At 51.3% G+C, this 72,089-nt stretch overlaps 2 protein-coding genes across 4 annotated transcripts in view; one reads left to right on the top strand and one right to left on the bottom strand.

Moving 5' to 3' along the window:
- LOC149428545 (AP-5 complex subunit zeta-1-like) overlaps window positions 1-2,730 on the top strand; it is a 2,928-nt gene extending 198 nt beyond the window's left edge. Inside the window, exon 1 of the mRNA XM_089667281.1 lies at window positions 1-2,730. This exon is cut by the window's left edge and continues 198 nt beyond it. Within this exon, the coding sequence (XP_089523407.1) occupies window positions 1-2,226 (2,226 nt within the window). The 3' untranslated portion in view covers window positions 2,227-2,730.
- Window positions 2,731-17,036: 14,306 nt separating this feature from the next.
- Window positions 17,037-56,717, bottom strand: LOC149428544 (uncharacterized). 3 transcript variants are annotated; one of them, XR_016310716.1, is made up of 8 exons: window positions 56,483-56,717; window positions 55,710-55,810; window positions 51,029-51,103; window positions 38,954-39,037; window positions 36,026-36,658; window positions 34,593-34,661; window positions 19,041-26,111; window positions 17,037-18,813 (listed from the first exon to the last, which is right to left on the bottom strand). XR_016310716.1 is itself a non-coding variant. In XM_089667282.1 (7 exons), exons 2-7 carry the CDS (start codon window positions 55,786-55,788, stop codon window positions 25,360-25,362), a joined length of 1,692 nt encoding a protein of 563 aa, XP_089523408.1. In that variant the 5' UTR covers window positions 55,789-55,810; window positions 56,483-56,717; the 3' UTR covers window positions 17,037-25,359. The 3 variants fall into 3 exon arrangements, 2 of the variants coding, with proteins under 2 accessions (XP_089523408.1, XP_089523409.1); XM_089667282.1 differs by having other exon boundaries at window positions 17,037-26,111; XM_089667283.1 differs by having other exon boundaries at window positions 17,037-26,111; window positions 55,710-55,807.
- Window positions 56,718-72,089: the final 15,372 nt, after the last annotated feature.

Here is a 72,089-nt window from a genome sequence, read left to right as displayed (position 1 = left end):
AGAGGGCGCCGCCGGCTGGGCTCCCCCCTGGTGGGACAGTTAGTAGAGACTCTGTGGGGGCCCCAGCCTCAGCTCGGGGCCCTGTGTGCCGCCATCTTGTGCCAGCTATGCCCCTCCCCCGAGGTGAGCCTGCCCTGGGGCCCCAACCTGCAACCGGGGGGCCCCTTCCTCTCAGTCCTGCTGGCCCAGGCCTCCCATAGCGACCTGATGGACCTGGGGCCCCACCTGTGCCGTGTGCTGGAGTCCCGGGCCCCCGAGGGCCACGTCCTGAGGGCTGCCCTGCCGGCGTTGATGGGGGCTGTGGGGGCCCGCCCGGAGATCCTCCAGGAGGAGAACGTCAACGCCGTCAACAAGAAGATGGCCGACTGGCTGCGCTACGCCTCTCTCCACCAGGGGGGCCCCGTGGCCCCCGCCAGCTTCTTCTCCAGCCCCCGCACCAAGCAGTCCGGCGCCATCTGGGAGGTGGACGGGACGGCCTCCAGCGACTTCTTCACCGTCCTCAGCGGGAGCCCCAACCTGAGCGAGGAGCAATGGATGAACATCCAGGGGTTCTCCGTCCTCCGCCACTGGCTCCTCCTCTACGGAGCGGCGGGGGCGGGGCCAGAAGACAAGTCGGAGGTGGAGGGCTCCGTCATCTCCATGGTGTCCGCCTCCTCCACCTCCAGCCGCCTCCTCCCGCCCCGGGAACGCCTGAGGGAGAAGAGCTTCGAGTATTGCCTGAGGGTCCTGGAGCAATGCAACCGCAAGCCGGTGAGAAGAGCCGACTTGGACCTCCAGAAGTCCTGCGTGGTGGAGGCCGTCGGCCTCATCGACCTCCTGTGTAAGCAGGACGTGTCCTTCCTCTACCGGACTCTTCCCCTCCTCAAGGTCCTCCACGGCCGCCTATGCACCGAGCCCTCCCTGGCGCCCGCCCTGCTGCCCGTCGCCCAGTTCTACCTCAACCACAGTGAGGCCGCCGCCGTGGAGTCTGAGGCCGTCTACCGCCACCTCTTCACCAGAGTCCCCGCCGACTCCTACCACCAGCCCTCCCTGGCCTTCCAGTTCCTCCGCTTCTGCAGAGCCAACGGAGGCTTCCTGGCCGAGAACGTGGAGGCCTTCCGCTCCGGGTTCCCCAACCTCCTGAAGCTGCTGGCGTGGAACGCCCCGTCGTTGGTGGCAGAGATGGCGGAGCTCCTCCCGCTCCTGTTTAAGGCGGATTCGGCCATCGAGATGCTCCACGCCTTGCTGGACTTGCCGTGTCTGACCGCTGCCATGGAGCTCCAGCAGAACGTTGAGAAGACGGCTCCGGACTCGTCCTCGCTCCCCACCAGCTCCGCCGAGGCGTTCCGTCATCCCTACTACAAGAAGGCGTTCCAGTACCTGCTGCGGTGCGAGACGTGGAGCGGGCCGCCCCCTGAGGACTTCAACCAGCTGCGTATCCTGCTGTCAGACTTGAGCACCTCCCCCCGCGTAGTCCAGTGTGCTCAGGTGGTCCCCGGTCTTCTCCAGCTCTACATCCGCACCGTCGCCACCTTTGCAGACGGCCCTCTGGTCAGCCAGGTGATGCTGACCATCTTGGAGCGGAGCGGCCTCCTCTACGGCTCCTCCGCCTTCCAGGCCGAGGTGCATCGGGTGCTGAGCTCCCAGATCCCGCGCCTGTGCCGCCTCCACCCCTCCGTGGTCATCGAGCTTTCCCGAGAGCTGCTGGACTTCTTAAGCACAGTGGGCAACATCCAGAACAAGGAGGCCTTCTTCACCCACGTGGTGTGGGCCATGGGGGAGTACCTGTCCGTGTCCTACGACAAGCGGTGCACCGCGGAGCAGGTCAACAGGTTCTTCGAGGTTCTGGAGGCCTTGTTGTTCGAGATCACACAGCTGCGAGGTTCCTCCAGCGCCCCCATCTCCTCCCCGCGGGTGATCACCGCTCTGATGACAACTCTCACCAAACTGGCCTCCCGCAGCCAGGACCTCATCCCCAGGGTGTCCCTCTACCTGTCCAAGATGAGGTCCTGCGTGCAGAGCTCTGCCATGGTGTCGGTGTACGGGGAGGAGGACAGTGAGCAGATCCTCATACGGGCCACCGAGCTCCTTAACCTCCTGAAGCTGCCCAGCGTGGCTCAGTTCGTGTTGACGCCTCCAGGCGATGTGGGGAAGCCGAGCTTTCACCGGGACCCCTCCTCCTCCCTGCCGCTCGCCATCCGGGACTCCAGCTATCTGCTGCAGAGGGAGAGGATGACGCCGGGCTGACCACACCCCCAATAACAGGCAGTGACATTGGTGAGGGCCACCTTGTATGTCTCAGCCCCTCCTCCTCCCTGCCACTCGCCATCCGGGCCTCCAGCTATCTGCAGAGGGAGAGGATGACGCCGGGCTGACCACACCCCCAATAACACGCAGTGACATTGAAGAGGGCCACCTTGTATGTCTCAGCCCCTCCTCCTCCCTGCCCCTCGCCATCCGAGCCTCCAGCTATCTGCAGAGGGAGAGGGTGACGCCGGGCTGACCACACCCCCAATAACACGCAGTGACATTGAAGAGGGCCACCTTGTATGTCTCAGCCCCTCCTCCTCCTTGCCCCTCGCTATCCGTGCCTCCAGTTATCTGCAGAGGGAGAGGATGACGCCGGGCTGACCACACCCCCAATAACATGCAATTGGTGCGGGCCGCCTTGTATGTCTCAGCCATTCCCCCGGGGAACCTCTGTCTGCAGAGAATATATTTTCCTTACATTAAAGCACTCGAGCAACTGGTTCTTGTTGTGTATTATCCTGTCTCTGGGCAATCGAGGAATCGTCTGCTGAACAGATTCAAGTTTCCTGTCACTTTAAATCGGGGGGGGGGGGGGGGGCAAACTCCGGGCCTTCCAGCTGTTGTGGGATTACAAGTCCCATCATGCCTCTGTCTCTTGGACTCCTACTTGTGGCTGTCAAGAGTCTTGCAATACCTCATGAGTCGTATACTTCTGGAACAGCTGGAGGGCTGGAGTTTGCCCACCCCCCTGATTTGAAAAAGTTCGGGCCAAGCTGGCCCAAAGCAGTTATTTTGATGGGGCTGCTGTGACCACCGTATAGGCTGTACATAGCATCAGCTCCAGACAGTAGGTGGCGCTGCGTTTGGTAGCTGTTCGGTTGACTTCCTGTCTGATGCCAGAACAAACGAGAGGCGGCTGAATGTTTTGTCAGCCATTCGTATTGTAGTAGCATCAGCTCCAGACAGTAGGTGGCGCTGTCTTCTGGAGCCCTATGGGGACTTCCTGTCTGATGTCAGAACTAACAAAGAGGTATCATATTGTAGTAGCATCAGCCTCGTACAGTAGGTGGCGCTGCGTTCTGGCCGCAATACAGGGACCTTCTGTCTGCTGCCAGAACAAACGAGAGTGTTTCCCAGCCATTCGTATTGTAGTAGCATCAGCCTCGTACAGTAGGTGGCGCTGTGTTCTGGCCGCAATATGGGGACCTCCTGTCTGATGTCAGAACTAACAAAGAGGCATCATGTTGTAGTAGCATTTTCTACACATAGGTGGCGCTGCGTTCTGGCCGCAACACGGAGACTTCCTGTCTGATGCCAGAACAAACAAAAGGCGGGCTGAGAGTTTTTCAGCCATTCATGTTGTAGCATTAGCTCCATACAGTAGGTGGCGCTGCGTTCTGGCAGCAATACGGGGACTTATGCAGGCCATAGACGGAGCGAAAATCGGACGTTTTTGTTTTTTTAAAAAAAATGAAAAATCGGTCATTCAGTCGGCCGACGTTACCACCATTGTTAAAAAAAAAATCGGCTGATTTTCGTCCCGTCTACGGCCGGCAAATATAATAGCGGTGTCCCTGCAGAGAGCTGCGCTATTATATTTGACATTTAAAAGTACAGCGGTTGTAACATTGTATCCATTTGTATCCGAATAGAAACATCTGTATCCGAAATGGATACAAATAGATACAGATGTTCTTCTTTTCTTCCGGGTCACGGCTCATGCACGTTTTTTAATCGGTAAAAAGATCGGCCGATTTTTGCCCATCATTGCCGTGAAAATCGGCCGATGGACAAATTCGGCCATTTTTTTTTTTTTTCCAACATGACCGATTAAAAAAAAAAACGCAAATGCTACGAATGCGAATTGGTCAGCCGTTTTTCGTGATTTTTGACACTTTTTTTTTTTTTTCCCAACATGACCGATTAAAAAAAAAACGCAAATGCTACGAATGCGAATTGGTCAGCCGTTTTTCGTGATTTTTGACACTTTTTTTTTTTTTTCCCAACATGACCGATTAAAAAAAAAACGCAAATGCTACGAATGCGAATTGGTCAGCCGTTTTTTGTGATTTTGACACTTTTTTTTTTTTTTTCCAACATGACCGATTAAAAAAAAAAAAAAGCGTCAAAATCACGAAAAACGGCTGACCAATTCGCATTCGTAGCATTTGCGACACGTAGGTGGCGCTGTGTTCTGGCTGCAATACACGTGGACTGCCTGTCTTCTGCCAGAACCAACGAGAGGCGGGCTGAGTGTTTCTCAGCCATTCATATTGTAGTAGCATCAGCCTCGTACAGTAGGTGGCGCTTCGTTCTGGCCGCAATACGGGGACCTCCTGTCTGATGTCAGAACTAACAAAGAGGTATCATATTGTAGTAGCATTGCCTCCAGACAGTAGGTGGCGCTGCGTTCTGGCGCAGTAGGGAGACTTGTGCAGGCCATAGACGGGTCGAACATCGGCTGATTTTTTTTCTGAACGATAAACGAAGAATCGGTTCGATCGGCCGACGTTACCACCAACGATTAAAAGAATCGGCCGACTAAATCACAAGGTTCACCCCATAACTTCTGCCCCTTGCAGGTCGCGGCTCACGCGCAGATTTTTTTATCGTTAAAACGATCGGCCGATTTGGCTATCATTGGTGGGAAAATTGGCTGATCGTCCAAATCGGCTACGAATTTTCCAACATGCCCGATAATCTCAAAGTGCTAAAACCCCGAAAAACGACCAACCAATTAACCCACTAACAATGCGAAAATTGGCCGATTTTTTTTTTTTTCCCGCCCGAAAAATCAGCCAATTTTCGAACCGTCTATGGCCGGCATTACTGTCTGCTGCCAGAACTAACAAGACGGCCTGAGTTTTTCTCATCCATTCATATTGTAGTATTAGCTCCATACAGTAGGTGGCGCTGTGTTCTGGCAGCAGTACGGGGACTTCCTGTCTGATGCCAGAACCAATCAGAGGCGGGCTGAGCTCTTCACAGGGAGCCTCGTGTTTTTATTAATAAATACAAGGCCTCTTGTCATTGGCTGACGTGGAGACAGTGGCGCCATCTACCCTCCTCTCCACCTCAGCCAATCGGAGGAAGCCTTGTGTCCATTGATAAACATACGAGGCTCCCTGTGAATGGTCGAGAAGCGGCAGACAGGAAGGCTGCCCTTATAGCTGCCAGAACACAGCGCCACCTACTGTATGGAGCTGATACTACCACCCCCTGGAGCATCCATCGCCCGGTGCGGGGTGCCACCACAATCTACCTATCCACTGGTGGGAAGATCACATCCCCTTTGCCGACACAGAGCAGTGCAGGGAAGCGGCTGGGACTGTGCTCGGTGCTTCCCCGACCGCTTCCCTGATCCGGTACTGACAGCGGCTGCACCGCGCGGGAAAAGAAACTAGATACAGTGATAGCGATGCGTTACTAACCAGAGGCTCGGACCTCCCACCTCACAAGGGTTCTGACCTCCCCCCTGACGGGGGCTCTGACCTCCCCCCTGACGGGGGCTCTGACCTCCCCCCTGACGGGGGCTCTGACCTCCCACCTCACAAGGGCTCTGACCTCCCCCCTGACGGGGGCTCTCACCTCCCCCCTGACGGGGGCTCTCACCTCCCCCCTAACGGGGGCTCTGACCTCCCACCTCACAAGGGCTCTGACCTCCCCCCGACGGGGGCTCTGACCTCCCACCTCACAAGGGCTCTGACCTCCCCCCTCACAAGGGTTCTGACCTCCCACCTCACAAGGGCTCTGACCTCCCCCCTGACGGGGGCTCTGACCTCCCACCTCACAAGGGCTCTGACCTCCCCCTGACGGGGGCTCTGACCTCCCACCTCACAAGGGCTCTGACCTCCCACCTCACAAGGGCTCTGACCTCCCACCTCACAAGGGTTCTGACCTCCCCCCTGACGGGGGCTCTGACCTCCCACCTCACAAGGGTTCTGACCTCCCACCTCACAAGGGCTCTGACCTCCCCACTGACGGGGGCTCTGACCTCTCCCCTGACTAAGACTCTGACCTCCCCCCTCACGAGGGCTCTGACCTCCCCCCTCACGAGGGCTCTGACCCTCCCCCCTGACGAGGGCTGTGACCTCCCCCTCACGAGGGCTCTGACCCTCCCCCCTGACGAGGGCTGTGACCTCTCCCTGACGGGGGCTCTGACCTCCCTCCTTACAAGGGCTCTGACCTCCCTCTTGACGAAGGCTATAACCTCCCCCCTCACAAGGGCTCTGACCCCCCCCCGACGGAGGCTCTAACCTCCACCCTCACAAGGGCTCTGACCTCCCCCTGACGGGCTGTAAAATCCCCCCCCTCACCTCCCCCTGCTCCGCTCTACTTACCAAAAAAAATCCTCTTTCTGTTGGATATTTTCTGCCATTTCCTATCTGCTAAAATGTCACCAGGACCAGGAAATGAGGGGAAGTCTCTCAGAGCCCCTGATAGGAGGGAAGACCAGCCAGGGGCTCCAACCTTCCCAACTCCTCCCATAATTATTATTACTGTCCTGATGCACATGTTGAGGGCGGAGTCAGCCAGGTTTGGGAGGAGTTGGACCCTTTATAAATGTCCTGTGGTGGTCTCCAAACTGTGCCCCAGGGGCTAGATGTGGCCCTTTGCTTGCCTTTAATCTGGCCCTTGGGGCACTACACCTGACAACCATGAGGGGGCACCATTCCCCCACTGACACCATCAATGAGCAGTACTTTCACTTCTATGAACAATGGGGCATTATTCCAGCCAATAAAACCAATGGTGAGGCACTACTCCACCTGACACCAATGAGGGGACACCATCCCCCCTGCTGACACCATCCCCTCCCAATAAAACCAATGGTGGGGCACTACTCCTCCACCTGACACCAATGAGGGGACAGCATTCCCCCTGCTGACACCATCAATGAAACCATCCCCTCCCGATAAAACCAATGGTGAGGCACTACCCCTCCACCTGACACCAATGAGGGGACAGCATTCCCCCTGCTGACACCATCAATGAAATCATCCCCTCCCACTAAATCCAATGGTGAGGCACTACCCCTCCACCTGACACCAATGAGGGGACAGCATTCCCCCTGCTGACACCATCAATGAAATCATCCCCTCCCACTAAATCCAATGGTGGGGCACTACTCCTCCACCTGACACCAATGAGGGGACAGCATTCCCCCTGCTGGCACCATCAATGAAACCATCCCCTCCCAATAAAACCAATGGTGAGGCACTACCCCTCCACCTGACACCAATGAGGGGACACCGTTCCCCCCTGCTGGCACCATCAATGAAACCATCCCCTCCCAATAAAACCAATGGTGAGGCACTACCCCTCCACCTGACACCAATGAGGGGACACCGTTCCCCCTGCTGGCACCATCAATGAAACCATCCCCTCCCAATAAAACCAATGGTGAGGCACTACTCCTCCACCTGACACCAATGTGGGGACACCGTTCCCCCTGCTGACACCATCAAGGAAATTATCACCTCCCACTAAATCCAATGGTGGGTCACATCTCCTCCACCTGACACCAATGGGGACACCATTCCCCCTGCTGACACCATCAATGAAATGATCCCCTCCCAATAAAACCAATGGTGAGGCACTACTCCACCTGACACCAATGAGGGGACACCCCCCCCCTGCTGACACCATCAATGAAACCAATCCGACCCCAATAAAACCAATGGTGGGGCACTACTCCTCCACCTGACACTAATGGGGACACCATTCCCCCTGCTGACCCCATCAATGAAACCATCCGCTCCCAATAAAACCAATGGTGAGGTACTACTCCACCTGACACCAATGAGGGGACACCCCCCCCTGCTGACACCATCAATGAATCATCAACGAAACCATCCCCTCCCACTAAAACCAATGGTGGGGTATTTTCTACTTCCAGTGGCCACAGAGCGGCCCCCCTAAATCCTGTAGGACAATAAGGAGGCCTGTTGCTTAGAAAGTTTGGAGATCCCCGTCTTACTGGAATCAGAAGTGAGGAAAAAAGCTGCACGTTCCCTGGTTGTGTCCCACTGGGGGACTTTATTTCCTGTCCCAGTGACACCATGGGGTGCATGTATGAAATGTACACCGGACACGACGAACCTCCCCACAACGGGGGGGAACATTGCCGTATTCCGTTATGTGTGGATCCTATATCATTGCCATCTAGTGGCCACAGTGCACTTATTCCCAGAATTCCCTCAGTCAGGAGAAGACGTATTGTGGCCACTAGATGGTGCTGATGATACACGAACCACACAGAATGGAGGCAGCAATCTCCATCCTGACCTTTGGTGGAGGAAGTTGAGCTTTTGAAGGTTCATAGCAAACAGTTCATGGAGGTCCCCCGAGGGGATGTCAGGTGATGCAGAAACGTATTGCAGACATTAAAGGCAAATAGGTCATGTACTTTGCAGGGGAACTTCACCAGAACTTAGTGAATGAGGGGAATTTCTACTGAAACCCCCCCCCCCTCCCGTGTGATTGAATATTCCCAATTCCGTTGCAAAGTGAGCAGCCTATTTCCCTTTAGTACATCTACCCCATTGTGTCTTGGAGGTGCACCGGGCGCTCTAAGAGGCGCTAGATCTGAGGAACCCTTACCAAAATGTTTGAGATCTCGGGATATAATGTTCACCATCCCCCCTGCTGACACCATCAATGAAACCATCCCCTCCCAATAAAACCAATGATGGGGCACTACTCCTCCACCTGACACCAATGAGGGGGCACCATTCCCCCTGCTGACACCATCAATGAAACCATCCCCTCCCAATAAAACCAATGGTGAGGCACTACCCCTCCACCTGACACCAATGAGGGAACACCATTCCCCCTGCTGACACCATCAATGAAACCATCCCCTCCCAATAAAACCAATGATGGGGCACTACTCCTCCACCTGACACCAATGAGGGGGCACCATTCCCCCTGCTGACACCATCAATGAAACCATCCCCTCCCAATAAAACCAATGGTGGGGCACTACCCCTCCACCTGACACCAATGAGGGAACACCATTCCCCCTGCTGACACCATCAATGAAACCATCCCCTCCCAATAAAACCAATGATGGGGCACTACTCCTCCACCTGACACCAATGAGGGGGCACCATTCCCCCTGCTGACACCATCAATGAAACCATCCCCTCCCAATAAAACCAATGGTGAGGCACTACCCCTCCACCTGACACCAATGAGGGAACACCATTCCCCCTGCTGACACCATCAATGAAACCATCCCCTCCCAATAAAACCAATGGTGGGGCACTACCCCTCCACCTGACACCAATGAGGGGGCACCATTCCCCCTGCTGACACCATCAATGAAACCATCCCCTCCCAATAAAACCAATGGTGAGGCACTACCCCTCCACCTAACACCAATGAGGGGGCACCATTCCCCCTGCTGACACCATCAATGAAACCATCCCCTCCCAATAAAACCAATGGTGAGGCACTACCCCTCCACCTGACACCAATGAGGGAACACCATTCCCCCTGCTGACACCATCAATGAAACCATTCCCTCCCAATAAAACCAATGATGGGGCACTACTCCTCCACCTGACACCAATGAGGGGGCACCATTCCCCCTGCTGACACCATCAATGAAACCATCCCCTCCCAATAAAACCAATGGTGGGGCACATTTACCTGACACCAATGAGGGGGCACCATATAAGTTTCACATCTACAGCTCACCGAGCATCGGGGTGACCGGCCGGCTGGTGATATACCAACAATTCTTTTTAGAAGTAACATCAAAGAACAGAATCCATAATAAAATAAGACATGTTCTGGGTTTTTCCACAAATGCTAAATTTCTGGGCCCTACAGGGCCAGGGTGTCAGGAGAGCAGGGTACATCATGGGGCACATCATGGGGCACATCATGGAGTACATCATGGGGTACATCATGGGGCACATCATGGGGCACATCATGGGGCACATCATGGAGCACATCATGGGGCACATCATGGGGCACATCATGGGGTACATCATGGAGCACATCATGGAGCACATCATGGGGTACATCATGAGGCACATCATGGAGTACATCATGGGGCACATCATGGAGTACATCATGGGGCACATCATGGAGTACATCATGGGGCACATCATGGAGTACATCATGAGGCACATCATGGGGCACATCATGGGGCACATCATGGAGTACATCATGGGGCACATCATGGGGCACATCATGGGGCACATCATGGGGTACATCATGGGGCACATCATGGGGTACATCATAGGGGCACATCATGGGGTACATCATGGGGCACATCATGGAGTACATCATGGGGCACATCATGGGGCACATCATGGAGTACATCATGGGGCACATCATGGGGTACATCATGGGGCACATTATAGTACCACTTCCCTTCCTATGCTGAGCTAGGCAGGGAAGCGACTGTGATCTGTCTTCTCATGGCGCGCTGTTCCCCGCTAGCTCCTCCTCCCCTCCCCTCCTGTCCATCCCAGGTGACATAATAGACAAGTGTCTGGGATGGACAAGAGGGGAGGAGGGGCCAGCAGAGATTAGCGCACCACAGCTAGCACTATCCTAGCCGCCTCCCTGCCTAGCTCTGCATGTGTCAGCAGACGGATGTGGGTAGATTGTGGCAGAACCCCATGGGACCTCTCATGGAAGTCTAGGGTTCTATAGAACCCCAGTTGAGAAACCTCATGCTAGGGTGAACTTGGAGCCACGGGGACACTGGGGCATACAATATACACAAGGCGTTGGCATGCTAAGGCACAAGAGGATCAAAACAGGGAACACTGGCAGTTGAGGAATCATAGAGGACACAGAGTACTGGAGATGGACATGGAGGACACAGAGTAGTGGGGATGGGCATGGAGGACACAGAGTAGTGGGGATGGACATGGAGGACACAGAGTAGTGGGGATGGGCATGGAGGACACAGAGTAGTGGGGATGGACATGGAGGACACAAAGTACTGGAGATGGACATGGAGGACACAGAGTACTGGAGATGGGCATGGAGGACACAGAGTAGTGGGGATGGGCATGGAGGACACAGAGTAGTGGGGATGGACATGGAGGACACAGAGTAGTGGGGATGGACATGGAGGACACAGAGTAGTGGGGATGGGCATGGAGGACACAGAGTAGTGGGGATGGACATGGAGGACACAAAGTACTGGAGATGGACATGGAGGACACAGAGTACTGGAGATGGGCATGGAGGACACAGAGTACTGTAGATGGACATGGAGGACACACAGTACTGGGGATTGCACATGGAGGACACAGAGTACTGGAGATGGACATGGAGGACACGGAGTAGTGGGGATGGACATGGAGGACACGGAGTAGTGGGGATGGACATGGAGGACACGGAGTAGTGGGGATGGACATGGAGGACATGGAGTAGTGGGGATGGACATGGAGGACACGGAGTAGTGGGGATGGACATGGAGGACACAGAGTAGTGGGGATGGACATGGAGGACACAGAGTAGTGGGGATGGACATGGAGGACACAGAGTAGTGGGGATGGGCATGGAGGACACAGAGTAGTGGGGATGGACATGGAGGACACAGAGTAGTGGGCATTGGACATGGAGGACACAGTAGTGGGCATTGGACATGGAGGACACAGTAGTGGGCATTGGACATGGAGGACACAGTGTAGTGAGGATGGGCATGGAAGACACAGAGTAGTGGGGATGGGCATGGAGGACACAGAATAGTGGGGATGGACATGGAGGACACAGAGTAGTGGGGATGGACATGGAGGACACAGAGTAGTGGAGATGGACATGGAGGACACAGAGTAGTGGGGATGGACATGGAGGACACAGAGTAGTGGGGATGGGCATGGAGGATACAGAGTAGTGGGGATGGGCATGGAGGACACAGAGTAGTGGGGATGGGCATGGAGGATACAGAGTAGTGGAGATGGACATGGAGGACACAGAGTAGTGGGGATGGGCATGGAGGATACAGAGTAGTGGAGATGGACATGGAGGACACAGAGTAGTGGGGATGGGCATGGAGGACACAGAGTAGTGGGGATGGGCATGGAGGACACAGTAGTGGGCATTGGACATGGAGGACACAGAGTAGTGGGGATGGGCATGGAGGACACAGAGTAGTGGGGATGGGCATGGAGGACACAGAATAGTGGGGATGGACATGGAGGACACATAGTACTGGAGATGGACATGAAGGACACACAGTAGTGGGGATGGGCATGGAAGACACAGAGTACTGGGGATGGACATGGAGGACACAGAGAACTGGGGATGGGCATGGAGGACACAGAGTACTGGGGATGGACATGGAGGACACAGAGTACTGGAGATAGGCATGGAGGACACAGAGTAGTGGGGATGGACATGGAGGACACAGAGAACTGGGGATGGGCATGGAGGACACAGAGTACTGGGGATGGACATGGAGGACACAGAGTACTGGAGATAGGCATGGAGGACACAGAGTAGTGGGGATGGACATGGAGGACACAGAGAACTGGGGATGGGCATGGAGGACACAGAGTAGTGGGGATGGGCATGGAGGACACAGAGTACTGGGGATGGGCATGGAGGACACAGAGTACTGGGGATGGACATGGAGGACACAGAGTACTGGAGATAGGCATGGAGGACACAGGTAAGGCTACTTCTTCGGGTGCGACCAAGCATACACACATTTCCGCACCTCATGTGTCGGGCCGTCCATTGCTGTGCGTGTCGGGAAAGTGTACAATTTGGCACACGTTCCCGACATACAGTAGTGTGAACCCAGCCGTAGGTCAGTGCAGCAGGGGGCACGTGGCTCCAGCACAAGAGTCTCGCTTTGCAATTTAGGATGTGGGGTCAATGAGCAGAGCTGTCTCTTGATGGCCACCTCCAGAGGCAACCTTGAAAAGTTATCCAGCAGGTAGCAGATTTTCAGCCTGGAAATATCGAGATTCTGTCTGCACATCCAACACCCCTGTGTGTATGGGCAGCCATGGTGTTTCGGCTATTACTGCATGTTGGTGGGCAGGCGACTCAAGCAGACCATTGTGGCTACTGTGCTCATATTTGAGGGCTTAACTGCAGAATCGCTAGTCCTCATCTCTCACATGCCAGCCATGTATCGGTACCAAAGGGGGTCCTATAAAGTATTGACTTCGGGGGGCCAAATACAAATGCCGCCACACTTTTCACAGATTTATTGGTCACAAATGTTGGAAACCATTTCTCATTTTCCTTCCACTTCACAATTATGTGCACTTTGTGTCGCTCCATCACATCCAATCCCAGGAAAATACATTGACGGTTTTGGTTGTAACATGACAACATGGGGGACATTTCAGGGGGAGGAGGAATTCATTGTAACATGACAACATGGGGGGGGATACATTGTAACATGACAACATGGGGGGGGATACATTGTAACATGACAACATGGGGGGGATACATTGTAACATGACAACATGGGGGGGATACATTGTAACATGACAACATGGGGGGGGGATACATTGTAACATGACAACATGGGGGGGGATACATTGTAACATGACAACATGGGGGGGGATACATTGTAACATAACAACATGGGGGTCGATACATTGTAACATGACAACATGGGGGGGAAGACATTGTAACATGACAACATGGGGGGGAAGACATTGTAACATGACAACATGGGGGACATTTCATGGGGGAAGGGGAATACATTGTAACATGACAACATGGGGGACATTTCATGGGGGAAGGGGAATACATTGTAACATGACAACATGGGGGACATTTCAGGGGGAGGAGGAATTCATTGTAACATGACAACATGGGGGTCGATACATTGTAACATGACAACATGGGGGGGAAGACATTGTAACATGACAACATGGGGGTCGATACATTGTAACATGACAACATGGGGGTCGATACATTGTAACATGACAACATGGGGGGGAAGACATTGTAACATGACAACATGGGGGACATTTCATGGGGGAAGGGGAATACATTGTAACATGACAACATGGGGGACATTTCAGGGGGGAGGGGAATACATTGTAACATGACAACATGGGGGACATTTCAGGGGGGAGGGGAATACATTGTAACATGACAACATGGGGGACATTTCAGGGGGGAGAGGGGATACATTGTAACATGACAACATGGGGGGGGATACATTGTAACATGACAACATGGGGGGGGGATACATTGTAGCATAACAACATGGGGGTCGATACATTGTAACATGACAACATGGGGGGGAAGACATTGTAACATGACAACATGGGGGGGAAGACATTGTAACATGACAACATGGGGGACATTTCATGGGGGAAGGGGAATACATTGTAACATGACAACATGGGGGACATTTCAGGGGGAGGAGGAATTCATTGTAACATGACAACATGGGGGTCGATACATTGTAACATGACAACATGGGGGGGAAGACATTGTAACATGACAACATGGGGGTCGATACATTGTAACATGACAACATGGGGGTCGATACATTGTAACATGACAACATGGGGGGGAAGACATTGTAACATGACAACATGGGGGACATTTCAGGGGGGAAGGGGAATACATTGTAACATGACAACATTGGGGACATTTCAGGGGGGAGGGGGAATACATTGTAACATGACAACATGGGGGACATTTCAGGGGGGAGGGGAATACATTGTAACATGACAACATGGGGGACATTTCAGGGGGGAGGGGGAATACATTGTAACATGACAACATGGGGGACATTTCAGGGGGGAGGGGAATACATTGTAACATGACAACATGGGGGACATTTCAATGGGAAGGAAGACTTTTCAAGGCTTTGTATATTCCTACAATAATCATACCAGAAGGTAAGACATTATTAGGGACGCGTGGGTAACCCACTTGAGGCCCATGTTAGGATTAAGGCTTCTCCTGAGTGCAGGTAGTCAGGTAGTCACAGAAGGAACTTCAGCAGTCTAGTTTTGGTAGGAGTACCAAACGTATCTGTTGAGGACTCCACGATGGACATGTCCATGTGAATGTGTTCTCCCTAAGTGACCAGATAGAAAATCCACTTTCAATTCTTCAAGACTGGTACATACATCACTCGCAGGAGAGAGATTTTGTTCTGCCTACCCCATAATGGGTTGGGTCTTGGGGAAGAGGGACATGCTGTATGTCTTTATGTATGGAAGATATCATGGCCCCAATGTCCATCAAAAGCAAGACTGGATGAAGATGACTGTCTGGTGCAAAGACCTTGAGAACTTGGAAGGCTGCTCTCAATTCCAAAACGTTTCATAATTCGTTGTCTGTATTGAAGTGCCTCCTGCCTTGGACCATGAGCTACCCCAGATAGCTTCCTCACCATCGGTGCTGAGCGTGAAGACAAATAGGGGGGAAACTATGGGGATGCTAATATTCACAGGGGCAGATGAATTAACAAGAATTCGGCAGCCAGTATGACCAATCCAGCTTTCCAGGAGCCAGCTTATTTGACATCTTAGCCTTCAAAGTTAGGCACCAGCTGTGACCTATCAGGGTCTTTGGCTTCCTGGAACCTGGAATTTGTCCATCCCTATCTTAGCATATCAGGAACTTTCCCCGTAATACTCTCAGAAGGGAATTCCAACTGTCTTGGTACCTTTTAGTGACCTAAGACTGCATTCAGGAGAGGCTGGATCTGGTTGAACACCACTGAGGAACCATAGGAAAGTGACCTGATGGTCTGTGAGGGCCAATAATAGAATTGGGCAGTCCCACTGTCAAGGTCCTACCTTTTCCCTGAGGTTATGTTACTCCATGTGCTGGCGTCCATCTTGGATTCTGCTGTGCATGGTGGGAATCCTTTTATGCCTTCAGGTCTCTGTGGTCCATCCCCCAGAGGGGTGTGGCTGATGACATACAAGCCTGTGGCCCGCACATGCTCTTTGCACTTGTGTCTTTGTGTTGCTATTACTCTGTTCTGACTCTCGTGACTCTCCTGGTATCTGATTCGGCTTGTGACTTGACTATTCTTTGTATTCTCCTTTGATCTGACCCTCTGTTGCTGAACCCGGCTCGTGACCTGTGATTCTCGTCTGCTGTCCTGTACTGTTTTGTCCTGCTGTTGTTGACCCGGCTTGTCTGACTACTCTTTTGTCTCTTCCACCAGCTACACGCCATTGGCGGCGGCCATTACCGCAGCTGAGGTGTCTCGGGGGCCGCGACCTGGTTCCTGGCTGCGTCCAGTCCATGCCCACCATCAGGGGCCCTGGTGAAGGGCAGCCTGGGACTTAGACTCCGCGCCCTGAGGGACTTCGGTCTGTGGGTGGTGGTTGTCGTCAGCCAGTGCGTTACATTGTTAGGCCTGCCTGTCCGTTCCTCGGCCCCTGCCCTGACACCCTATAATAGTCGTATGTTATATCTCTGACCGGTCCTGTGGGTAGGAGGGGTGAACCACATGTAGGTTGCCATTGTTGACCCCAGCAAAATGTAGGCCTACCTACATTCTTGCACTGATCTAAGTGGTGGACATGACCTAACAGGTGCCCTTGTGCCTTAAGAGTGGGTGGGGTGCTGGAGGGAGATGTTGTTGCATCGGCCAGGCAGTGAGCTTGAAGATACCAAATTATGGAAGTTTACAGTGAAAACCTTTGACCGATAAACCAGTCCCACATGTGGCCGATCAGAAGTGTTGGCTAACTTGGAGGTGACCTGTTTATTCACCGCCATGTTGGCAGTCTGTGCCGGGACATTCAAGGAACTAGAGGACGGGCTATCACCTCTTGAGACTGACCGCTCTAGGCTAATGTTCCGGAGAGGCAGGAATCACACCCGGGTTTTAAAAAACAAACATAAAAGTTTTATTTGATTCTCTTCACTTCAATTACAAGACTGGCGCACACACACATGGAACGTTCAAGATCTGTGGAAGGAATCGCCACGCTACTTGTCGCTCTCCGGAACCAGGAGAGCCGGTCACGCTATTTCCTGGACTTCTTTGTAGGACGTGGTGGACAATTCCCAGCTCCTTACAATACAAATCACGCAACTTGATAATATAACGTTCACTTCTAAAATAAACTTCAACAGAAAAACCTTCTGTAATAAATAAAGTGTAACTTTGTAACACAGGAAGAACCCGAACATTTTTGGTAAAATTCGACAAAGCTGTTGTGCTCGTTTGGTCTGTTGGCTTGTGATGGGGCTCCACCCCTTTTGTGTCACATGACCGTGCAGAGCCACCCGTCCTGGATGTTGTAGTAGTCGTAGACGGTGTAACACGCCGAGGGGAAACCCATACATGGAAATGTTTTGGAATCTGTTTGCGATGGTGATTGGCCAGTTATTTAATTTTCACATGGAGTATCATATGCTGAGCTGTGCCAGACTTAGATATGAGAGCCCCGGACTAGAGACCAATGACCTCAAGGAATGTGACCTCAAAAATAGATTAATTTGGTCACCATGGCCCCCCTCAGTCATGTTGAGAACTAAAAATGTGAAGACCAGACCTGATACCAATGACGTCAAGGGCAGTGGCCTCAGAAATGGATTAATTTTGATCACTTCAGGTCAGGGTTGTGGGGAAGAGGCCCTTGTCCTCACCAACATGGGCCTAAAGTCCCGTGACCACCAGATCTGAAACCAATAACCTCAAGGAATGTGACCTCAGAAATGGAATAATTTGGGTCGCTTCGAGTACCCATTGACCCAACAGTCATTGCCCAAAGGGGAGGTTCACACCAAGAATTTAAACGTGGGAGGGTATATGGGAACCACTTTATCCTAAAAGGGCTTCAGGATTCCGATAAGCCACCAGGCCAGGGTTGTGGGGAAGCGGCCCTTGTCCTCATCTTTATGCCCCCTCCCAGTCATATTGAGGACCAGACCTGAGGCCATTGACCTCAAGGAAATGGATCTCAGAAACAGATTAACTATGATCGCCCCCCTCAGTCATATTGAGAACTAAAAATGTGAAGACCAGACCTGAGATCAATGACATAAAGGACAGTGGCCTCAGAAATGGATTCACTTTGATCGCTTTGGGTCAGGGTTGTGGGGAAGAGGCCCTTGTCCTCACCAACATTGGCATCCCTAGTCATATTTAGAACTAAAGTCCTGTGACCACCAGACCTGAGACCAATAACCTCAAGGAATGTGACCTCAGAAATGGAATAATTTGGGTCGCTTCGAGTCCCCATTGACCCAACAGTCATTGCCCAAAGTGGAGGTTCACACCAAGAATTTAAATGTGGTGAGATTTATGGGAACCATTTTATCCTAAAAGGGCTTCCAGATTCCGATAAGCCCGCACCCCACACAGCCACTGGGCCAGGGTTGTGGGGAAGAGTCCCTCGTCCACATCTCCATGCCCCCTCAGTCATATTGAGGACCAGACCTGAGGCCATCGACCTCAAGGAAATTGTTCTCAGAAACAGATTAACTTTGATCACTTTGGGTCAACATTGTCCCAAGAGGCATCACCCAAAGTGGAGGTTCACACCAAGAATTTAAACGTGGGAGGGTATATGGGAACCACTTTATCCTAAAAGGGCTTCAGGATTCCGATAAGCCACCAGGCCAGGGTTGTGGGGAAGCGGCCCTTGTCCTCATCTTTATGCCCCCTCCCAGTCATATTGAGGACCAGACCTGAGGCCATTGACCTCAAGGAAATGGATCTCAGAAATAGAATAACTATGATCGCCCCCCTCAGTCATATTGAGAACTAAAAATGTGAAGACCAGACCTGAGATCAATGACGTAAAGGACAGTGGCCTCAGAAATGGATTCATTTTGATCGCTTCGGGTCAGGGTTGTGGGGAAGAGGCCCTTGTCCTCACCAACATTGGCATCCCCAGTCATATTTAGAACTAAAGACCTGTGATCACCAGACCTGAGACCAATAACCTCAAGGAATGTGACCTCAGAAATGGAATAATTTGGGTCACTTCGGGTCCCCATTAACCCAACAGTGGAGGTTCACACCAAGAAATTAAACGTGGGAGGGTATATGGGAACCACTTTATCCTAAAAGGGCTTCCAGATTCCGATAAGCCAGCACCCCCACAGTCACCGGGCCAGTGTTGTCGGGAAGAGGCCCTTGTCCTCTTCTCCATGCCCCCCCCCCAGTCATATTGAGGACCAGACCTGAGGCCATTGACCTCAAGGAAATGGATCTCAGAAATAGATTAACTATGATCGCCCCCCTCAGTCATATTGAGAACTAAAAATGTGAAGACCAGACCTGAGATCAATTACATAAAGGACAGTGGCCTCAGAAATAGATTCATTTTGATCGCTTTGGGTCAGGGTTGTGGGGAAGAGGCCCTTGTCCTCACCAACATTGGCATCCCCAGTCATATTTAGAACTAAAGACTTGTGACCACCAGATCTGAGACCAATAACCTCAAGGAATGTGACCTCAGAAATGGAATAATTTGGGCCATTTCAGGTCCCCATTAACCCAACAGTGGAGGTTCACACCAAGAACATAAACGTGGGAGGGTATATGGGAACCACTTTATCCTAAAAGGGCTTCCAGATTCCGATAAGCCCGCACCCCCACAGCCACCGGGCCAGGGTTGTGGGGAAGAAGCCCTTGTCCTCACCAACATTGGCATCCCCAGTCATATTTAGAACTAAAGACTTGTGACCACCAGATCTGAGACCAATAACCTCAAGGAATGTGACCTCAGAAATGGAATAATTTGGGTCACTTCGGGTCCCCATTAACCCAACAGTGGAGGTTCACACCAAGAAATTAAACGTGGGAGGGTATATGGGAACTACTCTATCTTAAAAAGGCTTCCAAATTCCAATAAGCCCGCACCCCCACTGCCACTGAGCCAGGGTTGTGGGGAAGAAGCCCTTGTCCTCACCAACATGGGCATCCCCAGTCATATTGAGGACTAAAAATGTGAGTACCAGATCCGAGACCAATAACCTCAAGGAAATGGATCTCAGAAATAGACTTGACTTTGATCGCCCCCTCCATATTGAGAACTACAAATGTGAAGACCAGACCTAAGACCAATGACGTCAAGGGCAGTGGCCTCAGAAATGGATTCACTTTGATCGCTTCGGGTCAGGGTTGTGGGGAAGAGGCCCTTGTCCTCACCAACATTGGCATCCCCAGTCATATTTAGAACTAAAGACTTGTGACCACCAGATCTGAGACCAATAACCTCAAGGAATGTGACCTCAGAAATGGAATAATTTGGGTCGCTTCGAGTCCCCATTAACCCAACAGTCATTGCCCAAAGTGGAGGTTCACACCAAGAATTTAAACATGGGAGGGTATATGGGAACTACTTTATCCTAAAAGGGCTTCTAGATTCCGATAAGCCCGCACCCCCACAGTCACTGGACCAGGGTTGTGGGGAACACAGCCACCGAGCCAGGGGCCAGGGTTGTGGGGAACACAGCCACCGAACCAGGGTTGTGGGGAACACAGCCACCGAGCCAGGGTTGTGGGGAACACAGCCACCGAGCCAGGGTTGTGGGGAACACAGCCACCGAGCCAGGTTTGTGGGGAACACAGCCACCGAGCCAGGGGCCAGGGTTGTGGGGAACACAGCCACCAAGCCAGGGTTGTGGGGAACACAGCCACCGAACCAGGGTTGTGGGGAACACAGCCAACGAGCCAGGGGCCAGGGTTGTGGGGAACACAGCCACCGGGCCAGGGTTGTGGGGAACACAGCCACCGAGCCAGGGGCCAGGGTTGTGGGGAACACAGCCACCGAGCCAGGGTTGTGGGGAACACAGCCACCGAGCCAGGGTTGTGGGGAACACAGCCACCGAGCCAGGGGCCAGGGTTGTGGGGAACACAGCCAACGAGCCAGGGGCCAGGGTTGTGGGGAACACAGCCACCGAGCCAGGGGCCAGGGTTGTGGGGAACACAGCCACCGAGCCAGGGGCCAGGGTTGTGGGGAACACAGCCACCGAGCCAGGGGCCAGGGTTGTGGGGAACACAGCCACCGAGCCAGGGGCCAGGGTTGTGGGGAACACAGCCACCGAGCCAGGGGCCAGGGTTGTGGGGAACACAGCCACCGAGCCAGGGTTGTGGGGAAGAGGCCCTTGTTCTAACCAGCATGGCCCTCCCTGTCATTTTGAGGGCACATGACCTGTTATGGTTGGGGGGAGTGTCTGTAGAATGTCGTGTTTTTTGTGACACCCTAAATACGATGAAGCATGAAACTTGGAAAGGCGGAGTGTGCCTTTAACAGTCCTAAGATGTGGTGGCTGCGTTAGTTTTCAGCAAGAAGAGGAACACATCTGTTGATCCTGCCAGAAATCCAGTGTCCTTGTACCTTCCTGTGCTCTGAAAGTTATCAGCATTCCCAGCTATTTTGTGAACTACAAAACCCCTCCCTATGTAAAGGAAAGGGGGAGGTGTTTGTAGTCCAAAATACGGGTGCATCCTAGGGTGGCCACACTGATCTTCCATAGATATAGCCAGGGGTGGACTGACCAAACTCGGGCACTGCCCGAGGGCCCGGGGTCAGTAGGGGGCCCCATGAGATGCCCCTGGTACCTTTCTCATAGGCTTTTTTGAGTTTGGGCAAGGACACAGGGGCCCCATGATCCCCTATTGCCCAGGGGCCCCATGAGTTGTCAGTCCTCACCTGGATACAGTACTTTGAGCATTGCCCCCTAGGACAGGAGGCGTTTTATTGGCAGGATCACCAGGTGAAAAGAAAAAAAGCCAAAGCAGAAAACGAAGGCAGCCGCCACATTTGGTACCTTTTCTTTGACCCGTCAGCACCAGGGTGTGGTGTCATGCAGAGTGCCGAGCATTGCTGGTGCTGGGGGCGTTCCACCGCTACGTCAGGGGCGGAGTTCCAGATCCAAAGCTAAACACACAGATAATATGGGCACCATGCGATTTGATTCCATCATTCTGTTCAGTCAGTCGAGTGATCCAGGCGACCCTACCAGGCTGCACAGCCAGATCTTCCACCAGGCGAAAACGCACCCCCAACCTGCTCATTGGACAGGGAAAGGAGCAGCACATGGATGAGGCCACTCCTTTAGTCAGCACATGTGGACATAGCTGGGTCCCGATTGGCCCCTCCATACCGCCCCTCCCTCTTCCAGCAAATCGCTGGACGAACATGACGACCATTCGCCCATCCTCCATGAATTCTCCCTTTAATATCAGTGCCATCTAGTGGCCATAATGTGGTATGAACCTGACTGAGGGATTTCAGGAAACAATACCGCATTATAGCCACCAGATGGAGCCGACGATTATTCTAAGAAGCAGAATGCGGCCAGAATTCGTCGCGGATGGTCGAAGGTTCGTCACAATCGTCCAACGACTTTTTTTTTTTAGGGAACAGACCCCTTAAAGTGTCATTTTGAAATCCCACCGGTGTAAGTTCCAGAATTATGTATCAGCCTCTTGTAATCTTCGTTACAGGAGGGGGAGGGGGCCGCACGAGGACCCAATCAGGGTGGGCTGTAGTCACATGTGCTGAAAAAGGCGGGAGGAAAGCTCGTTAGCCTGCTGCTCCTTCAATGTCCAATCACAGGCTGGGGGGGTGGGGCACTGACCAAGCGGTAAGAGAAAACGGGGGTCACCAGGCTGGTGGAGCTGTGTAAATCCACAATCCTCCTCAAGGGCTGGAGGTGACGTCATCATGTACAGAGCCAGATGGGTGATGGCCCCTTGGTTCTGCATTGTACATGATGACGTCATCGAACGGGGATGAAGAGCGGCTTCGGGGGACCAACGGCGGTTTGGGGGGGGGTAAGGGACCCCATGAGGACCGGCGTTATATACTTATGCTGAGGGGGGACATTGGCTTTTAGGGCCCACCCTGGAGTTGGTCTGTACGCCTTTACTCTGCATCTGAGGCAGCCAGGCGAGCGGCATTCTCAGGGGGTCTGTAGTTCCAGATCGTCACGGGAAGGATGAGGATGGAGGAAGCTGCTGATCAGACTGAGCGTGGCTCCGTGAAGGAGGCGGGTGGAGGAAGCCGCTGATCAGACTGGGCGGGGCTCCGTGAAGGAGGCGGGTGGAGGAAGCCGCTGATCAGACTGGGCGGGGCTCCGTGAAGGAGGCGGGTGGAGGAAGCCGCTGATCAGACTGGGCGGGGCTCCGTGAAGGAGGCGGGTGGAGGAAGCCGCTGATCAGACTGGGCGGGCCTCCATGAAGGAGGCGGCTGGAGGAAGCCGCTGATCAGACTGGGCGGGGCTCCGTGAAGGCGGCGGGTGGAGGAAGCCGCTGATCAGACTGGGCAGGATCAGACAGTCAGGCTCCAGCCAGGAAATGGGGCGGAGCTCTATCTGATTGGCTGCAGCTTGTAATGCACATTGTCAGAAACTCACAGTGTGCAGTCAAATCAGAGGAAGCCATTCCTGTCCAGGGGAGGAGCTGGTACACCTGTGCCAGACTGAAGGGGAGGAGTCGGTACACCTGTGCCAGACTGAAGGGGAGGAGTCGGTACACCTGTGCCAGACTGAAGGGGAGGAGCGGGTACACCTGTGCCAGACTGAAAGGGAGGAGCCGGTACACCTGCGCAGGACTGAAGGGGAGGAGCCGGTACACCTGCGCAGGACTGAAGGGGAGGAGCCGGAAGACTGGAGGGGAGGAGCCGGTACACCTGTGCAAGACTGAAAGGGGGGAGGAGCCGGTACACCTGAGCAGGACTGAAGGGGAGGAGCCGGTACGCCTGTGCAGGACTGAAGGGGAGGAGCCGGTACGCCTGTGCAAGACTGAAGGGGAGGAGCCGGTACGCCTGTGCAAGACTGAAGGGGAGGAGCCGGTACGCCTGTGCAAGACTGAAGGGGAGGAGCCGGTACGCCTGTGCAAGACTGAAGGGGAGGAGCCGGTACGCCTGTGCAAGACTGAAGGGGAGGAGCCGGTACGCCTGTGCAAGACTGAAGGGGAGGAGCCGGTACGCCTGTGCAAGACTGAAGGGGAGGAGCCGGAAGACTAGAGGGGAGGGGCTGGTACACATGTGCAAGCCTGGAGGGGAGGAGCCGCTACACCTGTGCAAGACTGAAGGGGAGGAGCCAGTACACCTGTGGAAGACTGAAGGGGAGGAGCCGGTACACCTGTGCAAGACTGAAGGGGAGGAGCCGGTACACCTGTGCAAGACTGAAGGGGAGGAGCCGGTACACCTGTGCAAGACTGGAGGGGAGGAGTCGGTACACCTGTGCCAGACTGAAGGGGAGGAGTCGGTACACCTGTGCCAGACTGAAGGGGAGGAGTCGGTACACCTGTGCCAGACTGAAGGGGAGGAGTCGGTACACCTGTGCCAGACTGAAGGGGAGGAGCCAACACACCTGTGCCAGACTGGAGGGGAGGAGCCGGCACACCTGTGCCAGACTGGAGGGGAGGCGCCGGCACACCTGTGCAAGACTGGAGGGGAGGCGCCGGCACACCTGTGCAAGACTGGAGGGGAGGAGCCGGCACACCTGTGCAAGACTGGAGGGGAGGAGCCGGCACACCTGTGCAAGACTGGAGGGGAGGAGCCGGTACACCTGTGCCAGACTGAAGGGGAGGAGCCGGCACACCTGTGCAAGACTGGAGGGGAGGAGCCGGCACACCTGTGCAAGACTGGAGGGGGAGAAGGAGGGTGGAGTTAACCAGCATCTGGAGTGACCATACTAATCCTCCAGATTCCTCCAATGTTATCCGCCCACTTCATGCTTCATTCAAGAGCACCAAGCTATGATGAACGACCACTTTATTCCCCGAAACACTTTGGAGCCACTCGATCACCCGAAACGCGTTGGGACAAATAGCCTCACGATCCCCCGAAACAAAAAGCATACCTGCGCCCACCACTCCTGGCAGATCTACCCGAGGTGAACCATTCCTGACCAGACTGAGGACATCTACTGCTTTAAGAGATCCATCACCCCACACCTTTTATTCTACTTCCTGTGTCCCCACTGGGGAGAGTCACCCTATTTCTCCTGGTGTCACCAAAACAGGAAGTGATGGGAAAGCCGACATTTGGAATTGTCACCAGAACAGAGGGGAGACCTTCCAATGGAGACCTTCACTTTGGAGAGAATTCCCAGAACAGGAAGTGAAGGCAAATCTCCCCAATAGCAGAAGCAAACCTGGGGGGAGGGGAGGTGTTAACTTTTCCCAACTTCATTCAAACATTTTTAAACAGTTTTTTTTGTTGCTTTGGACCCCCTTTAATGGTTTTTTTGGGGTTGGAAGGCTGAAGAGGACCTCCGGGTGCTGCGGTTGCTGGTGTAGACCGGTACCTCTGATGCGGTGGAGGAGGCGGAGGCCGGTTCGGCCGATCCCGCCGGGGACAGGGTGGTAAAGTCAGGCGTTGAAGTCAGTAGCAGCGGATTGGGCGGGGTTGGCGATGGGTGGGGCTTAGGTGACGCCGCAGGGGAGGACGCGGCAGAAGCCATGGGGCTGACGGCTTGGGGCTGCTGTAGATTCCTCATGGCTTGCACCATGGCCCCGTAGAACTGTTTGGTGTCACTGAGATAGTTCTGGAACATGAGGTTGAAGTGCGCTTGGTTCATGTGGATCTGCCGCACGTGGGCGTTTAACTCCCGCACCTCCGAGGCCACGCCCTCCAGGTGCTGTACGATGCGACTGTGGCCCTCCACCACGTTCTCCCGCAGCTTGTGCAGCTCGGAGCTGTGGGCCCTCGTCATCTGCCTCAGGCTCTGGTTCAGCTCCTCCTGGAGACGCTGGTAATGCTGGTCGGTGAATGGCGGCTGAGGGTCGGTCACATGTTCGCCGCTGTCCATGTGGGCGGAGGCTTTGGGCTCTGATGGGGGTTCAGGCAGCTCCGTCCTCTCGCTGTGATTTTGGGGCGACTCCACCTCCGACCATTCGCTGACAATCTGCACGTCCAGGGGTGACGTGGCCTCTTCCCCCTCCGAGAACGTCTCCACCGAGCCCCCCGGCTGCACGATGGAGGAGGCTGCAAGACAAGAGGGGGAGGTTTACTATCCTGGGGGGGAGGAAGCTGGAGGAGGAAGATGACTCGGAAACTGCGTCATTCAGAAGGTGGCGCCACTGGGCCCAAGTGCCGGTCTCCTATAGCCAGCTGTGGACACATGCCCAATACACAGAGCATGCCCAGTACGTCCCGTCCTTCACTTCTGCCCCTCCCCCCGCATGGTCAGCAATTCCCATCATTCAGTATGGTGGTAAGGAGCTGCTGTCTGACACAGTGTTTATAAACATTGTTCAGGGATAGAGAGATACAACGTAACATTGTTTATAAACATTGTTCAGGGATAGAGAGATACAAAGTAACATTGTTTATAAACATCGATCAGACGGGAGATGGAGAGATACAAAGTAACATTGTTTATAAACATCGATCAGACGGGAGATGGAGAGATACAAAGTAACATTGTTTATAAAAATTGTTCAGAGATAGAGAGATACAACGTAACATTGTTTATAAACATTGTTCAGGGATAGAGAGATACAAAGTAACATTGTTTATAAACATTGTTCAGAGATCGAGAGATACAAAGTAACATTGTTTATAAACATCGATCAGATGGGAGATACAAAGTAACATTGTTTATAAACATCGATCAGACGGGGGATGGAGATACAAAGTAACATTGTTTATAAACATTGTTCAGAGATAGAGAGATACAAAGTAACATTGTTTATAAACATCGATCAGACGGGAGATGGAGAGATACAAAGTAACATTGTTTATAAATATATTACTCTTCCATCTCTATCTAATCCAGTGGTTCTAATGCCGCGACCCTTTAATACAGTTCCTCATGTTGTGGTGACCCCCAACCATAAAATTATTTTTGTTGCTACTTCAAAACTGTAATTTTGCAGTGGGAGGAATAGCGCCCCATCATTGGTGTCAGTGGGAGGAATAGTGCCCCATCATTGGTGTCAGTGGGAGGAATAGTGCCCCATCATTGGCGTCAGTGGGAGGAATAGTGCCCCATCATTGGTGTCAGTGGGAGGAATAGTGCCCCATCATTGGTGTCAGTGGGAAGAATAGTGTCCCATCATTGGTGTCAGTGGGAGGAATATTGCCCCATCATTGGTATCAGCGGGATGAATAGTGCCCCATCATTGGTGTCAGCGGGGGGAATAGTGCCCCATCATTGGTGTCAGTGGGAGGAATAGTGCCCCATCATTGGTGTCAGTGGGGGGAATAGTGCCCCATCATTGGTGTCAGTGGGAGGAATAGGGCCCCGTCATTGGTGTCAGTGGGAGGAATAGTTCCCCATCATTGGTGTCAGTGGGAGGAATAGTGCCCCATCATTGGTATCAGTGGGAGGAATAGTGCCCCATCATTGGTGTCAGTGGGGGGAATAGTGCCCCATCATTGGTGTCAGTGGGAGGAATAGTGCCCCATCATTGGTGTCAGTGGGAGGAATAGTGCCCCGTCATTGGTGTCAGTGGGAGGAATAGTTTCCCGTCATTGGTGTCAGTGGCAGGAATAGTGCCCCATCATTGGTGTCAGTGGCAGGAATAGTGCCCCATCATTGGTGTCAGTGGCAGGAATAGTGCCCCATCATTGGTGTCAGTGGGAGGAATAGTGCCCCATCATTGGTGTCAGTGGGAGGAATAGTGCCCCGTCATTGGTGTCAGTGGGAGGAATAGTGCCCCATCATTGGTGTCAGTGGGAGGAATAGTGCCCCGTCATTGGTGTCAGTGGGAGGAATAGTGCCCCATCATTGGTGTCAGTGCGGGGAGGAATAGCGCCCCATCGTTGGTGTCAGTGGGGGGAGGAATAGCGCCCCATCGTTGGTGTCAGTGGGGGGAGGAATAGCGCCCCATCGTTGGTGTCAGTGGGGGGAGGAATAGCGCCCCATCGTTGGTGTCAGTGGGGGGAGGAATAGTGCCCCATCGTTGGTGTCGGTGGGGGGAGGAATAGCGCCCCATCGTTGGTGTCGGTGGGGGGAGGAATAGCGCCCCATCGTTGGTGTCAGTGGGGGGAGGAATAGCGCCCCATCGTTGGTGTCAGTGGGGGGAGGAATAGCGCCCCATCGTTGGTGTCGGTGGGGGGAGGAATAGCGCCCCATCGTTGGTGTCGGTGGGGGGAGGAATAGCGCCCCATCGTTGGTGTCGGTGGGGGGAGGAATAGCGCCCCATCGTTGGTGTCGGTGGGGGGAGGAATAGCGCCCCATCGTTGGTGTTGGTGGGGGGAGGAATAGTGCCCCATCGTTGGTATTAGTGACACCAATGATGGGGCACTATTCCTCCCACTGATACCAATGATGGGTCACTATTCCTCCCACTGACACCAATGATGGGGCGCTATTCCTCCCCCCACTGATACCAATGATGGGGCACTATTCCTTCCACTGACACCAATGATGGGGCACTATTCCTCCCACTGATACCAATGATGGGTCACTATTCCTCCCACTGACACCAATGATGGGGCACTATTCCTCCCACTGACACCAATGATGGGGCACTATTCCTCCCCCCACTGATACCAATGATGGGTCACTATTCCACCCACTGACACCAATGATGGGACACTATTCCTCCCACTGACACCAATGATGGGGCGCTATTCCTCCCACTGACACCAATGATGGGGCACTATTCCTCCCACTGACACTAATGATGGAACACTATTCCTCCCACTGACACCAATGATGGGGCACTATTCCTCCCACTGACACTAATGATGGAACACTATTCCTCCGACTCACACCAATGATGGGGCACTATTCCTCCCAATGACACCAATGATGGGGCACTATTCCTCCCACTGACACCAATGATGGGACACTATTCCTCCCGCTGACACCAATGATGGGGCACTATTCCTCCCACTGACACCAATGATGGGGCACTATTCCTCCCACTGACACCAATGATGGGACACTATTCCTCCCACTGACACCAATGATGGGGCACTATTCCTCCCCCCACTGATACCAATGATGGGTCACTATTCCACCCACTGACACCAATGATGGGACACTATTCCTCCCACTGACACCAATGATGGGGCGCTATTCCTCCCACTGACACCAATGATGGGGCACTACTCCTCCCACTGACACTAATGATGGAACACTATTCCTCCCACTGACACCAATGATGGGGCACTATTCCTCCGACTCACACCAGTGATGGGGCACTATTCCTCCCAATGACACCAATGATGGGGCACTATTCCTCCCACTGACACCAATGATGGGACACTATTCCTCCCACTGACACCAATGATGGGGCACTATTCCTCCCACTGACACCAATGATGGGACACTATTCCTCCCACTGACACCAATGATACTTACCTTGCTGACTCCTGCTCCAGCCTGGGCTCGCTCTCTCCCTCCCCCATCTACATCCTGCATACCTGGCTGCAGCAGCAAAATTTGCACTTACCTGTCAGCTGTCTTCCTTCTCTGGCCGCTCTCCTCTTCACTCGCTCCGGCAGCTCACTCGATCTTCCTTGATCTACGCTCAGCTCCTCCTCTCCAAGCTCCACCTCCTCACCGGTGATTGGCCACCTGTGTGCCTCTCCTGAGCTACAGTTCCGCTGGCCAATCAGCGGCGAGGAGGCAGAGCTGTTGAGTGATCCCGGAGGTGTGGCCAGGTGACAGGGGCAGCATATCATCCCGCCCACTTATCGCCTGAGACAGGAGCGGTGTCTCGGTTCCTAAGACCATCGGAAATACAGTCATGGCCGAAATTGTTGGCACCCTTGATATTTTTCCTGAAAATCAAGTATTTCACACAAAAAAGGTATTGCATTAACACATGTTTTGCTATACACATGTTTATTCCCTTTGTATGTATTGGAACAAATATAAAACAGAGGCAGAAAAGCAAATATGACATAATGTCACACAAAACCCCAAAAATGGGCTGGACAAAAGTATTGGCACCCTTAACTTAATATTTGGTTGCACACCCTTTGGAAAACATAACTGAAATCAGTCGCTTCCTATAACCATCAATAAGCTTCTGACACCTCTCACCCGGAATTTTGGACCACTCTTCCTTTGCAAACAGCTCCAGGTCTCTCTTATTGGAAGGACACCTTTTCCCAACAGCAATTTTAAGATCTCTCCACAGGTGTTCAATGGGATTTAGATCTGGGCTCATTGCTGGCCACTTCAGAACTCTCCAGCGCTTCTTTGCCATCCATTTCTGAGTGCTTTTTGACGTATGTTTGGGGTCATTGTCCTGCTGGAAGACCCAGGATCTTGGACGCAAACCCAGCTTTCTGACACTGGGCCCTACAGTGCGACCCAAAATCCTTTGGTAATCCTCAGATTTCATGATGCCTTGCACACAGTCAAGGCACCCAGTGCCAGAGGCAGCAAAACAACCCCAAAACATCATTGAACCTCCACCATATTTTACCGTAGGTACTGTGTTTTGTTCTTTGTAGGCCTCATTCCGTTTTCGGTAAACAGTAGAATGATGTGCTTTACCGAAAAGCTCTATCTTGGTCTCATCTGTCCACAAGACGTTTTCCCAGAAGGCTTTTGGCTTACTCAAGTACATTTTGGCAAACTGTAGTCTTGCTTTTTTATGTCTCTGTGTCAGCAGTGGGGTCCTCCTGGGTCTCCTGCCATAGCGTTTCATTTCATTTAAATGTCGACGGATAGTTCGCGCTGACACTGATGCTCCCTGAGCCTGCAGGACAGCTTGAATGTCTTTGGAACATGTTTGGGGCTGCTTATCCACCATCCGGACTATTCTGCGTTGCAATCTTTCATCAATTTTCCTCATCCGTCCACGACCAGGGAGATTAGCTACAGTGCCATGGGTTGCAAACTTCTTGATAATGTTGCGCACTGTGGACAAAGGCAAATCTAGTTCTCTGGAGATGGACTTGTAACCTTGAGATTGTTGATATTTTGCCACAATTTTGGTTCTCAGGTCCTCAGACAGTTCTCGTCTCCTCTTTCTGTTGTCCATGCTTAGTGTGGCACAGACAGACACACAATGCAAAGGTTAAGTGAACGTCTCTCCTTTTTATCTGCTTTCAGGTGTGATTTCTATATTGCCCACACCTGTTACTTGCCCCAGGTGAGTTTACAGGAGCATCACATGCTTGTAACATTCTTATTTATCCGCAGTTGTGAAAGGGTGCCAATACTTTTGTCCAGCCCATTTTTGGAGGTTTGTGTGACATTATGTCGAATTTGCTTTCTTTCCTCCCTTTTTTTGTTTTGTCCCAATACACACAAAGGGAATAAACATGTGTATAGCAAAACATGTGTTAATGCAATACGTTTCGTGAGAAATACATGATTTCCTGGAGAAATATCAAGGGTGCCAACAATTTCGGCCATGACTGTATATGTTTTCCGATGGTCTTAGGCGACCCCTGGGAAATGGTCGTTCGACCCCCAGGTTGAGAACCGCTGATCTAATCTATCTGATCGATGTTTATAAACAATGTTACTTTGTATCTCTCCATCCCCCGTCTGATCGATGTTTATAAACAATGTTACTTTGTATCTCTCTATCTCCCGTCTGATCGATGTTTATAAACAATGTTACTTTGTATCTCTCCATCTCCCGTCTGATCGATGTTTATAAACAATGTTACTTTGTATCTCTCCATCTCCCGTCTGATCGATGTTTATAAACAATGTTACTTTGTATCCCTCTATCTCCCGTCTGATCCATGTTTATAAACAATGTTACTTTGTATCTCCTCCATCTCCCGTCTGATCGATGTTTATAAACAATGTTACTTTGTATCTCTCCATCTCCCGTTTGATCAATGTTTATGAACAATGTTACTTTGTATCTCTCCATCCCCCGTCTGATCGATGTTTATAAACAATGTTACTTTGTATCTCTCCATCTCCCGTCTGATCGATGTTTATAAACAATGTTACTTTGTATCTCTCCGTCTCCCGTCTGATCGATGTTTATAAACAATGTTACTTTGTATCTCTCCATCCCCCGTCTGATCGATGTTTATAAACAATGTTACTTTGTATCTCTCCGTCTCCCGTCTGATCGATGTTTATAAACAATGTTACTTTGTATCTCTCCATCTCCCGTCTGATCGATGTTTATAAACAATGTTACTTTGTATCTCTCCATCTCCCGTCTGATCGATGTTTATAAACAATGTTACTTTGTATCCCTCTATCCCCCGTCTGATCGATGTTTATAAACAATGTTACTTTGTATCTCTATCTCCCGTCTGATCGATGTTTATAAACAATGTTACTTTGTATCTCTTTTAGAGATGAGCGAATTATTCAAAAATTCGATTCAGCTGATTCGCCGAATTTGAGGAAGAAATTCGATTCGATGCGAATTAATTCGCTACGAATTTAACTTATTAAAAGGGTTTCTAGGCTTCAGAGAGCCTTTATATTAGTGCAGAACACTGTACCTTTAATTTAAATGCCCTTGGAGATGAGGAAGGAGAAGGAGAAGGAGAAGGATGAGAAGAAGGAGAAGGAGAAGGATGAGAAGAAGGAGAAGGAGAAGGATGAGAAGAAGGAGAAGGAGAAGGATGAGAAGAAGGAGAAGGATGAGAAGAAGGAGAAGGAGAAGGATGAGAAGAAGGAGAAGGAGAAGGATGAGAAGAAGGATGAGAAGAAGGAGAAGGAGAAGGATGAGAAGAAGGAGAAGGATGAGAAGAAGGAGAAGGAGAAGGATGAGAAGAAGGAGAAGGATGAGAAGAAGGAGAAGGATGAGAAGAAGGAGAAGGAGAAGGATGAGAAAAAGGAGAAGGATGAGAAGAAGGAGAAGGATGAGAAGAAGGAGAAGGAGAAGGATGAGAAGAAGGAGAAGGAGAAGGATGAGAAGAAGGAGAAGGAGAAGGATGAGAAGAAGGAGAAGGAGAAGGATGAGAAGAAGGAGAAGGAGAAGGATGAGAAGAAGGAGAAGGATGAGAAGCAGGAGAAGGATGAGAAGAAGGAGAAGGAGAAGGATGAGAAGAAGGAGAAGGAGAAGGATGAGAAGAAGGAGAAGGATGAGAAGCAGGAGAAGGATGAGAAGAAGGAGAAGGAGAAGGATGAGAAGAAGGAGAAGGATGAGAAGAAGGAGAAGGATGAGAAGCAGGAGAAGGATGAGAAGAAGGAGAAGGAGAAGGATGAGAAGAAGGAGAAGGATGAGAAGAAGGAGAAGGATGAGAAGAAGGAGAAGGATGAGAAGAAGGAGAAGGAGAAGGATGAGAAGAAGGAGAAGGAGAAGGATGAGAAGATGGAGAAGGATGAGAAGAAGGAGAAGGAGAAGGATGAGAAGAAGGAGTTTCAACCGCTGTATGGAGGGAATGTCACAGAACTGTCAGAAATAGCGGAGCTCTGCAGATACACTTTTTGCCGGCTTGGAATTCTTCTTATTTTCATCCTACTTCTTCTTCTTCTTCTTCATCCTCATCCTCTTCTTCTGAGGATGAGGATGAAGAAGAAGAAGAAGAAGAAGTAGGATGAAAATAAGAATAATTCCAAGCCGGCAAAAAGTGTATGTGCAGAGTTCCTCTATTTCTGACAGTTCTCTGACAGCTTCTTCACATGTACAGCGGTTGAAACATCTGTATCCTAAATGGAAACTAATAGATACAATGTTTCAACCGCTGTACATGTGAAGGAACTGTCAGAGAACTGTCAGAAATAGCGGAGCTCTCTGCAGGGACACTTTTGCCGGCTGATCGGGAAAAATCCGATTCGCGCACCCGAAGTAGGCTAATATTCGGATTCGACGCGAATCGAATTTTTCCTGAAATTCGAATCGAATTCCACTTCGCCAGGTTCGATTCGCTCATCTCTAATCTCTATCTCCCGTCTGATCAATGTTTATAAACAATGTTACTTTGTATCTCTCCATCTCCTGTCCTGTCTCCCTGCACTGGACACCATCGGCCCCTGCACTGGACACCATGGGCCCCTGCACTGGCCCCTTCGAGGACACGTCTCCAACGCCCGATCTGATTTCCTCCTTGCGAGTATTAGGCTACTTTATCGATACACTTTTTATACTGACTGCACTTAGGTTGGCGCCCTCTTGTGTCAGACTTATATTCCTACATAAGGTGTCACACTGTCTCCAGCTGTTGAGTGACTACAAGTCCCATCATGCCTCTGCCTTTGGGAGTCACGCTGGTAACTACCAATCTTGCAAGGCCTCATGGGACTTGTAGTTTGGGGACAGCTGGAGGGCCGCCAGTGACACCCGCGCTCTCAGGGGAGCTGATACCACTAGTGCTGACATCATCGACTTACCTGTCACCATATCACCGAGCGATTATCTCCTCTCAGCACCAAATTTTACCACCCCATCAATACCCAACTGCTGGGGGGCCTGACCTTTGTCTGGAGTTGAGGGTTCAATGGGAGGATTTAGTCGCCGACCTCCTTCAACCATTGGCTGGTGGATATTGGAAGGACTTATTGTTCAGTGTGGGGTTCGCCGCACCTCATGACTGTCATAGGATGGAGTGTGACATATGGGGGGGTCTCACCTGCCGTGTCCACGGTGGGGGTCCAGGAATGGCAGAGGGCGGAGCCAAGGATCTCCATGGGGTTGAGGCCTGAAAGAGAAGAAGCTGGTTACAGGGGAGCCGAGGGAAGTGTCCCGATATCTCCAGAACGGACGCAGGCGTCTACAGGACCGTGCGGCGGGATTACTGCGGCCTGTGGAGTCGATCTGGGAGGGTTTCCATTTGTCAGATCACGTCTGCGGAGATATTCTCAGCAAATTATGTTTTATAGTGGGTTATGGAGACGGGTTATGGGGGGCGGGTTATGGGACGGGTTATGGAGACGGGTTATGGAGACGGGTTATGGGGACGGGTTATGGGGGGCGGGTTATGGAGATGGGTTATGGAGACGGGTTATGGGGACGGGTTATGGGGGGCGGGTTATGGAGACGGGTTATGGGGACGGGTTATGGGGGGCGGGTTATGGAGACGGGTTATGGGACAGGTTACGGGTTATGGGGATGGGTTATGGAGACGGGTTATGGGGGCGGGTTATGGAGACGGATTATGGGACGGGTTACGGGTTATGGGGGCGGGTTATGGAGACGGGTTATGGAACGGGTTACAGGTTATGGAGACGGGTTATGGGACTGGTTACGGGGGCGGGTTACGGGGGCGGGTTATGTGACGGGTTACGGGGACGGGTTACGGGGACGGGTTACGGGGGCGGGTTACGGGGGCGGGTTATGGAGACGGGTTACGGGACGGGTTACGGGGACGGGTTATGGGTTACAGGGGCGGGTTATGAGGACGGGTTATGGGGATGGGTTACGGGGACGGGTTATGGGGGGCGGGTTATGGGGACGGGTTATGGGGCGGGTAACGGGGACGGGTTACGGGGACGGGATATGAGGTGGGTTATGGGGGCGGTTATGGGGGTGGGTTGCGGGGGTGGGTTATGGGATATGGGGTGGGTTGCGGGGGTGGGTTACGGGGGTGGGTTACGGGGGTGGGTTACGGGGGCGGTTACGGGGGTGGGTTGCGGGGGTGGGTTACGGGGACGGGATATGGGGTGGGTGACGGGGGCGGTTATGGGGGCAGTTATGGGGGTGGGTTGCGGGGGTGGGTTACGGGGGCGGTTACGGGGGTGGGTTGCGGGGGTGGGTTACGGGATATGAGGCGGGTTATGGGGGTGGATTGCGGGGGTGAGTTATGGGATATGAGGTGGGTGACGGGGGCGGTTATGGGGGCAGTTATGGGGGTGGGTTGCGGGGGTGGGTTACGGGGACGGGATATGGGGTGGGTTACGGGGGCGGGTTATGGGGGCGGTTATGGAGGTGGGTTGCGGGGGTGGGTTACGGGGACAGGATATGGGGTGGGTTACGGGGGCGGGTTATGGGGCGGGTAACAAGGACGGGTTATGGGGACGGGGTGGGTACCCCGTTTTATGGCCTCATGTACTGGGGGACACTTACCGGCGAGCTCCAGCATGGTAGGTTCGCACGTATCCAGGACCTGCTGCCCTCCGCCGCACATCAGAGCGGAGATCTTCTGCCGCAGTTTGTCCTCCCAGCTGTTGAATCTGATCTGCTCGTGGGGGTCGCCCCTTCCCAGCGCCTGCTGCTCCAGAGCCGCCATCTTCAGCTTCACCGCTCGCCTGCAGTCGCCGTAGCGCTTCTTGCACACCTCGATGGTCCGGTACGTCGTTGCCACGCTGTTGACTTTGTTCACCACCTCCTGCCACAGCCGCCTCTTCCGCGTGGCGCTGCCCTTCACGGCGGAGTGACCGCATAATTCCCGGTAATAAATGAGGACGTTCTCCACCAGAGCTTCGTTCTCCTCCTCGCTGAAGCGCTGCCCCCTCTGGCGCTCCTCCTCCATGTACGTCATGTTGTGTTTCTTCAGTTTGCGCTGGAACTGCTGGCGGTCCCGGAAGGCCAAATGGTGCCAGCCGCCTCTCTTCTTCCTCCCTCCCCGCCGGTGTCCTCCGCCGCGCTCCATCTCACTCAGGGAGCCAATGCATCCAAATCTGTGACCCGCTCTGACCGCGTCTTTCCTGCGTTCCTTCCCAGAGATCCCGCCTCGGCTCCGGTACACTGCGCTCCCCACTGCCACAGAGGAAGGAAGCACAAAGGATCAATAAGTGTCACTGTATAATAACACAGGGTTTATAAACATTGTTCAGGTGAGAGAGGAAAAGGTACATTGTTTATAAACATTGTTCAGATGGGTGAAAGATACAAAGTAACATTGTTTACAAACATTGTTCAGACAGGTGATGGAGAGATACAAAGTAACATTGTTTATAAACATTGTTCAGACAGGTGATGGAGAGATACAAAGTAACATTGTTTATAAACATTGTTCAGACAGGTGATAGAGAGATACAAAGTAACATTGTTTATAAACATCGATCAGACGGGAGATAGAGAGATACAAAGTAACATTGTTTATAAACATCGATCAGACGGGAGATGGAGAGATACAAAGTAACATTGTTTATAAACATCGATCAGACGGGAGATGGAGAGATACAAAGTAACATTGTTTATAAACATCGATCAGATGGGGGATAGAGAGATACAAAGTAACATTGTTTATAAGCATCGATTAGTATGAGCCCCTCCCATTCATTGGGATACACAACATGGGTATAGCCAGGGGCGGACTGACAACTCATGGGGCCCCCGGGCAATAGGGGATCATGGGGCCCCTATATCCTCGCCCACACTCAAATCACACCCAAAAAAGCCTATGAAAGGTACCAGGGACATCTCATGGGGCCCCCTACTGACCCTGGGCCCTCGGGCAGTGCCGGAGTTCCCCAATGGTCAGTCCACCCCTGGGTATAGCATGACCCCTTCCCATTACATTGGGATACACACCATGGGTATAGTATTAGCCCCTCCCCTTTATTGGGATACACACCCTGGGTATAGTATGGCCCCTCCCCTTCATTGGGATACACACCATGGGTATAGTATGACCCCTCCCCTTCATTGGGATGCACACCCTGGGTATAGTATGGCCCCTCCCCTTCATTGGGATGCACACCATGGGTATAGTATGACCCCTCCCCTTCATTGGGATGCACACCATGGGTATAGTATGGCCCCTCCCCTTCATTGGGATGCACACCCTGGGTATAGCACGACCCCTCCCCTTCATTGGGATACACACCATGGGTATAGCATGGCCCCTCCCCTTCATTGGGATACACACCATGGGTATAGCATGGCCCCTCCCCTTCATTGGGATGCACACCATGGGTATAGCATGAGCCCCTCCCCTTCATTGGGATGCACACCATGGGTATAGCATGACCCCTCCCCTTCATTTGGATACACACCATGGGTATAGTATGACCCCTCCCCTTCATTTGGATACACACCATGGGTATAGTATGACCCCTCCCCTTCATTGGGATACACACCCTGGGTATAGCATGACCCCTCCCCTTCATTTGGATGCACACCCTGGGTATAGCATGACCCCTCCCCTTCATTGGGATGCACACCATGGGTATAGCATGGCCCCTCCCCTTCATTGGGATGCACACCCTGGGTATAGCATGGCCCCTCCCCTTCATTGGGATGCACACCATGGGTATAGTATGAGCCCCTCCCCTTCATTGGGATACACACCCTGGGTATAGCATGACCCCTCCCCTTCATTTGGATACACACCCTGGGTATAGCATGACCCCTCCCCTTCATTGGGATGCACACCCTGGGTATAGCATGGCCCCTCCCCTTCATTGGGATACACACCCTGGGTATAGCATGGCCCCTCCCCTTCATTGGGATACACACCCTGGGTATAGTATGGCCCCTCCCCTTCATTGGGATACACACCATGGGTATAGTATGGCCCCTCCCCTTCATTGGGATACACACCATGGGTATAGTATGGCCCCTCCCCTTCATTGGGATACACACCATGGGTATAGCATGGCCCCTCCCCTTCATTGGGATACACACCCTGGGTATAGCATGGCCCCTCCCCTTCATTGGGATACACACCATGGGTATAGTATGACCCCTCCCCTTCATTGGGATACACACCACGGGTATATTATGACCCCTCCCCTTCATTGGGATACACACCATGGGTATAGCATGGCCCCTCCCCTTCATTGGGATACACACCATGGGTATAGCATGGCCCCTCCCCTTCATTGGGATACACACCATGGGTATAGTATGGCCCCTCCCCTTCATTGGGATACACACCCTGGGTATAGCATGGCCCCTCCCCTTCATTGGGATACACACCCTGGGTATAGCATGGCCCCTCCCCTTCATTGGGATACACACCATGGGTATAGTATGGCCCCTCCCCCTTCAGCGGGATGCACCCCCCAGGTATAGTGTGAGCCCCTCCCCCTTCCATAGGATACGCACCGTGGGTGTAGTAGGACACCTCCCCATTTTGCTGCGTCTTGTTTGGCCATTCTTCGTCCTTCATTTCCTTTTTCTCATCCTCTCCTGTTGGAATGGAATGGGTTAATAATGGGCGGGTACAATTCTGGATGATGTCAGCGGCTCCTCCTTCCTCCTATCCCAACTCACTCATTTACATATAGACGGCCCCCGATGACCACAAATGCTGTTTTCCTGGCTGTCTTTTTCTGATGCAATGACTTCACCCACTGAGTAGCCATCAGCTGAATGCCGGAGGTTCGGGTTCTGGGCCAGTGTGCAAACTCTGCAAATGTCTGGGTGCCGAATCTGAAGTCAATGGGAGCCGAATATTAGGAATCAGTAATGGCCGTTTCCTGGGCTAATAGGCAAGGGGATGGCATTGGGGGGGGCACCGCCCCGAGGGGCATTTACCAAAGCAATAATCCTTTAAGGGCAACATTAAAAATGCTAAATGTCCTGTAAATCACATGCCTGGGGGATGCCGTGACCCCACCTGTGTAGTGGCCCATCTATACGACGTATACAACCCACTACAGCACCACAGACGAACCAATGACGTTGTCGGTAAATGACATTTCCCAGCCGCTCTCTATCCATCTGATCTCCAATGGAGCCGCCATTGCAATGTGGAGAAATAAATGAGCTTCTCAGGTACATGGTGCTTGTGGTATATACACCTGTATACCTTGGCCAGGACAGCGGGCCTGAGGAAACGCCACTAGAGCCCCCACCCCATCTACCTCTGCAATACCCCCCCCCACCCCCACAATGCAACCTACAGCCATGGGGAGGGTAGCAATGGAATACCATCTTCAGTGGTGGATTGAGCTGGCAGGATGCCCTCAGATGTCCATTCATTGGGATACACCCCATGGGTATAGTATGGCCCCTCCCCTTCATTGGGATACACCCCATGGGTATAGTATGGCCCCTCCCCTTCATTGGGATACACCCCATGGGTATAGTATGACCCCTCCTCTTCATTGGGATACACCCCATGGGTATAGTATGGCCCCTTCCCATTCATTGGGATACACACCCTGGGTATAGTATGACCCCTCCCCTTCATTGGGATACACCCCATGGGTATACTATGGCCCCTTCCCATTCATTGGGATACACACCATGGGTATAGTATGAGCCCCTCCCCTTCATTGGAATATACACCATAGATATAGTATTAGCTCCTCCCATTCATTGGGATACACACCATGGGTATAGTATGGCCCCTCCCCTTCATTGGGATGCACACCATGGGTATAGTATGAGCCCCTCCCCTTCATTGGGATGCACACCATGGGTATAGTATGGCCCCTCCCCTTCATTGGGATACACACCATGGGTATAGTATGGCTCCTCCCCTTCATTGGGATACACACCATGGGTATAGTATGGTCCCTCCCCTTCATTGGGATGCACACCATGGGTATAGTATGAGCCCCTCCCCTTCATTGGGATGCACACCATGGGTATAGTATGGCCCCTCCCCTTCATTGGGATATACACCATGGGTATAGTATGGCCCCTCCCCTTCATTGGGATACACACCATGGGTATAGTATGGCCCCTCCCCTTCATTGGGATACACACCATGGGTATAGTATGGCCCCTCCCCTTCATTGGGATACACACCATGGGTATAGTATGGCCCCTCCCCTTCATTGGGATACACACCATGGGTATAGTATGGCCCCTCCCCTTCATTGGGATACACACCATGGGTATAGTATGGCCCCTCCCCTTCATTGGGTTACACACCCTGGGTATAGTATGGCCCCTCCCCTTCACTTACTTCTGTATGTAAAACACGTCCAGGGATTCCCTTCAACTATCCCAGACCCTTATCCTAGATGAAGAGGTTTTATAGATGTTAATGGGGGACCCCATAACAAAACAGTCTGGGGCTCCCCCTAAAATTGCACACCAGACCCTTATCCTTCATGTCACTACCAGCCACCATCACACCAGACCCTTATCCTTGGTGTCACTACCAGCCCCCCTCACACCAGACCCTTATCCTTGGTGTCACTACCAGCCCCCCTCACACCAGACCCTTATCCTTGGTGTCACTACCAGCCCCCCTCACACCAGACCCTTATCCTTGGTGTCACTACCAGCCACCATCACACCAGACCCTTATCCTTGGTGTCACTACCAGCCCCCCTCACACCAGACCCTCATCCTTGATGTCACTACCAGCCACCATCACACCAGACCTATAACCTTGGTGTCACTACCAGCCCCCATCACACCAGACCCTTATCCTTGATGTCACTACCAGCCACCATCACACCAGACCCTTATCCTTGGTGTCACTACCAGCCACCCTCACACCAGACCCTTATCCTTGGTGTCACTACCAGCCACCCTCACACCAGACCCTTATCCTTGGTGTCACTACCAGCCCCCCTCACACCAGACCCTTATCCTTGGTGTCACTACCAGCCCCCCTCACACCAGACCCTTATCCTTGGTGTCACTACCAGCCCCCCTCACACCAGACCCTTATGCTTGATGTCACTACCAGCCACCATCACACCAGACCCTTATCCTTGGTGTCACTACCAGCCACCATCACACCAGACCCTTATCCTTGGTGTCACTACCAGCCCCCATCACACCAGACCCTTATCCTTGGTGTCACTACCAGCCACCATCACACCAGACCCTTATCCTTGGTGTCACTACCAGCCCCCATCACACCAGACCCTTATCCTTGGTGTCACTACCAGCCCCCATCACACCAGACCCTTATCCTTGGTGTCACTACCAGCCACCATCACACCAGACCCTTATCCTTGGTGTCACTACCAGCCACCCTCACACCAGACCCTTATCCTTGGTGTCACTACCAGCCACCATCACACCAGACCCTTATCCTTGGTGTCACTACCAGCCACCATCACACCAGACCCTTATCCTTGATGTCACTACCAGCCACCATCACACCAGACCCTTATCCTTGGTGTCACTACCAGACCCCCTCACACCAGACCCTTATCCTTGGTGTCACTACCAGCCACCCTCACACCAGACCCTTATCCTTGGTGTCACTACCAGCCACCATCACACCAGACCCTTATCCTTGGTGTCACTACCAGCCCCCCTCACACCAGACCCTTATCCTTGGTGTCACTACCAGCCACCCTCACACCAGACCCTTATCCTTGGTGTCACTACCAGCCACCCTCACACCAGACCCTTATCCTTGGTGTCACTACCAGCCACCATCACACCAGACCCTTATCCTTGGTGTCACTACCAGCCACCATCACACCAGACCCTTATCCTTGGTGTCACTACCAGCCACCCTCACACCAGACCCTTATCCTTGGTGTCACTACCAGCCACCATCACACCAGACCTATAACCTTGGTGTCACCACCAGCCCCCATCACACCAGACCCTTATCCTTGGTGTCACCACCAGCCCCCATCACACCAGACCCTTATCCTTGGTGTCACTACCAGCCGCCCTCACACCAGACCCTTATCCTTGGTGTCACTACCAGCCCCCCTCACACCAGACCCTTATCCTTGGTGTCACTACCAGCCACCATCACACCAGACCCTTATCCTTGGTGTCACTACCAGCCGCCCTCACACCAGACCCTTATCCTTGGTGTCACTACCAGCCACCATCACACCAGACCCTTATCCTTGGTGTCACTACCAGCCACCATCACACCAGACCCTTATCCTTGGTGTCACTACCAGCCACCATCACACCAGACCCTTATCCTTGATGTCACCACCAGCCCCCCTCACACCAGACCCTTATCCTTGGTGTCACTACCAGCCCCCCTCACACCAGACCCTTATCCTTGGTGTCACTACCAGCCACCCTCACACCAGACCCTTATCCTTGGTGTCACTACCAGCCCCCCTCACACCAGACCCTTATCCTTGGTGTCACTACCAGCCACCATCACACCAGACCCTTATCCTTGGTGTCACTACCAGCCGCCCTCACACCAGACCCTTATCCTTGGTGTCACTACCAGCCACCATCACACCAGACCCTTATCCTTGGTGTCACTACCAGCCACCATCACACCAGACCCTTATCGTTGGTGTCACTACCAGCCACCATCACACCAGACCCTTATCCTTGGTGTCACTACCAGCTGCCCTCACACCAGACCCTTATCCTTGGTGTCACTACCAGCCCCCCTCACACCAGACCCTTATCCTTGGTGTCACTACCAGCCCCCATCACACCAGACCCTTATCCTTGATATTTGGTATGGATGTGAAGGGGGAATGCAAAAAAAAAAAAAAGAGTAGAGGGATCCCCTAAATATCCATACTGGACCCTTATCAGAACATGCAGCCATGCAACCCCCCCAAACTGTACCAGGCCACACGCCCACAACATTGGAGGTACCTTTCCGGGGAAGGAGGGTGGGCTCCTGTTAAAGACCACATCTCCATGATGATCAGGACAAGGGCAACTTTCCCACAACCCTGGCCTGGTGGTTTTGGGGGTCACATTGGAATCTGGAAGTCCCCTTTATAAAGAATGAATGGAGGCTGGGTAACATCGCTGGTTGCTAAGGACGCGGCTGGTGCCGGCACCCCCAGCTTCCTTAACAACTGACAGTGGAAGAGGGAAGCTATTGTATACAGTAAGTACCAATGGAAGAAACACAACTATAGTCGGCTCCCAAGGACTGGCCGAAACGTCGGCAATCAGACCCCACTAATCCTCACCTAGTGCCGGGACACCGTCACCTAGAGACCAGGGACATGCCACATCCCCCCCCCCCAAAGATGTAAGAGCATTATAAATATCGCCTCCCACCAGAACCCCCCCCCCCCCAAAGATGTAAGAGCATTATAAATATCGCCTCCCACCAGAACACCCCCCCCCCCCAAAGATGTAAGAGCATTATAAATATCGCCTCCCACCAGAACACCCCCCCCCAAAGATGTAAGAGCATTATAAATATCGCCTCCCACCAGAACCCCCCCCCCCCCCCCAAAGATGTAAGAGCATTATAAATATCGCCTCCCACCAGAACACCCCCCCCCCCCCCAAAGATGTAAGAGCATTATAAATATCGCCTCCCACCAGAACCCCCCCCCCCCCCAAAGATGTAAGAGCATTATAAATATCGCCTCCCACCAGAACACCCCCCCCCCCCCAAAGATGTAAGAGCATTATAAATATCGCCTCCCACCAGAACCCCCCCCCCCCCAGAGATGTAAGAGCATTATAAATATCGCCTCCCACCAGAACCCCCCCCCCCCCAAAGATGTAAGAGCATTATAAATATCGCCTCCCACCAGAACCCCCCCCCCCCCCAAAGATGTAAGAGCATTATAAATATCGCCTCCCACCAGAACCCCCCCCCCCCCCAAAGATGTAAGAGCATTATAAATATCGCCTCCCACCAGAACACCCCCCCCCCCCCAAAGATGTAAGAGCATTATAAATATCGCCTCCCACCAGAACCCCCCCCCCCCCCAAAGATGTAAGAGCATTATAAATATCGCCTCCCACCAGAACCCCCCCCCCCCAAAGATGTAAGAGCATTATAAATATCGCCTCCCACCAGAACACCCCCCCCCCCCCCAAAGATGTAAGAGCATTATAAATATCGCCTCCCACCAGAACCCCCCCCCCCCAAAGATGTAAGAGCATTATAAATATCGCCTCCCACCAGAACCCCCCCCCCCCAAAAAAAAAAATCAGGCAATAAATTTCATTGAGCACAAATCCTCTTCCCCCACTCCAAATCCCATCTCCCAGCATGAATCCCCCCCAATCCCCCATTCTAGCAAAAATCCCCCCCAATCATCCCTACTAACACAATTCCCTCCACCCCCCAAAAAATGTCCCCTTCAAGCACAAATCCTTTCCCCTCTCTACCATATCACCTTTTCTACTGCAACCCACCCCAAATCCCCCCTCCTAGAACTAATCCTCTCCCACCCTCCCAACGCAAATCCCCCCCAAATCCCCCCTCCTAGCGCTAATCCTCTCCCACCCTCCCAATGCAAATCCCCCCAAATCCCCCCTCCTAGCACTAATCCTCTTCCACCTTCCCAATGCAAATCCCCCCAAATCCCCCCTCCTAGAACTAATCCTCTTCCACCCTACCAACACAAATCCCCCCTCCTAGCGCTAATCCTCTCCCACCCTCCCAACGCAAATCCCCCCCCCAAATCCCCCCTCCTAGCACTAATCCTCTTCCACCCTCCCAACGCAAATCCCCCCCAAATCCCCCCTCCTAGCACTAATCCTCTCCCACCCTCCCAACGCAAATCCCACCCAAATCCCCCCTCTTAGCACTAATCCTCTTCCACCCTCCCAACGCAAATCCCCCCTCCTAGCACTAATCCTCTTCCACCTTCCCAACGCAAATCCACCCCAAATCCCCCCCTCCTAGCACTAATCCTCTTCCACCTTCCCAACGCAAATCCCCCCTCCTAGCACTAATCCTCTTCCACCCTCCCAATGCAAATCCCCCCTCTTAGCACTAATCCTCTTCCACCCTCCCAACGCAAATCCCCCTTCCTAGCACTAATCCTCTTCCACCCTCCCAACGCAAATCCACCCCAAATCCCCCCTCCTAGTACTAATCCTCTTCCACCCTCCCAGTGCAAATCCCCCCTCCTAGCACTAATCCTCTTCCACCCTCCCAACACAAATCCCCCCTCCTAGCACTAATCCTCTTCCACCTTCCCAACGCAAATCCCCCGCAAATCCCCCCTCCTAGCACTAATCCTCTCCCACCTTCCCAATGCAAATCCCCCCAAATCCCCCCTCCTAGCACTAATCCTCTTCCACCCTCCCAACGCAAATCCCCCCTCCTAGCACTAATCCTCTTCCACCTTCCCAACGCAAATCCACCCCAAATCCCCCCCTCCTAGCACTAATCCTCTTCCACCTTCCCAATGCAATTCCCCCCTCCTAGCACTAATCCTCTTCCACCTTCCCAATGCAAATCTCCCCAAATCCCCCCTCCTAGAACTAATCCTCTCCCACCCTCCCAATGCAAATCCCCCCCAAATCCCCCCTCCTAGCACTAATCCTCTTCCACCCTACCAACACAAATCCCCCCTCCTAGCGCTAATCCTCTCCCACCCTCCCAACGCAAATCCCCCCCCCAAATCCCCCCTCCTAGCACTAATCCTCTTCCACCCTCCCAACGCAAATCCCCCCCAAATCCCCCCTCCTAGCACTAATCCTCTCCCACCCTCCCAACGCAAATCCCACCCAAATCCCCCCTCTTAGCACTAATCCTCTTCCACCCTCCCAACGCAAATCCCCACTCCTAGCACTAATCCTCTTCCACCTTCCCAACGCAAATCCACCCCAAATCCCCCCCTCCTAGCACTAATCCTCTTCCACCTTCCCAACGCAAATCCCCCCTCCTAGCACTAATCCTCTTCCACCCTCCCAATGCAAATCCCCCCTCTTAGCACTAATCCTCTTCCACCCTCCCAACGCAAATCCCCCTTCCTAGCACTAATCCTCTTCCACCCTCCCAACGCAAATCCACCCCAAATCCCCCCTCCTAGTACTAATCCTCTTCCACCCTCCCAGTGCAAATCCCCCCTCCTAGCACTAATCCTCTTCCACCCTCCCAACACAAATCCCCCCTCCTAGCACTAATCCTCTTCCACCTTCCCAACGCAAATCCCCCGCAAATCCCCCCTCCTAGCACTAATCCTCTCCCACCTTCCCAATGCAAATCCCCCCAAATCCCCCCTCCTAGCACTAATCCTCTTCCACCCTCCCAACGCAAATCCCCCCTCCTAGCACTAATCCTCTTCCACCTTCCCAACGCAAATCCACCCCAAATCCCCCCCTCCTAGCACTAATCCTCTTCCACCTTCCCAATGCAATTCCCCCCTCCTAGCACTAATCCTCTTCCACCCTCCCAATGCAAATCCCCCCTCCTAGCACTAATCCTCTTCCACCTTCCCAACGCAAATCCACCCCAAATCCCCCCTCCTAGTACTAATCCTCTTCCACCCTCCCAGTGCAAATCCCCCCTCCTAGCACTAATCCTCTTCCACCCTCCCAACACAAATCCCCCTTCCTAGCACTAATCCTCTTCCACCCTCCCAACGCAAATCCACCCCAAATCCCCCCTCCTAGCACTAATCCTCTTCCACCTTCCCAACGCAAATCCCCCGCAAATCCCCCCTCCTAGCACTAATCCTCTTCCACCCTCCCAACGCAAATCCCCCCTCCTAGCACTAATCCTCTTCCACCTTCCCAACGCAAATCCACCCCAAATCCCCCCTCCTAGCACTAATCCTCTTCCACCCTCCCAACGCAAATCCCCCCTCCTAGCACTAATCCTCTTCCACCCTCCCAACGCAAATCCACCCCAAATCCCCCCTCCTAGCACTAATCCTCTTCCACCTTCCTAATGCAAATCCCCCCTCCTAGCACTAATCCTCTTCCACCTTCCCAACGCAAATCCCCCGCAAATCCCCCCTCCTAGCAGTAATCCTCTTCCACCTTCCCAATGCAAATCCCCCCAAATCCCCCCTCCTAGCACTAATCCTCTTCCACCCTCCCAACGCAAATCCCCCCTCCTAGCACTAATCCTCTTCCACCCTCCCAACGCAAATCCCCCCTCCTAGCACTAATCCTCTTCCACCCTCCCAACGCAAATCCCCCCTCCTAGCACTAATCCTCTTCCACCCTCCCAACGCAAATCCCCCCCAAATCCCCCCTCTTAGCACTAATCCTCTTCCACCCTCCCAATGCAAATCCCCCCAAATCCCCCCTCCTAGCACTAATCCTCTTCCACCTTCCCAACGCAAATCCACCCCAAATCCCCCCCTCCTAGCACTAATCCTCTTCCACCTTCCCAATGCAATTCCCCCCTCCTAGCACTAATCCTCTTCCACCTTCCCAACGCAAATCCCCCCTCCTAGCACTAATCCTCTTCCACCCTCCCAATGCAAATCCACCCCAAATCCCCCCCTCCTAGCACTAATCCTCTTCCACCCTCCCAATGCAAATCCCCCCTCCTAGCACTAATCCTCTTCCACCTTCCCAACGCAAATCCACCCCAAATCCCCCCTCCTAGTACTAATCCTCTTCCACCCTCCCAGTGCAAATCCCCCCTCCTAGCACTAATCCTCTTCCACCCTCCCAACACAAATCCCCCTTCCTAGCACTAATCCTCTTCCACCCTCCCAACGCAAATCCACCCCAAATCCCCCCTCCTAGCACTAATCCTCTTCCACCTTCCCAACGCAAATCCCCCGCAAATCCCCCCTCCTAGCACTAATCCTCTTCCACCCTCCCAACGCAAATCCCCCCTCCTAGCACTAATCCTCTTCCACCTTCCTAATGCAAATCCCCCCTCCTAGCACTAATCCTCTTCCACCTTCCCAACGCAAATCCCCCGCAAATCCCCCCTCCTAGCAGTAATCCTCTTCCACCTTCCCAATGCAAATCCCCCCTCCTAGCACTAATCCTCTTCCACCTTCCCAACGCAAATCCACCCCAAATCCCCCCTCCTAGCACTAATCCTCTTCCACCTTCCCAATGCAATTCCCCCCTCCTAGCACTAATCCTCTTCCACCCTCCCAATGCAAATCCCCCCTCCTAGCACTAATCCTCTTCCACCTTCCCAATGCAATTCCCCCCTCCTAGCACTAATCCTCTTCCACCCTCCCAACACAAATCCCCCCTCCTAGCACTAATCCTCTTCCACCCTCCCAACGCAAATCCCCCCAAATTCCCTCTCCTATCACTAATCCTCTTCCACCCTCCCAACGCAAATCCCCCCTCCAAGCACTAATCCTCTTCCACCCTCCCAACGCAAATCCCCCCCAAATCCCCCCCCTAGCAGTAATCCTCTTCCACCCTCCCAGCGCAAATCCCCCCCAAATCCCCCCCCTAGCACTAATCCTCTTCCACCCTCCCAACGCAAATCCCCCCCAAATCCCCCCCCTAGCACTAATCCTCTTCCACCCTACCAACACAAATCCCCCCTCCTAGCACTAATCCTCTTCCACCCTCCCAACGCAAATCCCCCCCAAATCCCCCCTCTTAGCACTAATCCTCTTCCACCCTCCCAATGCAAATCCCCCCAAATCCCCCCTCCTAGCACTAATCCTCTTCCACCTTCCCAACGCAAATCCACCCCAAATCCCCCCCTCCTAGCACTAATCCTCTTCCACCTTCCCAATGCAATTCCCCCCTCCTAGCACTAATCCTCTTCCACCTTCCCAACGCAAATCCCCCCTCCTAGCACTAATCCTCTTCCACCCTCCCAATGCAAATCCACCCCAAATCCCCCCCTCCTAGCACTAATCCTCTTCCACCCTCCCAATGCAAATCCCCCCTCCTAGCACTAATCCTCTTCCACCTTCCCAACGCAAATCCACCCCAAATCCCCCCTCCTAGTACTAATCCTCTTCCACCCTCCCAGTGCAAATCCCCCCTCCTAGCACTAATCCTCTTCCACCCTCCCAACACAAATCCCCCTTCCTAGCACTAATCCTCTTCCACCCTCCCAACGCAAATCCACCCCAAATCCCCCCTCCTAGCACTAATCCTCTTCCACCTTCCCAACGCAAATCCCCCGCAAATCCCCCCTCCTAGCACTAATCCTCTTCCACCCTCCCAACGCAAATCCCCCCTCCTAGCACTAATCCTCTTCCACCTTCCTAATGCAAATCCCCCCTCCTAGCACTAATCCTCTTCCACCTTCCCAACGCAAATCCCCCGCAAATCCCCCCTCCTAGCAGTAATCCTCTTCCACCTTCCCAATGCAAATCCCCCCTCCTAGCACTAATCCTCTTCCACCTTCCCAACGCAAATCCACCCCAAATCCCCCCTCCTAGCACTAATCCTCTTCCACCTTCCCAATGCAATTCCCCCCTCCTAGCACTAATCCTCTTCCACCCTCCCAATGCAAATCCCCCCTCCTAGCACTAATCCTCTTCCACCTTCCCAATGCAATTCCCCCCTCCTAGCACTAATCCTCTTCCACCCTCCCAACACAAATCCCCCCTCCTAGCACTAATCCTCTTCCACCCTCCCAACGCAAATCCCCCCAAATTCCCTCTCCTATCACTAATCCTCTTCCACCCTCCCAACGCAAATCCCCCCTCCAAGCACTAATCCTCTTCCACCCTCCCAACGCAAATCCCCCCCAAATCCCCCCCCTAGCAGTAATCCTCTTCCACCCTCCCAGCGCAAATCCCCCCCAAATCCCCCCCCTAGCACTAATCCTCTTCCACCCTCCCAACGCAAATCCCCCCCAAATCCCCCCCCTAGCACTAATCCTCTTCCACCCTACCAACACAAATCCCCCCTCCTAGCACTAATCCTCTTCCACCCTCCCAACGCAAATCCCCCCAAATCCCCCCTCCTATCACTAATCCTCTTCCACCCTCCCAACGCAAATCCCCCCTCCTATCACTAATCCTCTTCCACCCTCCCAACGCAAATCTCCCCTCCTAGCACTAATCCTCTTCCACCCTCCCAACGCAAATCCCCCCCCAAATCACCACGCTTAGCACACCTCCCAAAAATGTCCCATTCTAGACCAATTCTTACCCTGTGCTGCCCCCTAAATTCCCCCTCCCAACACAAATCCCCTTCCCCCAATATCCTCATGGTTCCCCCCTTCACCTGGTATCACAGTGCCCACGGCAGCTGCCCCACCTGCCCACCCTTTGCCCCAGCCCTGAGATGAGGGACTTATGTGTGGTAAGAAGCCAGGTAACCAGCATTTCTGAGTATGGCGGCCCCAATTCCAGTCATGACAGGCACTCTTTGGGTCACTTTTCCATGTTGTGAGGGTAAGGAGAGGGTCTTGTATTTAGTTGTTGAAGGACATCGCAGACTGACCTCCCCGGCCTTGTCCCAGTATCTGCTCTCATGGTCTTCAAGCTGAAGCCGGGAATTTATTCTAGCAGAAAGCTGCAATTTACGATCCTGCGATGTCTGACCATGTTTGACTTTTCCCACCAGGTGCTATCTATGCAAATCTGTCACAAATCAACATGGAATGATCCACCATTAGTTCCAAATTCTGATCGCTGATTATCATGCGAAGGAACTCACCGTCTGTATTGATGGAAGGCGATGGGTCATCCTCTATCTTTATCTGGATCCTTTCTAGAACGACCTCCGGAAATCCTGCACCATCCAAACATGGAGATGTCATTAGGTTTGGATAACTTGTAATATTCTCACATGCAAACTCAAGACTTGGTTGGTTAATTCCCACCCTGATTTCCCCAGAGTCCTTCTCTACCCACCATACTGTGTCTGTATTTCCACTACACCCCACGTAGACTTCTGAAGTCCTGCCATTGTGAAGGTTCAAACTTTGGGACAGTTAAGACGCGTAAATGGAACTAGATATACATTATAAGTATGTAGTCACCTCTCCAATGATGGAGGACAGGTGTCTCCAGTGAAGGGTCCTCTTAGTACTCCATCATACAAAGACATTAGAGACCATAGTGCTCTTCCAACCTTGTGGTAGTTTGGTGAAGACCCTTTTCTGTTCCCACATGACTGTCCCCTGTGTACAGCCAGCTCCATAAAGACATGGATGACCAGTTTGGTGAAGAGACCCTTTTCTGTTCCCACATGACTGTCCCCTGTGTACAAAGCCAGCTCCATAAAGACATGGATGACCAGTTTGGTGAAGACCCTTTTCTGTTCCCACGACTGTCCCCTGTGTACAGCCAGCTCCATAAAGACATGGATGACCAGTTTGGTGAAGACCCTTTTCTGTTCCCACGACTGTCCCCTGTGTACAGCCAGCTCCATAAAGACATGGATGACCAGTTTGGTGAAGACCCTTTTCTGTTCCCACGACTGTCCCCTGTGTACAGCCAGCTCCATAAAGACATGGATGACCAGTTTGGTGAAGACCCTTTTCTGTTCCCACATGACTGTCCCCTGTGTACAAAGCCACCTCCATAAAGACATGGATGACCAGTTTGGTGAAGAGACCCTTTTCTGTTCCCACATGACTGTCCCCTGTGTACAAAGCCAGCTCCATAAAGACATGGATGACCAGTTTGGTGAAGACCCTTTTCTGTTCCCACATGACTGTCCCCTGTGTACAAAGCCAGCTCCATAAAGACATGGATGACCAGTTTGGTGAAGACCCTTTTCTGTTCCCACATGACTGTCCCCTGTGTACAAAGCCAGCTCCATAAAGACATGGATGACCAGTTTGGTGAAGACCCTTTTCTGTTCCCACATGACTGTCCCCTGTGTACAAAGCCAGCTCCATAAAGACATGGATGACCAGTTTGGTGAAGACCCTTTTCTGTTCCCACATGACTGTCCCCTGTGTACAGCCAGCTCCATAAAGACATGGATGACCAGTTTGGTGAAGACCCTTTTCTGTTCCCACATGACTGTCCCCTGTGTACAAAGCCAGCTCCATAAAGACATGGATGACCAGTTTGGTGAAGACCCTTTTCTGTTCCCACATGACTGTCCCCTGTGTACAAAGCCAGCTCCATAAAGACATGGATGACCAGTTTGGTGAAGAGACCCTTTTCTGTTCCCACATGACTGTCCCCTGTGTACAAAGCCAGCTCCATAAAGACATGGATGACCAGCTTGGTGTGGAGGAACTGGAGTGTCCTGCGCAAAGCCCTGACCTCAACCCCATAGAACACCTTTGGGATGAATTGGAGCAGAGACTGCGAGCCAGGCCTCCTCCCCCGAATGGTCCAACCTTCCCATAGACACCCTCCCAGTTGGAATGAAATGGGTTGTGAGCCAGGTCTTCTCATCCAACATTAATACAGACCTCACCAATGCTATGTTGGCTGAACGGGCACACATTCCCACAGACACTCCAAAATTGTGTAGGAAGCCTTCCTAGAAGAATGGAGTCAGTTTCATAAAGACATGGTTTGACCAGTTTGGAGTGGAGGAACTTGAGTGTCCTGCACAGAGCCCTGACCTCAACCCTACTGAACACCTTTGGGATGAATTATAACGCCCACTGTAAGCCAAGTTTTGTTTTTTTTGGCGCCCAACATATGAGCCAGATCTTCTTATCCAACATCAGTATCTGATCTCACAGATGGGCACAAATTCTCACGGACACCCTTCAATGTCTTGTGATCTTGTGGAAAGCCCCCACCCTCCCCCCCCTGATGAGTGGGTACTGTCTTAGTAACAAAACACCTTATTAATGGACACTCCATAGTCATGGCCATAAGAAGGGGGCAACTCCATATTGATAGCCATATGGAGGGGGGCAACTCCATATTAATGGTCATAGGGAGGCGGGCTACTCCATATTAATGGTCATAGGGAGGGGGGGGCTACTCCATATTAATGGTCCTAGGGAGGGGGGGGCTACTCCATATTAATGGCCATAGAGGAAAAGCAACTTCATATTAATGGCCATGGAGGGAGGGGGGCTACTCCATATTAATGGCCATGACTTTGGAATGGGATGTCCAGCAAGATCAAAATATGTGTAATGGCGGGGGCGGCTAAATAATAATGGTCATAGGGAGGGGGGAGCAACTTCATATTAATAGCCATGGGACGGGGCAATAACTCCATAAAAACAGCCATGGATTTAGATTTGGGATGTCCTACAAGCTTATATACACAATATTGCCCAAAGTATTGTCCCCGCCCTCTAAATCATGTGATTCAGGTGTTCCAATCCCCTCCATATCATGTGATTCAGGTGTTCCAATCCCCTCCATCTCATGTGATTCCGATGTTCCAATCCCCTCCATCTCATGTGATTCAGGTGTTCCAATCTCCTCCCAATCATGTGATTCAGGTGTTCCAATCCCCTCCATATCATGTGATTCAGGTGTTCCAATCCCCTCCATATCATGTGATTCCGATGTTCCAATCCCCTCCATATCATGTGATTCAGGTGTTCCAATCCCCTCCATATCATGTGATTCCGATGTTCCAATCCCCTCCATATCATGTGATTCAGGTGTTCCAATCCCCTCCATATCATGTGATTCAGGTGTTCCAATCCCCTCCATATCATGGGATTCAGGTGTTCCAATCCCCTCCCAATCATGTGATTCAGGTGTTCCAATCCCCTCCCAATCATGTGATTCAGGTGTTCCAATCCCCTCCATATCATGTGATTCAGGTGTCCCAATCCCCTCCATGGACACAGGTGTATACAATCAAGCCCCTAGGCATGCAGACGGCTTCTACAAACATTGGTGAAAGAATGGGTCGCTCTCAGGAGCTCAGTGACTCCAAGCGTGGTCCCGTGATAGGTGGCCACCTGGGCAATAAGTCCATCCGTGACATTTCCTGGCTACTAAATATTCCACGCTCAACTGTTAGTGGGATTATAACAAAGTGGAAGCCACTGGGAACAACAGCCACTCAGCCACCAAGTGGTAGGCCACGTCACATGACAGGGCGGGGTCAGCACATGCTGCAGCGCACAGTGCGCAGAAGTCGCCAACTGTCTGCAGAGTCAATAGCTAAAGACCTCCAAACTTGGTGTTGCCTTCAGATGAGCCCAACAACAGTGCGTAGAGAGCTTCATGGAATGGGTTTCCATGGCCGAGCAGCTGCATCCAAGCCTTCCATCACCAAGTGCAATGCAAAGCGTCGGATGCCGTGGTGTAAAGCACACCGCCACTGGACTCTAGAGCAATAGAGACGTGTTCTCTGGAGTGACCAATCATGCTTCTCTGTCTGGCAATCTGATGGACATGTCTGGGTTTGGCGGTTGCCAGGAGAACGGTACTTGCCTGACTGCATTGTGCCAAGTGTAAAGTTTGGGGGAAGGGGGATTATGGTGTGGGGGTGTTCCTCAGGGGTTGGGCTTGGCCCCCTAGTTCCAGCGAAGGAAACTCTTAAGGCGACATTTTGGACAATTTCATGCTCCCAACTTTGTGGGAAGAGTTTGGGGATGGCCCCTTCCTGTTCCAACATGACTGCCCACCAGTGTACAAAGCAAGGTCCATAAAGACATGGAGGAGCCAGTTTGGGGTGGAGGAACTTGACTGTCCTGCACAGAGTCCTGACCTCAACCCCATAGAACACCTTTGGGATGAATTAGAGCGGAGACTGCGAGCCAGGCCTCCTCCCCCGACATCAGTGCCTGACCTGACAAATGTGCTTCTGGAAGAATGGTCCAACCTTCCCATAGACACCCTCCTAAACCTTGTGGGGGGCCTTCCCAGAAGAGTTGAAGCTGTTATAGCTGCAAAGGGCGGGGCCAACTCAATATTGAACCCTACGGACTAAGACTGGGGGGCCATTAAAGGTCATGTGTGTGGAAAGGGCGGGCCAACTCAATATTAAACTCTACGGACTAAGACTGGGGGGCCATTATAGGTCATGTGTGTGGAAAGGGCGGGGCCAACTCAATATTGAACCCTACGGACTAAGACTGGGGGGCCATCATAGGTCATGTGTGTGGAAAGGGCGGGGCCAACTCAATATTGAACCCTACGGACTAAGACTGGGAGGCCAATAAAGTTCATGTGTGGGGAAAGGCCGGCGGCCCAATACTTTTGGCAATCTAGTGTAGGTGTGATGGTCTGCAAACACAGCCAGAAGGTGTAAGAATATGAGTGAATGGAGAAGGGGTGACGTAAGAAGGGAATGCTCTGCTATGTCCATGTCCACTATGTCCATAATTTGATGGTGGCCTGGAACGGTCATGGTGCAGCTCAGCTGATTCTGAGCCCCCATACCAGTCACATGCTGTGCCATGGTTCACCTTTATATACAGCCCCATGTCAGTCCATCATCTACTCACGTAGCAGGTTGGGGTCCATGCTGATGAAGGCCTGTGCTCCTTTGATGCTGCTGAGATACGTGGAGTCCAGCAAAGACATTCTCCACCGAATGGATGTTCTGCTGAAAGAGAAGACGACATGTTTTTGAAGCAGAGGCAGAGTTTTCTCTTTTTGCCATGATAGCCGTTGGTTAAAGTTTGGAGTTTAGGAGATGCAATTGGCTGCAATTGGGAGGCAGGGACAGGGTGTTGTCACCCTACAACAGGAAATGGCTGAACGAAGACCCTTTCTTCAGCCAACCTTTGAGAGGTCCTTCTCTGTGTATACCTGTTGGGGGTCCCAGTGGCGATCAGTTGAGGTCAGGATGGACTGATGTCACCATCCATGGTTCTGGGTGAGGGATCTGCTTGTCTCTGACAGCTCATAAAATATAAATGAGGGTACCGGAATGGCAGGTTCGGTTCCTGGGGGGGGGGGGGGGGGTGATCTCCTGCAGTTGCTTCTGTTAGTCCACAGCAAGTCATGCAACCATCTCTGTCCTACAGGAGCTGACAATCTAATTACCCGGCTCTGGTAGTTGGTCAATGCATGGCGTATGACGAGATATTGATTTGTCCTGCAGATGGACCCTGGTTTGAAGATGCAGTGTATGGTGAGTCATGTGTCCATTGATGGTCACTGGTGGCCCCCCCCTGCAGTGTCCACCCCCCCCCCCCCCAGTGTCCACCATTATACAGGTCCCTCCATACAAAAAACCAATACATGAAGGATGGGGGGGTCATCTTTTACTCACCCAATAACACAGAGGGCAGAGCACCTTTAAGAAATGTACCATGGGAGGACAGCAGAGCGACTCGACAACGTGGATCCTGGCCTGTAGTGTGGCCCTGCAGTCTCCTGTGGGGCCCTTGGAGGAGAAGAGTCCAGGAATCTCTGTATTCAACAGTCAAAACACTGAGAGCTGGGCTGTCTTCCTGATGATAGAGGAAACACGCAAAACAGGGAGGAGGGGGCGAGCTGGAGGGAAGGGGGGAGTGAGCTGGATGGGAGGGGGGCGAGTCGGAGGGGGGGGGGCTGGATGGGAGGGGGGCGAGTCGGAGGGGGGCGAGTCAGAGGGGGGGGGGGCTGGAGGGGAGGGGGGCTTCCTCCAGTCAAAAGCCTACAACACTCAATCAGAATTGTATGAAAAATACGACTTTGAATCGATGATCTGACAGTTATCACACAGATTTCCAAAATGATTCGTAGGGAGAAGCGTGAAAATGATTATTATACGGGATTTATGGCGCCAACAGTCTGCGCAGCGCGGTACAATATAAGGGGGGCGGTACAATTACAGGACATTTCAGTACAGAAGGAATGTTTCTCGTACGATACCGGATCGGACCATCTTCATCAAATCAGGGCACTTTGTGTCTGAAAATACAATACAAATACAATACAAAAAAAATATAATACAAAATACAACAAAAATACAACAAATACAGCACAAATATAATACAAAATACAACAAAAAAACAACAAATACAGCACAAATATAATACAAAATACAACAAAAATACAACAAATACAGCACAAATATAATACAAAATACAACAAAAATACAACAAATACAGCACAAATATAATACAAAAATACAACAAAAATACAACAAATACAGCACAAATATAATACAAAATACAACAAAAATACAACAAATACAGCACAAATATAATACAAATACAACAAATACAACAAATACAGCACAAATATAATACAAATACAACAAAAATACAACAAATACAGCACAAATATAATACAAATACAACAAAAATACAACAAATACAGCACAAATATAATACAAATACAACAAAAATACAACAAATACAGCACAAATATAATACAAATACAACAAATACAACAAAAATACAATACAAAATACAAGAAAAATACAACAAAAATACAGCAAAAATACAATACGAATACAACACAGCCACATGACACCACTTCAGAACTTGTATTCTGGCTTACAAGAATTTCCGTACCTTTAGTAACCTCTTCATTATCGATATGAGACTGGCATGCAAAAAACCCCAAAAAAGAATAATCATTCATCCGATATTCTCATCTTGTGTGCCGGGCTTAAGCTCTGAATAATCTTGTAACACTGTAACCACCGGTGACCCCTGGCTGTATTGTAACATTGTAACCACCGGTGGTCCTTGGCTGTATTGTAACACTGTAACCACCAGTGATCTCTGGCTGTATTGTAACATTGTAACCACCAGTGATCTCTGGCTGTATTGTAACATTGTAACCACCGGTGATCCCTGGCTGTATTGTAACATTGTAACCACCAGTGATCCCCGGCTGTATTGTAACATTGTAACCACCAGTGATCTCTGGCTGTATTGTAACATTGTAACCACCGGTGATCCCTGGCTGTATTGTAACATTGTATCCACCAGTGATCTCTGGCTGTATTGTAACATTGTATCCACCAGTGATCTCTGGCTGTATTGTAACATTGTAACCACCGGTGATCCTTGGCTGTATTGTAACATTGTAACCACCAGTGATCTCTGGCTGTATTGTAACATTGTAACCACCGGTGATCTCTGGCTGTATTGTAACATTGTAACCACCGGTGATCTCTGGCTGTATTGTAACATTGTAACCACCGGTGATCCTTGGCTGTATTGTAACATTGTAACCACCAGTGATCTCTGGCTGTATTGTAACATTGTAACCACCGGTGATCCCTGGCTGTATTGTAACATTGTAACCACCGGTGATCTCTGGCTGTATTGTAACATTGTATCCACCAGTGATCCCCGGCTGTATTGTAACATTGTAACCACCAGTGATCTCTGTCTGTATTGTAACATTGTAACCACCGGTGATCTCTGGCTGTATTGTAACATTGTATCCACCAGTGATCCCCGGCTGTATTGTAACATTGTAACCACCAGTGATCTCTGTCTGTATTGTAACATTGTATCCACCGGTGATCCCTGTCTGTATTGTAACATTGTAACCACCAGTGATCCCTGTCTGTATTGTAACATTGTAACCACCGGTGATCCCTGTCTGTATTGTAACATTGTAACCACCGGTGATCCCTGGCTGTATTGTAACACTGTAACCACCGGTGATCCCTGGCTGTATTGTAACATTGTAACCACCGGTGATCCCTGTCTGTATTGTAACATTGTATCCACCAGTGATCCCTGTCTGTATTGTAACATTGTATCCACCGGTGATCCCTGGCTGTATTGTAACATTGTAACCACCGGTGATCCCTGTCTGTATTGTAACATTGTAACCACCGGTGATCCCTGGCTGTATTGTAACATTGTAACCACCAGTGATCCCCGGCTGTATTGTAACATTGTAACCACCAGTGATCTCTGGCTGTATTGTAACATTGTAACCACCGGTGATCCCTGGCTGTATTGTAACATTGTAACCACCAGTGATCCCCGGCTGTATTGTAACATTGTAACCACCGGTGATCCTTGGCTGTATTGCAACATTGTAACCACCAGTGATCCCCGGCTGTATTGTAACATTGTAACCACCAGTGATCTCTGGCTGTATTGTAACATTGTATCCACCAGTGATCTCTGGCTGTATTGTAACATTGTATCCACCAGTGATCTCTGGCTGTATTGTAACATTGTATCCACCGGTGATCCCTGGCTGTATTGTAACATTGTAACCACCGGTGATCCCTGGCTGTATTGTAACATTGTATCCACCGGTGATCCCCGGCTGTATTGTAACATTGTATCCACCGGTGATCCCTGGCTGTATTGTAACATTGTAACCACCGGTGATCCCTGGCTGTATTGTAACATTGTAACCACCGGTGATCCCTGGCTGTATTGTAACATTGTAACCACCGGTGATCCCTGTCTGTATTGTAACATTGTAACCACCAGTGATCTCTGGCTGTATTGTAACATTGTATCCACCAGTGATCTCTGTCTGTATTGTAACATTGTATCCACCAGTGATCCCCGGCTGTATTGTAACATTGTAACCACCGGTGGTCCCTGGCTGTATTGTAACATTGTATCCACCGGTGATCTCTGGCTGTATTGTAACATTGTATCCACCAGTGATCTCTGGCTGTATTGTAACATTGTATCCACCAGTGATCTCTGGCTGTATTGTAACATTGTAACCACCGGTGATCCTTGGCTGTATTGTAACATTGTAACCACCAGTGATCTCTGGCTGTATTGTAACATTGTAACCACCGGTGATCTCTGGCTGTATTGTAACATTGTAACCACCGGTGATCTCTGGCTGTATTGTAACATTGTAACCACCGGTGATCCCTGTCTGTATTGTAACATTGTAACCACCAGTGATCCCCGGCTGTATTGTAACATTGTATCCACCAGTGATCTCTGGCTGTATTGTAACATTGTATCCACCAGTGATCCCCGGCTGTATTGTAACATTGTAACCACCAGTGATCTCTGTCTGTATTGTAACATTGTAACCACCAGTGATCTCTGGCTGTATTGTAACATTGTAACCACCGGTGATCTCTGGCTGTATTGTAACATTGTAACCACCGGTGATCTCTGGCTGTATTGTAACATTGTAACCACCAGTGATCCCCGGCTGTATTGTAACATTGTAACCACCAGTGATCTCTGGCTGTATTGTAACATTGTATCCACCAGTGATCTCTGGCTGTATTGTAACATTGTATCCACCAGTGATCTCTGGCTGTATTGTAACATTGTATCCACCAGTGATCCCTGGCTGTATTGTAACATTGTATCCACCGGTGATCCCTGTCTGTATTGTAACATTGTAACCACCAGTGATCCCCGGCTGTATTGTAACATTGTAACCACCAGTGATCTCTGTCTGTATTGTAACATTGTAACCACCGGTGATCTCTGGCTGTATTGTAACATTGTATCCACCAGTGATCTCTGGCTGTATTGTAACATTGTAACCACCGGTGATCTCCGGCTGTATTGTAACACTGTAACCACCGGTGATCCCCGGCTGTATTGTAACATTGTAACCACCAGTGATCCCTGTCTGTATTGTAACATTGTATCCACCAGTGATCCCTGTCTGTATTGTAACATTGTATCCACCAGTGATCTCTGGCTGTATTGTAACATTGTATCCACCAGTGATCCCTGTCTGTATTGTAACATTGTAACCACCGGTGATCCCCGGCTGTATTGTAACATTGTAACCACCAGTGATCCTTGGAGTTGTGGAATTTCAGTGGGACGGCACTCTGACAGTGAACGAAGGAAGTGTTTCCTCACATCATACACGTGGATGGCTCAGTCCAGGGGAGGACAGGCCACCAGTGGCTATTTTACATTGTTATGTGTACTGTGTAGGAGGCACAAATGTGGTCGGTCAGCGTTGTTCGGTGCTAGCAGCTTGTCACCATATCTGATCTGGAATAAATGACCACGTACAGCACGTCACATTATAACTGGAAACCAAAAAAGGTGCAGGGCAACCTTTGCCACGTGTTCCTGAATGGTTGTGTCATAAATCATTCTCAGATTGTTTGTTTTAGCTACTTAGAAGGTTCTGATGAGTCCACGACCCGGGAGTGAGCCATGATGATTAAACAGCAGTTACGTTATGTATATTTGTTATGTAAGGCGTGGTGTACTTGGACAGAGGGGTGGTGGTGGACGTGGCATACTTGGGAGAGGGGTGGCTGTGGACAAGGTATACTTGGCCAGAGGGGTGGCAGTGAATGTGGTATACTTGGACAGAGGGGTGGCTGTGGATGTGGTATACTTGGACAGAGGGGTGGTGGCTGTGGACGTGGTATACTTGGACAGAGGGGTGGCTGTGGACGTGGTATACTTGGACAGAGGGGTGGCTGTGGACGTGGTATACTTGGACAGAGGGGTGGCGGTGGTTGTGGTATACTTGGACAGAGGGATGGCGGTGGTTGTGGCATACTTGGGAGAGGGGTGGCTGTGGACAAGGTATACTTGGACAGAGGAGTGGCGGTGGTTGTGGTATACTTGGAAAGAGGGGTGGCTTTAGACGTGGTATACTGGGACAGAGGGGTGGTTTTGAACATGGTATACTTGGACAGAAGGATGGCAGTGGACGTGGTATACTTGGACAGAGGGGAAGTGGTGAACGTGGTGTACTTGGACAGAGGGGTGGTGGTGGACGTGGTATACTTGGACAGAGGGGTGGTGGTGGACGTGGTGTATTTGGACAGAGGGGGGGGCGGTGGACGTGGTATACTTGGACAGAGGGGGGGCGGTGGACGTGGCATACTTGGGAGAGGGGTGGCTGTGGACAAGGTATACTTGGACAGAGGGGTGGCAGTGGTTGTGGTATACTTGGACAGAGGGGTGGCTTTAGACGTGGTATACTGGGACAGAGGGGTGGTTTTGAACATGGTATACTTGGACAGAGGAGTGGCTGTGGAAGTTGTATACTTGGACAGAGGGGTGGCTTTGGACGTGGTATACTTGGACAGAGGGGTGGCTGTGGAAGTTGTATACTTATACAGAGGGGTGGCTTTGGACGTGGTATACTTGGACAGAGGGGTGGCTGTGGATGCGGTATACTTGGACAGAGGGGTGGTGGTGGACGCGGTATACTTGGACAGAGGGGTGGCGGTGGACGTGGTATTCTTGGACAGAGGGGTGGTGGTGGACGTGGTATACTTGGACAGAGGGGTGGTGGTGAACATGGTATACTTGGACAGAGGGGTGGCAGTGGATGTGGTATACTTGGACAGAGGGATGGCTGTGGACGTGGTATACTTGGACAGAGGGGTGGCTGTGGACGTTGTATACTTGTACAGAGGCATGGCTTTGGACGTGGTATGCTTGGACAGAGGGGTGGTGGTGGACGTGGTATACTTGGACAAAGGGGTGGCGGTGGACGTGGTATACTTGGACAGAGGGGTGGTGGTGGACGTGGTATACTTGGACAGAGGGGTGGTGGTGGACGTGGTATACTTGGACAAAGGGGTGGCGGTGGACGTGGTATACTTGGACAGAGGGGTGGTGGTGGACGTGGTATACTTGGACAGAGGGGTGGTGGTGGACGTGGTATACTTGGACAGAGGGGTGGTGGTGGACGTGGTATACTTGGACAGAGGGGTGGTGGTGGACGTGGTATACTTGGACAGAGGGGTGGTGGTGGACGTGGTATACTTGGACAGAGGGGTGGCGGTGGACGTGGTATACTTGGACAGAGGGGTGGCGGTGGACGTGGTAGACTTCCCCCTTTCTTTGTAGCAAATATAAAATGTCTCGTTCATACAACCATCGTGTCCTTCCTTAGTCTGTCAGCTGAGGGCCTCTGTTCCTCATGGAGTTCTGGTCCCACAATTTACAGAAGTCCTGGTTCTGCGAACTCCCTTCTACAGGAGGACATACCTCCCTACCTACCCCTAGTCCTGCTGAAGCAGCGGCACAGTCGTCAGAGAGGAAATTCATCACCTAATCAAACATACATTTTTACAAAGCGTGAGTTCATCTACTGAACCCGAAGGACTTCCCCCAACAAAGTACGGTTTTCCTGACCTTCCATGAAGGCGATCTTCTAAGTGAGCATCCAGTAAAACACGCAGGATTGGGGTAAGGCCAGTTCCCGAGAGAGTCCACCCATTTAGAGTCCATATAAAAATGGACCACGTTTGATGAAAGTCCACTTTTGCAGGAAAACGGCTACACGCCTAACCGACAGTCCGAGTCCATATGTCTGCGGCAAAGCGTTGACGTTCCTCAGAGCTGGAGACTGGAGCAAGGTGATGAGGACAACCGTTCTCCGCGATGAAGGGCAACGTGAAGTATAAGCGGCCAGCTTGGCCGAAGCTCTTTTGTCCGGCTAAAGGGAGGCGTAACGGCGTATACCCAGAGATGGACGCGGTTCAACTGTTTTGGCTTCAACCTCCATCTTGGCAAAGGGGTTCACCATCCTGACAAATATATTTCTCCCTCATTCTTCCCCCCTCCCTCCTTAGAGAGGCCCAGGGACATTTGGCCATTGTGTGAGTTAGGAATGTCACAGGAGGGTCATAGGAGCTACAAAGCCCCCCAAGGGAGCCGGGCCTCCCTGTCCACAGAACCTGTAAATTGTAGCACCTCGGAAGAGATAAGGCAGCTTTCCCAGGAGCTGAAAGAGATTCCAACCTAATAAACCCAACTCAGCGTAGGTGACAGAATCAGGTCAACACTTTTCAAAATCCATTTGTCCCCTATGCCTCCTATCTTGGAATATGAGAGACTTACATAAAAACCTGACCTATCGTCAGATTGGCCACGAGAAGGCGAACAGTTTGGTAGGTCGCATTGTCTTGAATACATAGGAAAGCCGAAAAATAGATCTCGTGAACCGTTCAGTGTATAATTTCGTAATTCGTATCTAATCAATCCTCAGACGTGTCTGCATAATAATCTACCTGCGGGTGGAATGTCACTTGTGCATAGGAAAGGTTATGGGCCAAAATAGGAGTTATGGGAGATTTTGGCTCTAGTTGAGGTATCCGCCCTTACCTACACGCCCTAAGCGGGGTATTGGTTCTTGACTTCAGAGACACCCCCTGCTGGGGACTACAAAATTGGCTGTCAGGCATAAGAGTGTGAGTTGAAGACATCTCCCATTTTAACATCAGTACCACCTGGGGAGACCCGTGCCCTTTCGCTCTGAAACTTGGATCTGCTAACCCAGGACTTTGGCAAGTACCTGAACCCTTTCACCTCTCTCTGATATCTCTTTGCTGTGCTGTTAGTCTCTGTATATTTATATATATATTGGTTACATCTTTTTTATGTAAATATTTTTATTGCACCCGTTTGACCTTTTAGTAATAAATCTTTCCTTCTGAAAGTGTTGAACTGTTTCTATAGCTCTGTATTACAATTTACGAATCCCTGCCTCTAAAGAGACGCTACTGTGTTTGTTTAACCCTCTGTATAACCAGCCTGCGGTGACTGTGTTATACAGATGATTATCTCAACCATTATAGTATTATTGCGGATATCGCAGAGTTTCCTCTTTCTCTGTACAAAAGGAGGTGGTGGCAGTGTGAAGGGTTAATTGCGTAATTAACCTGACCCAGTAACAACCACTCAGGCTGCCGGTGCATCGATTGTGGTCCAATTAGCTGGAAAATCGTTGTGCAGGGTGCAGCTGGGCGTGGCATTGTTCGCGGTTTTAGATCGGCTAGTCCTTCGGTCACGAGTTTGGTGAGAAGGTTTGGGGTCTGACGCCGCGATCGTGACAGGCGGTAGACAATGTTCTTGCTGGAAGGCCCCATTTGGCTCGGGGGGGGCAGTTTGTTTTACCAAACAGTGACATTTCCTGTTCAGCAGGTGACCCAATCGCAGAAACCGCCTGGAGGGCTTTCATCTCAGAGGGGGTCAGGCTTTTCCACAATGGGAGCTGAGAATCCAGGTGGGCTTGCCTTCACCCTTGACCCAGCGGCAGTCAGTAGCACCCGGTGAGGTTCCTCCTGAATGAAGCTGCAGACGTGATGCTTGACCAGTCTTGGTCCTGAGGCGGCGTAGAATGTCTCTGTGAGGGAAAATGGAACAGCCGTTCCCAGGGGCGGACTGACAACTCATGGGGCCCCCGGGCAATAAAGGATCATGGGACCCCCGGGCAATAGGGGATCATGGGACCCCCGGGCAATAGGGGATCATGGGGCCTCTGTGTCCTTGCCCAAACTCAAAAAAAGCCTATGAAAAAGGTACCAGGGTTATCTCATGGGGCCCCCTACTAACCCCGGGCCCTCGGGCAGTGCCAGAGTTTCCAAATGGTCAGTCTGCCCCTGGTAAGGTCCCCATCCACCCCCACCATCTTAGAACATATAAATGGGATTAGATTTCCAAGGCAGTTAGAACATTACTTTGAATCCAACGCTACCCACATGGAAGAAAAATATATTTTAAAAATATTCTTCCCAATATATTGACATATATTTAAAATACTACAATTCTGGACATATTCAATATATTTAAAAAAATAAATAAATTAAAAAAAAAAAAAAAAAAAAAAAAAAAAAAATATATATATATATATATATATATACAGTTGTGGCCAAAATTATTCAACCCCCACTGAAATTGAGTGTTTTGGCCAGTTTGACATTGCTTTTGATCATTCAGTCATCTTGCTTACATTTACATTAAAGAGGCACTTGTAGGTCAGACAAATATAACATAACAGTTATAATGAAATAACCACAAATGTCTTTTCTGTGCTCACAGCATTATCAGTTTTATTCAACCCCCAAGTGACATTCAATCTTAGTACTTAGTACAGCATCCTTTTACAGTTATAACAGCTTTTAAACGTGAAGCATAGCTTGACACAAGTGTCTTGCAGCGATCTACGGGTATCTTCGCCCATTCTTCATGGGCAAAGGCCTCCAGTTCAGTCACATTCTTAGGCTTGCGCACTGCAACTGCTTTCTTTAAGTCCCACCAGAGGTTCTCAATCGGATTTAAGTCTGGTGACTGCGATGGCCACTCCAAAATGTTCCAGCCTTTCCTCTGCAACCATGCTCTAGTGGACTTGGAGGTATGCTTGGGATCATTGCCCTGTTGAAAGGTCCAACGTCTCCCAAGCCTCAGGTGTGTGACGGACTGCATCACGTTTCCATCCAATATCTCCTGGTACTGAAGAGAATTCATGGTACCTTGCACACGCTGAAGCTTCCCTGTACCTGCAGAAGCAAAACAGCCCCAAAGCATGATTGACCCTCCACCATGCTTCACAGTAGGCAAGGTGTTCTTTTCATCATAGGCCTTGTTCTTCCTCCTCCAAACATAGCGTTGATCCATGGGCCCAAACAGTTCTAATTTTGTTTCATCAGTCCACAGAACACTATCCCACAACTTTTGTGGTTTGTCCACATGGCTTTTGGCATACTGCAGTCGACTCTTCTTATTCTTTGGAGACAGCAAGGGGGTACGCCTGGGAGTTCTGGCACGGAGGCCTTCATTACGCAGTGTGCGTCTTATTGTCTGGGCTGAAACTTCTGTACCCACATCTGACAAATCTTTTCTCAGTTCCTCAGCAGTCACACGGGGACTTCTCTCCACTCTACGCTTCAGGTAGCGCACAGCAGTCGAAGTCAGCATCTTCTTTCTGCCACGACCAGGTAGCGTTTCAACAGTGCCCTTTGCCTTGAATTTGCGAATGATGCTTCCTAAGGTGTCTCTTGGTATGTTTAACATCTTTGCAATCTTCTTATAGCCATTGCCCTTCCTGTGAAGAGAAATCACCTCTTCTCTTGTCTTCCTGGACCATTCTCTTGCCTTCACCATGTTTGTAACCACACCAGTAAATGTCTAGAAGGAGCTGAGTATCACAGTCATTTTAAAGCTGCCTAATTGGTGCTTATTATGCTTGATTGCTGCTCGGTGACATCCACAGGTGTTTTCAATACCTGATGGAAAGCACCTGTATGAACCTCTGTTCTTCAGAGTGGTAGTCTTTAAGGGGTTGAATAATTGTGGCAATGAAGAAACCACATAAGAACCATTTACTACTGTATTACATAAACAATTGATGTCATTTTAGTTGCATTTGGGTAGTTACAACGTCCTTGTAGGATTTGATTCTGAATACAATTCCAAATGTACACTATAGTCCCTAAACCCCTTTACAGCATTGGGGGTTGAATAATTTTGGACACAACTGTATATATATATATATATATATAATGCATGTTGAAATGCATTTTTTCTATAATACAAAATATATGAAAAAAAAACTTTCAAAGATTTAGATTTTTTTTAACATATAAAAAAGTCATTTTAACCATTAGTTATTACTCGCTGGCAATTGCTGAGGATCTCCGACGGGGAGGAAAAAAAATGCATACAAAAAACGTACAAAAAACACATACAAAAAACGCATTCAGAAAACGCATACAAAAAACGCATACAAAAAACACATACAAAAAACGCATACAAAAAACACATACAAAAAATGCATACAAAAAACGCATACAAAAAACGCCTACAAAAAACGCGTACAAAAAACACATACAAAAAACGCCTACAAAAAACACATATAAAAAATGCCTAAAAAAACGCATAAAAAACGCCTACAAAAAACGCCTACAAAAAACGCCTACAAAAAACGCATACAAAAAACACATACAAAAAACGCCTACAAAAACACATATAAAAAATGCCTAAAAAAACGCATAAAAAACGCCTACAAAAAACACATATAAAAAATGCCTAAAAAAAACGCCTACAAAAAACACATATAAAAAATGCCTACAAAAAACGCATACAAAAAACGTGTACAAAAAATGTATACAAAAAACACGTCTATTTGGGATAAAGTACAAAAAAATCACAGAAAATCACAAAAAAAACCATACATATCCAGACAGGAATATATGAAAACAGCAGAAAAAAAATATCAAAAGTAACGCATCTAAAAACAACGCATCATTTTGTCTATGCCGATTCTTATCTTCAGGTGCCCTCTGAGCCGGTTTGAGGGGGCCCCTACTGTCTTGGTTTGCTTGCTGTTTGGGGCCCGTACTGTCTTGGTTTGCTTGCTGTTTGCGGCCCATACTGTCTTGGTTTGCTTGCTGTTTGGGGCCCGTGGAATGGAGGGCTGACTCACTCGATTCTGCTACTTCTTCCCGCATTGTTTCTCTTGGTCTTCCCTTGTCTCCGCTTCCCTGTTCCCCCTTTTTTTTCTGGTCTTCTTCCCCAATTTCATCCACTGGTTTCTCTTTGCTCTTTCTTCCTCCCTTTGTGCCTCGCTCCCTTTTCTTCCTGATTCCCCGCTGTATCCATAGTCTTCCTCGTTTTTCCAATCGATGGGGGATTCTTTATGGAAAAGCTTTCTCTGTAGACTGCCTGAGATTTTTGATGGGACCTCCTTTCCCCATGTTTGAGATCTCCGCGTGACCTGGCTTTCCGTGTGAAAAGGATCTGTGGGGTCAATGATGGAGAAGGATCTGAGGGGGTCAATGGTGGGGAAAAATCTGGGGGTCAATGGTGGAGAAGGATCTGGGAGGGGGGGCAGTGGTGGAGAAGGATCTGTGGGGGTCAATGGTGGAAAAGGACCTGGGGGGGTCAATGATGGAAAATGATCTGTGGGGGTCAATGGTGGAAAAGGATCTGGGGGGGGTCAACAGTGGAGAAGGATCTGGGGGGGGTCAACGGTGGAGAAGGATCTGGGGGGTCAATGGCGGAGAAGGATCTGGGGGGGTCAATGGCGGAGAAGGATCTGGGGGGGGCAATGATGGAAAAGGACCTGGGGGGGTCAATGATGGAAAAGGATTTGGGGGGGTCAATGGCGGAAAAGGATCTGGGGGGGTCAATGGTGGAAAAGGATCTGGGGGGGTCAATGATGGAGAAGGAGCTGGGGGGGTCAATGGTGGAAAAGGATCTGAGGGGGTCAACGGTGGAGAAGGATCTGGGGGGGTCAATGGCGGAGAAGGATCGGGGGGGTCAATGGTGGAGAAGGATCTGGGGGGGTCAATGGCGGAGAAGGATCTGGGGGGTCAGTGGTGGAAAAGGATCTGGGGGGGTCAATGGTGGAAAGGATCTGGGGGGTCAATGGTGGAGAAGGATCTGGGGGGGTCAATGATGGAGAAAGATCTGGGGGGTCAATAGTGAAGGATCTGGGGGGTCAATGATGGAGAAGGATCTGGGGGGGCAATGATGGAGAAGGATCTGAGGGGTCAATGGTGAAGGATCTGGAGGGTCAATGATGGAGAAGGATCTGGGGGGGCAATGGTGGAAAAGGATCTGGGGTGGTAAATTGTGGAGAAAGATCTGGGGGGGTCAATGGTGGAGAAGGATCTGGGGGGAGTCAATGGTGGAAAAGGATCTGGGGGGTCAATAGTGGAAAAGGATCTGGGGGGGGTGAATGATGGAGAAGGATCTGGGGGGTCAATGATGGAGAAGGATCTGAGGGAGTCAATGGTGAAGGATCTGGGCGGTCAATGATGGAGAAGGATCTGGGGGGTCAATGATGGAGAAGGATTTGGGGGGTCAATGATGGAGAAGGATCTGGGGGAGTCAATAGTGGAAAAGGATCTGGGGGGGTCAATGGTGGAGAAGGATCTGGGGGGCCAATTGTATAAATACATTAGTGGTCCATATAGTGAACTCGGTGTAGTTATTCCCCCTGAGGTCATCACAGAGGACAAGGGGGCGCTCTTTACGTCTGGAGGAAAAGAAATGTAATCTCCAAACACGGAAAGGTCTCTTCACAGTAAGAGCTGAGAATGTGGAATAGACTCCCTCCAGAGGTGGGTGTGGCCAGCTCAGTGGATTGCTGTAGGAAAGTCCTGGATTCTTTCTTGGATACACAGAATATAACTGGATATAACATTTATAGGGAAAGGTGATCCAGGGAATATCCGATTATTGATCCAGGGAATATCCGATTATTGATCCAGGGAATATCCGAATATTGATCCAGGGAATATCCGATTATTGATCCAGGGAATATCCGAATATTGATCCCGGGAATATCCGAATATTGATCCAGGGAATATCCGAATATTGATCCAGGGAATATCCGAATATTGATCCAGGGAATATCCGATTGCCTCTCGGGGGATCAGGAAGGAATGTTTCCCCTGCAGGAGGAGATCGGATCGTGCTTTGCTGGGTTCTCTGCCTTCCTCTGGATCAGCTGTGGGTGGAGGATTATAACTTTTTGTTTATTTTAACTTACAAGCCGACCTCAATGCTCTGTGTAATTGGGGGACTATGGGGCCAATGAGGGCTAATGGTGATAAATGTAAGGTTCTGCACTGGGGGGGGGGGGGCTAAGAATATGCATCCATCATACATACTAGGGGGGGTACAACGGGGAGGGTCAATGGTGGAGAAGGATCTGGGGGGTCATTAGTGAAGGATCTGGGGGTCAAAAGTGGAGAAGGATCTGGAGGGGGGGGTCAATGGTGGAAAAAGATCTGGGGGGGGGGTCAATGGTGGAGAAGGATCTGGGTGGGTCAATGGTGGAGAAGGATCTGGGGGGATCGATGGTAGAGAAGGATCTGGGGGGGGGTCAATGGTGGAGAAGGATCTGGGGAGGCAATGATGGAGAAGAATCTGGGGGGGGTGTCAGTGGCGGAGAAGGATCTGGGGGGGTAGGTGGTGGAGAAGGATCTGGGGAGGTCAATGGTGGAGAAGGATCTGGGGGGGGGGGGTCAATGGTGGAGAAGGATCTGGGGGGGTCAATGGTGGAGAAGGATCTGGGGAGGTCAATGGTGGAGAAGGATCTGGGGGGGTCAATGGTGGAGAAGGATCTGGGGAGGTCAATGGTGGAGAAGGATCTGGGTGGGTCAATGGTGGAGAAGGATCTGGGGGGATCGATGGTAGAGAAGGATCTGGGGGGGGTCAATGGTGGAGAAGGATCTGGGGAGGCAATGATGGAGAAGAATCTGGGGGGGGGTGTCAGTGGCGGAGAAGGATCTGGGGGGGTAGGTGGTGGAGAAGGATCTGGGGAGGTCAATGGTGGAGAAGGATCTGGGGGGGGGGGGTCAATGGTGGAGAAGGATCTGGGGGGGTCAATGGTGGAGAAGGATCTGGGGGGGTCAATGGTTGAATTGGATGGACTTTTGTCTTTTTTCAGCCAGACTAACTATGGAACAATGTAACCTCTGACCAGGACGTTCACCTCGAGGTTGGGGGGTGTCGCAATGTCTGGGGGTTCCATTAGTAACGATGTATCGATCATAGATATAGATATGAATAATACACAGGCCTGATATCAGTTATAGATCAGCAGATGACTCCGCCCAGCGCTCGCGGAGGACAAGGCGTCAGTAATGGCGGCGTGTGGAACATTCCATGGCTGGCTGTGCACAGTTCACGGTGATAAAGTTCGTTCACCAAGCGATACAATCTCAGCGATATTCCAGGCGTCTGATCTGTGACTCGGCCTATCGGTATCAGAACCGTTCGATCAATACGGAGAATCAATACCTGAGACGGAATGTCAACATTGTACGGGCTGAGGGCCCCGATTAACGCTTTAGCTCCTGGATGTCTCCACACAATAATCAGAATTCAGGACTTAGACCGGGGGGGGGGGGTTCTTCACCCGGGGGTCCATAGATGGGTTTTGAGGACCACCAATCACACCTACTTTATGGGTTGGTCCCACCCGGACCTCACCCCTAAATTTGCAGAGACCACCCATCACCTGTACTTTATGGATTGGCCCCGCCGAGAACTCACCGCTAAATACATAAGGGACCACCCATCACATCTACTTTATGAGTTGGTCCCGCCCAAACCTCACCTCTAATTATGTGGGGACCACCCTTCCAGGGGCGGACTGACCATTTGGGCACTTGGGCACTGCCCGAGGGCCCAGGGTCAGTAGGGGGCCCCATGAGATGACCCTTGTACCTTTTCATAGGCTTTTTTGGGTGTGGTTTG

Source organism: Staurois parvus, unplaced genomic scaffold (assembly GCF_062004578.1).
Source record: "Staurois parvus isolate SC_StPar_1 unplaced genomic scaffold, SC_StPar_1.0 ptg003146l, whole genome shotgun sequence".
NCBI lineage: Eukaryota > Metazoa > Chordata > Amphibia > Anura > Ranidae > Staurois > Staurois parvus.
Note: the sequence above shows the minus strand (reverse complement) of the source record. Positions and strands in the feature narration are given on the sequence as shown.

Bases quoted from the DNA above. Each gene is read 5' to 3' on its own strand.
- LOC149428544 (XM_089667282.1), bottom strand. From the start codon at position 55,788: ATGTCTTTGCTGGACTCCACGTATCTCAGCAGCATCAAAGGAGCACAG. The intron at 39,038-51,028 runs GTGAGTTCCTTC...CCATTCCAACAG, and splicing joins GCCTTCCATCAATACAGACG to GAGAGGATGAGAAAAAGGAA. The intron at 36,659-38,953 runs GTGCGTATCCTA...CCTCTGTGGCAG, and splicing joins GGTGTCCTACTACACCCACG to TGGGGAGCGCAGTGTACCGG.